Source organism: Hordeum vulgare, chromosome 2H (genome assembly GCF_904849725.1).
Source record: "Hordeum vulgare subsp. vulgare chromosome 2H, MorexV3_pseudomolecules_assembly, whole genome shotgun sequence".
Taxonomy (NCBI): domain Eukaryota; kingdom Viridiplantae; phylum Streptophyta; class Magnoliopsida; order Poales; family Poaceae; genus Hordeum; species Hordeum vulgare.
Genome location: NC_058519.1, coordinates 650,850,845 through 650,922,933, shown reverse-complemented (window position 1 = coordinate 650,922,933; position 72,089 = coordinate 650,850,845). Strand labels below are relative to the sequence as shown.

The 72,089-nt window shown below is 44.0% G+C and overlaps 2 protein-coding genes, 2 non-coding genes and 1 pseudogene across 5 annotated transcripts; all 5 read left to right on the top strand.

The window, feature by feature from the left end:
- The first annotated feature begins 14,848 nt into the window (after positions 1-14,848).
- On the top strand, positions 14,849-19,679 carry LOC123428404 (polyamine oxidase 5). The gene is made up of 10 exons (XM_045112598.1): positions 14,849-15,368; positions 17,207-17,322; positions 17,462-17,550; positions 17,648-17,761; positions 17,848-17,935; positions 18,016-18,101; positions 18,196-18,298; positions 18,453-18,550; positions 18,665-19,094; positions 19,214-19,679. The coding sequence occupies exons 1-10, from the start codon at positions 15,335-15,337 to the stop codon at positions 19,532-19,534; spliced, it is 1,479 nt and encodes a 492-aa protein (XP_044968533.1). The 5' UTR covers positions 14,849-15,334; the 3' UTR covers positions 19,535-19,679.
- Positions 19,680-25,145: 5,466 nt separating this feature from the next.
- LOC123428403 lies at positions 25,146-28,430 on the top strand (annotated as a pseudogene). The gene is made up of 8 exons (XR_006622541.1): positions 25,146-25,685; positions 25,948-26,063; positions 26,161-26,249; positions 26,352-26,465; positions 26,570-26,745; positions 26,858-27,058; positions 27,334-27,763; positions 27,844-28,430. The product of XR_006622541.1 is annotated as a polyamine oxidase 4-like (transcript).
- A 2,094-nt stretch (positions 28,431-30,524) lies between these two features.
- LOC123428402 (probable adenylate kinase 6, chloroplastic) lies at positions 30,525-33,929 on the top strand. The gene is made up of 4 exons (XM_045112597.1): positions 30,525-31,576; positions 32,235-32,375; positions 32,662-32,934; positions 33,448-33,929. Exons 1-4 carry the CDS (start codon positions 31,262-31,264, stop codon positions 33,589-33,591), a joined length of 873 nt encoding a protein of 290 aa, XP_044968532.1. The 5' UTR covers positions 30,525-31,261; the 3' UTR covers positions 33,592-33,929.
- A 14,387-nt stretch (positions 33,930-48,316) lies between these two features.
- TRNAA-CGC lies at positions 48,317-48,389 on the top strand. The gene has a single exon. It is a non-coding gene; the product is annotated as a tRNA-Ala (tRNA).
- A 23,017-nt stretch (positions 48,390-71,406) lies between these two features.
- On the top strand, positions 71,407-71,479 carry TRNAA-CGC. Its single transcript has one exon. It is a non-coding gene; the product is annotated as a tRNA-Ala (tRNA).
- Positions 71,480-72,089: the final 610 nt, after the last annotated feature.

Sequence of the window (72,089 nt, the reverse complement as noted above, 5' to 3'; positions counted from 1 at the left end):
TCTCCTCTTTCATATTTTCCTTGCCTTAATTTCCCCAACAATGACATAATTAGCCCATTTAGCTCCAAAATGCCATAATAACCTCAAAATGGCATAAGAACCTTGGTTAGCTCATTAATATTATATACTTAGCTTGTTTTCCTCTAAAATGGGATAATTAGCCCATTTAGCTACAAAAAGACATAGTTAGCTAATTTAGCTCCAAGAAGAGGAGAATAAATGGGAAAATGAAAAGAAAGAAGAAGAAGAAGAAGAAGAAGAAGAAGAGAAGAAGGAGAAGGAGGAGGAGGAGGAGAAGGAGGAGAAGGCCAAGGACCTTCTAGTCCTTCTCCTCCTCCTCCTCCTTCTTCTTTATTTCTTCTTCTTCTCCTCCTCCTCTTTCTTCTCCTCTTTCATATTATCCTTGCCTTAATTTCCCCCAACAATGAAATAATTAGCCCATTTAGCTCCAAAAAGACATTATAAGCTCAAAATGGCATAAGAACCTTGGTTAACTCATTAATATTATATACTTAGCTTGTTTTCCTCTACAATGACATAATTAGCCCATTTAGCTCCACAAAGACATAGTTAGCTAATTTAGCTTCAAGAAGAGGAGACGAGGATAAATGAAAAGGAAGAACAAAAAGAAGAAGAGAAAGAGAAGAGAAGGAGAAGGAGGAGGAGAAGAAGAAGAAGGACGAGGAGGAGGAGGAGGAGAAGGAGGAGAAGGCCAAGGACCTTCTAGTCCTTCTCCTCCTGCTCCTCCTTCTTGTTTATTTCTTCTTCTCCTCCTCCTCCTCTTTCTTCTCCTCTTTCATATTCTCCTTGCCATAATTTCCCCAACAATGACATAATTAGCCCATTTAGCTCCAAAATGCCATAATAACCTCAAAATGGTATAAGAACCTTGGTTAGCTCATTAATATTATATACTTAGCTTGTTTTCCTCTAAAATAGGATAATTAGCCCATTTAACTCCAAAAAGACATAGTTAGCTAATTTAGCTCCAAGAAGAGGAGAAGAGGAGAAGAAATAGGAAAAATGAAAAGAAAGAAGAAGAAGAAGAAGAAGAGAAGAAGGAGAAGGAGGAGGAGAAGGAGGAGAAAGCCAAGGACCTTCTAGTCCTTCTCCTCCTCCTCCTCCTTCTCATCCTTCTTCTTTATTTCTTCTTATTCTCCTCCTCCTCCTCTTTCTTCTCCTCTTTCATATTCTACTTGCCTTAATTCCCCCAACAATGACATAATTAGCCAATTTAGCTCCAAAAAGACATTATAACCTCATAATGGCATAAGGACCTTGGTTAGCTCATTAATATTATATACTTAGCTTGTTTTCCTCTAAAATGGGATAATTAGCCCATTTAGCTAAAAAAAAGACATAGTTAGATAATTTAGATCCAAGAAGAGGAGAAGAGGAGAAGAAATAGGAAAAATGAAAAGAAAGAATAAGAAGAAGAGAAGAAGGAGAAGGAGGAGGAGGAGAAGGAGGAGGAGGAGAAGGAGGAGAAGGACAAGGACCTTCTAGTCCTTCTCCTCCTCCTCCTCCTTCTTATTTATTTCTTCTTCTTCTCCTCCTCCTCCTCTTTCTTCTCCTCTTTCATATTCTCCTTGCCTTAATTTCCCCAACAATGACATAATTAGCCAATTTAGCTCCAAAAAGACATTATAAGCTCAAAATGGCATAAGAAATGTTAGCAGTAACACGCCCTTACGAGTAGTGTGGCTTAATTCAAAGCGTTACAGCTATTAGCAGTAGCGCGTTGCTGTAAAGCCCGCTACTGCTACGCATGTATAGCAGTAGCATGGGATGCCACACGCTACTGATACAGGTTAGCTGTAACGTCGTATCAGTAGCGCGGGACACCTAATACCCGCACTACTGCTAGGTTTTTCCGTAGTAGTGGAAAGCTATTTGACTTACCTTGCTCCACTTAATAAAATGTAAGCACTCATATGCACATATAATATTATCTACGATTAACCTACTAGGTACAAATGCCGACAGCTCATCTGATATGATCTGTGGGATGATGAGTTTAAGTCTGTTTGCCACTACCCTGGAGGCAATTTTGCAAATTACATTGCACATGCTAATAGGGCAGAACTGGGAGAGCTGTGTTGGATTCGGTACCTTGGGGATTAGCACTAGCACTGTGTCATTAGTGCAATCAGCCATATCCTCTCCTCTAACAATCCTCAAAACCGCACGGGTTACCTCCTCGCCACAAATGTCCCAATGTCGTTGGTAGAAGTGAGACAGAAACCCATCGTGCCGTGGCGCCTTTATCGGAAACATTTGGAAAAGGGCAGTGTTCACTTCGTCATTTGTATACGGCGCCGTGAGAATTCCATTTATTCGACCTTCTGCGGTACGTGTTGCAAAACCTGATCCATTCCCTGAACACCCTCCGAAGTGTACATGGTTTTATACAAATCATGCTCCAAAGTTTTCAGCTCCCCCGCATCCGTTGTTAGTACCCCCAGTGCATGTTTCTTTTCCGCCTTTCGCTAGCCCGCATGTTGAAAAATTATGTATTCCAATCACCTGCCGACAACCACTCCAATCTGGATCGCCGACGCCACATGAGTTCTTCCCTGTGATAAAGCTCAATCAACTTCTCATTGTTTTTTAACTCGGCATGGGATGGTCCTAGCCTTGTGCTACTTCTTGAGCTTGCGTTGGTTTTTCCCTTGAAGAGGAAAGGGTGATGAAGCAAAGTAGAGATAAGTATTTCCCTCAGTTTAAGAACCAAGGTATCAATCCAGTAGGGGTATCAAGATGAGGCACCAAGGCACCTGCGCAAAGACAAACAAACTAGCACCCAACGCGACAAAGGGGTTGTCAATCCCTTTACGATTACTTGCAAGGTGAGATCTAATAGTGATAATAGTTAAATATAAATAAATAAATAAAAGTGCAGCAAGGTATTTTTGGTATTTTTGTATGTAGATCTGAATATATAATGTGTAAAATAGACCCGGGGGTCATAGTGTTCACTAGAGGCTTCTCTCATGATAGCAAGTATTACGGTGGGTGAACGAATTACTGTCGAGCAATTGATAGAATCGTGCAAGGTCATGACGATATATAAGGCAATGATCATACATATAGGCATCACGTCCGAGGCAGATAGACCGATACTTTCTGCATCTACTACTATTACTCCACACATCGACCGCTATCCACCATGCATCTAGTGTATTAAGTTCATAACAAATAGAGTAAGGCCTTAAGCAAGATGACATGATGTAGAGGGATAAATTCATGCAATATGATATAAACCCCATATTTTTACCCTTGATGGCGACAACACGATGCGTGTCTCGCTACCCCTTCTGTCGCTAGGTGAGGACACCACACGGTATGAACCCAAAACCAATCACTTCTCCCATTGCAAGAATTATAGATCAAGTTGGCCAAACGAAACCCATAACTCGAAGAGAATTACAAGGATACGAAATCATGCATATAAGAAATCAGAGGAGACTCAAATAATATTCATAGATAATATGATCATAAATCCACAATTCATCGGATCTCGACAAACACACGCAAAAGAAAGTTACATCGGATATATCTCCATGAAGATCATGGAAAACTTTGAATTGAAGATCCAAGAGAGAGAAGAAGCCATCTAGCTACTAGCTATGGACCCGAAGGTCTATGGTGAACTACTCATGCATCATCGGAAAGGCAATGGTGTTGATGAAGAAGCCCTCCGTGTCCGAATCCCCTTCCGGCAGGGCACCGGAATGGTCCACAGATGGGATCTCGCGGAAACAGAAGCTTGCGGCGGCAGGAAAGTATTTTCGTGGCTCTCTTTGTTGGTTTGGGAATTTTAGGGAATTTATAAGCGAAAGAGGTAGGGCAAAGGAGGCACGGGGGGCCCACGAGCCTGCTAGGCGCCCCCCTGGGGCGCGCCTAGGGGGCTCGTGGCCTCCTCTATGGCCCTCTGCCTTGGCTCTCAAGTCTTCTGGATCTCTTCTGTTATGGAAAATATCATCCCGAAGTTTTTATTCCGTTTGGACTTCGTTTAATATTTTTATCTGCAAAAGGTCAAAAACACGGAAAAACAGAAACTGGCACTCAGCACTGAGTTAATAGGTTAGTCCCAAAAATGATATAAAGTAGCATATAAATGCATATAAAACATCCGAGGTTGATAATATAATAGCATGGAACAATCAAAAATTATAGATACATTGGAGACGTATCAAGCATCCCGAAGCTTAACTCCTGCTCGTCCTCGAGTAGTGAAGTGATAAAGACCGAATTTTTGATGTGGAATGCTACCTAACATATTTGTTCTTTGTAACTTCCTTATTGTGGCATGAATGTTCAGATCCATAAGATTCAAAACAATAGTTTAATATTGACATGAAAACAATAATACTTCAAGCATACTAGCAAAGTAATCATGAACTTTTGAAATAACAAGGCCAAAGAAAGTTACCCCTACAAAATCATATAGTCTGGCTATGCTCCATCATCCCCACACAACGAATTTAAATCATGCACAACCCCGGTATTGGCCAAGTAATTGTTTTCGCACTCTTACTTTCTCAAACTTTTCCAACTCTCACGCCATACATGAGCGTGAGCCATGGATATAGCACTATAGGTGGAATAGAGTGTGGTGGAGGCTGTGAGGCAAAAAGGAGGAGATGGTCACATCGACTCGGCGCATCAACGGGCTATGGAGATGCGATACGTCCATTTTGCATCTTGCTTTCATGTTGATATTTATCGCTTTTTGGGCTGTTATTACACTTCACGGTACAATACTTATGCCTTTTCTCTCTTATTTTCCAAGGTTTACATGAAGAGGGAGAATGCCGGCAGCTGGAATTCTGGCCTGAAAAAGGAGCAAGTTTGAGATACCTATTCTGCGCAACTCCAAAAGTCGTGAAAATCAACGAGGATTTTTTTGGATTTATAAAAAATACTGGGCCGAAGAAGTATCAGAGGGGAGCCAGCAGGAGGCCACAATCCTGCTAGGCGCGGCCTCCCCCCTCGCCGCGCCTAGGGGGCTTGTGAGCTCCCACTTGGCCCTCTGGCTCCCCCCTTTTGCTACAAGAAGGGTTTCGGTCTGGAAAAAAATCAAGAGGAGGCTTTTCGGAGGATTCGCCGCCGCCACGAGGCGGAACTTGAGCGGAACCAGTCTAGAGCTCCGGCACGACGATCTTGCCGGGGAAACTTCCCTCCCGGAGGGGGAAATTGTCGCCATCGTCATCACCAACACTCCTCTCGTCGGAGGGAACTCATCACCATCAACATCTTCATCAGCACCATCTCATCTCCAAACCCTAGTTCATCTCTTGTAACCAATCTCCGTCTCGCGACTCCGATTGGTACTTGTAAGGTTGCTAGTAGTGTTAATTACTCTTTGTAGTTGATGCTAGTTGGATTACTTGGTGGAAGATTATATGTTCAGATCTTTGATGCTACTCATTACCTCTCTGGTCATGAATATGATTATGCTTTGTGAGTAGTTACTTTTGTTCCTGAGGACATGGGATAAGTCTTGCTATAAGTAGTCATGTGAATTTGGTATTCGTTCGATATTTTGATGTGTTGTATGTTGTTTTTCCTCTAGTGGTGTTATGTGAACGTCGACTACATAACACTTCACCATTATTTGGGACTAGAGGAAGGCATTGGGAAGTAGTAAGTAGATGATGGGTTGCTAGAGTGACAGAAGCTTAAACCCTAGTTTATGCGTTGCTTCGTAAGGGGCTGATTTGGATCCACTAGTTTAATATTGTGGTTAGACTTTGTCTTAATTCTTCTTTGGTAGTTGCGGATGCTTGCGAGAGGGTTAATCATAAGTGGGATGCTTGTCCAAGTAAGGGCAGTACCCAAGCACCGGTCCACCCACATATCAAACTATCAAAGTAACGAACGCGAATCATATGAACATGATGAAAACTAGCTTGACAGAAATTCCCATGTGTCCTCGGGAGCGTTTTACCTCCTATAAGACTTTGTCCAGGCTTGTCCCTTGCTACAAAAGGGATTGGGCCACTTTTCTGCACCGTTGTTACTTTTGTTACTTGCTAGTTGCTATGAATCATCTCACCACACAACTACTTGTTACCGATAATTTCAGTGCTTGCAGATATTACCTTGCTGAAAACCACTTGTCAGATCCTTCTGCTCCTCGTTGGGTTTGACACTCTTACTTATCGAAAGGACTACAATAAATCCCCTATACTTGTGGGTCATCAAGATGCCCGTCAATAGATATCACTGTGAATGAGTAGGGATTGCCATGCAATGGATGCACTAGAGCTATAAGTGTATGAAAGCTCAAAAATAAAAACTAGTGGGTGTGCACCCAACTTGCTTGCTCACGAAGACCTAGGGCAATTTTGAGGAAGCCCACCATTGGAATATACAAGCCAAGTTATATAATAAAAATTCCAACTAGTATATGAAAGTGACAAAACAAGAGACTCTCTATCATGAAGAACATGGTGCTATTTTGAAGCACAAGTGTGGAAAAAGATAGTAGCATTGTCCCTTCTCTCTTTTTCTCTCATTTTTTCCTTTTTTTGGTGGGCATCTTTGGCCTCTTTTTTTTATTTGGGCTTCGCTGGAATCTTTTATTATTTCCTCACATGGGATAATGCTCTAATAATGATGATCATCACACTTTTATTTACTTACAACTCGATACTTAGAACAATAATGACTCTAGATGAAATGCCTCCGGCAGTGTACCAGGATGTGCAACGATCTAGCTTAGCGTATGACGTTGGAACATCTCGCTAGCTATCTTACGATCATGCAATGGCAATATGAAAGTGATGACACATGTCATGAGACGGAACGGTGGAAGTTGCATGGCAATATATCTCGGAATGGCTATGAAAATGCCATAATAGGTAGGTATGGTGGCTGTTTTGAGGAAGGTATATGGTGGTATTGTGCACCGACGAAAGTTGCGCGGCACTAGAGAGGCTAGCAATGGTGGAAGGGTGAGAGTGCATCTATACCATGGACTCACATTAGTCATGAAGAACTCATATACTTATTGCAAAAAATTTATTAGTAATCGAAACAAAGTGCCAAACGCTTACTCCTAGGGGAAGGGTTGGTAGGATTTAACCATCGCGCGATCCCGACCGCCACACAAAGGATGACAATCAATAAATCAATTATGCTCCGACTTCATAACATAGCGGTTGAGCATACGTGCATGCTACGGGAATCACTAACCTCAACACAAGTATTTCTAGATTCACAACACCCTACTATCATAACTCTAATATTACCATATCCATATCTCAAAACTAATTGTGAGGAATCAAACTTCTCTTACTAATCAATGCACTTGAATATGAAAGTTTTTATTATATCCTCTTCGGATGCCTATCATATTTAGGACTAATTTCATAACACACGCCAATTACCAAGTTCCTTAGAGAGAGCGCTCTCAAAATGATATATGTGAAGATCGAGAGTTTTTATTTCTACAAAATATGACATCGCCGTGCTCTACAAAGATTTAAGTGAAGCACTAGAGCAAAATTATCTAGCTCAAAATATATAAGTGAAGCTCATGGGAGCAAAATTATCTAGCTCAAAAGATATAAGTGAAGCTCATGGGAGCAAAATTGCCTAACTCAAAAGATATAAGTGAAGCTCATTGAGTATTCTAACAAATTCACGATGAGTGCATGTCCCTCTCAAAAGGTGTACAGCAAGGATGATTTTGATAAAACAAAAAGCAAAGACTCCTATAATACACGACGCTCCAAGCAAAACACATATCATATGGTAAATAAAAATATAGCTCCAAGTAACGTTATCGAAGGATTGAAGACGAAAGAGGGGATGCCTTCCCGGGGCATCCCCAAGCTTAGGCTTTTTGGTGTCCTTGAATTTGGCTTGGGATGACTTGGGCATCCCCAAGCTTAGGCTCTTTCCACTCTTTATTCCATTGTCCATAAGAACATCACCCAAAACTTGAAAACTTCACAACACAAAACTTAAACAGAAACTCGTGATATCATTAGCATAAAAAAATAAACCACCAACTTTTTAGGTACTGTAGTAAACTTAATTTCCATTTAGATTGATGTTATATTAATGTATTCTCATTTCTACATGGCTCGTACCCCCGATACTAACCATAGTTTCATCAAAATAAGCAATCAACACAACAGGAACAGAATCTGTCAAAAATAGAACAGTCTGTAGCAATCTGTATATTTCGTATACCCCTGCTATCCCAAAAATTCTGAAACAATTATGAAAATTAGGGAAATTTGCATATCAATCAGCATAAAAAAGAATCAACTCAAAATATCTTTCTAGATATGCTTCACTTGAATACTCCCCGACAACGGCGCCAGAAATTCTTCCTGCTACTTCTTGAGCTTGCGTTGATTTTTTCCTTGAAGAGGACAGGGTGATGCAACAAAGTAGAGATAAGTATTTCCCTTAGTTTGAGAACCAAGGTATCAATCCAGTAGGAGTATCAAGATGAGGCACCAAGGCACCTGCGCAAAGACAAACAAACTTGCACCCAACGCGATAAAGGGGTTGTCAATCCCTTTACGATTACTTGCAAGGTGAAATCTGATAATGATAATAGGTAAATATAAATAAATAAATAAAAATGCAGCAATGTATTTTTGGTATTTTTGTATGTTGAATATATAATGTGTAAAATAGACCCGGGGGCCATAGTGTTCACTAGAGGCTTCTCTCATGATAGCAAGTATTACGGTGGGTGAACGAATTACTATCGAGCAATTGATAGAATCGCGCAAGGTCATGACGATATCTAAGGCAATGATCATACATATAGGCATCACGTCCGAGACAAGTAGACCGATACTTTCTGCATCTACTACTATTACTCCACACATCGACCGCTATCCAGCATGCATCTAGTGTATTAAGTTCATAACAAACAAAGTAACGCCTTAAGCAAGATGACATGATATAGAGGGATAAATTCATGCAATATGATATAAACCCCATCTTTTTACCTTTGATGGCAACAACACGATGCGTGCCTCGCTACCCCTTCTGTCACTAGGTGAGGACACCGCACGGTATGAACCCAAAACCAAGCACTTCTCTCATTGCAAGAATTATAGATCAAGTTGGCCAAACGAAACCCATAACTCGAAGAGAATTGCAAGGATACGAAATCATGCATATAGGAAATCAGAGGAGACTCAAATAATATTCATAGATAATCTGATCATAAATCCACAATTCATCGGATCTCGACAAACACACCGCAAAAAAAGTTACATCAGATAGATTTCCATGAAGATCATGGAGAACTTTGTATTGAAGATCTAAGAGAGAGAAGAAGCCATCTAGCTACTAGCTATGGACCCGAAGGTCTGTGATGAACTATTCACGTATCATCGGAGAGGCAATGGTGTTGATGAAGAAGCCCTCCGTGTCTGAATCCCCCTCCGACAGGGCACCAGAACGGTCCCCGGATGGGATCTCGCGGAAACAGAAGCTTGCGGCGGCGAAAAAGTATCTTCGTGGCTCTCTGTGTTGGTTTGGAGATTATAGGGAATTTATAGGCGAAAGAGGTAGGGCAAAGGAGGCACGGGGGCCCATGAGCCTGGTAGGCGCCCCCTGGGGCGCGCCTAGGGGGCTCGTGGCCTCCTTTGTGGCTCTCTGCCTTGGTTCTCAAGTCTTCTGGATCTCTTCTGTTATGGAAAAAATCATCCCGAAGGTTTTATTCCATTTGGACTCCGTTTAATATTCTTATCTGAAAAAGGTCAAAAATACGGAAAAAACAGAAACTAGCACTAGGCACTGAGTTAATAGGTTAGTCCTAAAAATGATATAAAATAGCATATAAATACATATAAAACATCCCAAGTTGATAATATAATAGCATGAAACAATTAAAAATTATAGATACGTTGGAGACGTATCATCTTGCTGGGTACCCCGGAAGTCTATCCAACTCGTTTTTCAGTGTTTTAATTTCTTTTCTAACCGACCCGAAGGTATTCCTGTTCCAGTTGCCCTGGTCCGATGTAACAACTTCCAGTTTGGCCCTCAACTGCTCAACATGCATGGCTTGTCCGCCCGACGACCAGCTTTCCAGTAGTGTGTTTCTCCAATTATCATGTGTTTCCCACGGTGTCTCATATTTGAAGGAGAAATGTGTACGGGAACTTCAATGCCCAGTTTGCAGATGCCAGAGCTTGGTCAAGACGGACCCTTGTATAGCTACCCCCGTCACTTTTTTCTCAAATGTCTAGAATGGACCCTTGTATCCAATGTCCATCAACCCGCAAACGTCCACCGCACCTCGAAACCCCTGGATTTGTGTGTTACTTATTTCTCCTGTACCTTCGTGTTCATTTGGTCGTAGAATTTCGTTGAAATCCCCGTACAAGGCCAGGGGCTGACACTCAAGGAGCTTGTCCCCTTCATTACATCCCAAGTTTGAAATCTCCATTAATCAACATCAGGTTCATGCACCAGACAATCGATATGATACACCGAGTAGCCTTAAATATCAATCTTGGGAAAATCTAAGAGCATCTCTAGTAGAACCCTCAAATCCTTAAATGTAAAACCAGTTTTAAGGGTTGAGAATTGTCCAATTTTAACACTTTTAAGGGTTGAAAAACAGGGGCAAAGAGTAGAACCCTCAAACCCAACCCTTATAACGGAATATTCCGTTATAAGGGTTGGGTTTGAGGGTTCTACTCTTTGCTCCAACCCCAACCCTTAAAACTGTCATTTGGCATTGCATAATTTTCACTAGAAAAACATAATAAACCTCCAAACAAACACGGAAATAAAGATCATTGATGCATGGTTTAATAGTTTTTACATCACACAATCATCATCTTCCCCCTCTACTCGGCACCATCACCAAAAAATTACACTTGGCGCCATTTCCTAGACCACTTCCACGTCCATTAAGCACCTCCATTGTCGCCGGTGGTGGAGTCTTCCACACCGCCATCGCCACCACAACTCATCGGAGCGTCACCTCGAAGAGTAGAGGACGCACCACGGAATATCCTCTTCCTCTCCGCGATGTCCTCCTTGTAGTCCTTCCACCATTGCAATTGTTCTTGATCCATGTCCTTCTTGGACATCATCATGTGCTCCTTCTCTTCCACCATGAGTTATTTCCATACCTTTGCCTCTTTCACCTTGATCATCCTCTCCTCCAAGTCGGCCTTGCGCTTTGCTTCTTCACGCTTTGCTTCCACTTGTGCAAGCTTGACCTCTTTCTTCTTCTCGGTGATAAGAAGCTTCGTCTCCAATGTCTTCGTTGTCAATTCCTCTCTTGCCTTCATCATTTGCTCCATTTTCTCCCTTAGGCTTGACGCCTCTCCTTCCATCTTCACCCTTACCTTGCCCTTCTTGGTTCCCTCGGGCTTGCCCAAGTTCCTCTCCCCCTCCTCATCTTCACTATCATCCATCCTAAGCATTGCCGACTTCTTGGGTGCGGTCTCTTGATCCCTCAACTTCCACTTGTCAAAGGTTTGAAGAATTGCCCAAGCATGTTTAAATGGGAATGGCTTGCCCTTGGAAGCGGCCATCTCCTTGTACCTCATGCCGGCAATTGTCTCCTATCAACCACACATAATCACATAAGAACACAACAATGGCCACACATAATCACATAATCAAAATAGTGAAGAGATATGTACTCACATAGTCACTCTCCACGGTTCCACTAGGTGGTGCATCCCTCACTTGGTCCATGGCCGCACTCCAACGAGCACAAGCGGGCTTCATCAACTCCCACCGGCCTTGAAGCGACCGGTAAGTGCGAGAGATGAACCCACTATTCTTCGGCTTGATCCTACAATAGTTGTCCTCGATCCTTTGCCAATACAGTTTACCGGTTTGGTCGGTGCCGGTGGTTGCATCCATCCCCACAGCTGCCCAAGCACGAACCAAGAGGATATCTTCCGCCTCGGTGTAGTTTGTCGACCGCGTGCGTGGATGGGAAGCGGCGGTGAATGCCTCCTCCCCTATCTCGGCCACCTCCTCCTCGTCATCCCCTTCATCCTCCTCATCTTCCTCCAAGTCATCAACCCTAAAGGGTTCTAGAGGCGGAGCCCCGAGGTCAACCTCCGCGTCTTGGAGAAGGTTCATGAACGAGGATGGGGTTGCCATTTCCTCGAACACCTCGTGCGCGACGGGAGGAGGTTCGGCGGGCGTGGCAGCAGGCTTCTTCCGCATCGCGAGCTTCTTCCGCTGCTTGGCCACGGCGGAGGACTCGCCGGCGGCCTTGGAGGCAGCCCCTCGCGGCCCACGGGAGGCCGCCTTCGGCCGGCTCTTCTTGAGGGCCGGAGCGTCGTCGGGGGCGGAAGCCGGGGCGGTGGCAGGGGCGGGAGCGGCGGCCGGGGCTGGCGCGGACGGAGGCGGTGGCAGGCCTGCCCGCCGCCGCTTGGCCCCGACGGTGGCGGGGGCGGCCGGGGCAGGCGCGGCCGGGGCAGGCGCGGCCGGGGCGGGCGCGGCCGGGGCCGGGGCGGGGACGGCCGGGGCCGGGGCGGGCGCATCGGCGGCCGGGGCGGGCGCTGCAGCCGTGGCCGGGGCGGGGACGGGGCCGGCAGGGGCGGGCGCGGCCGGGGCCGGGGCGGGCGTGGCGGCGGCGGCGAGGCGGGCGCGAGGAAGGCGACGGCTGGAGACGGAAGCGGGATGAAAATCCCTCCCGCGCTGGAGCTGAAGTGGAGTGCGGGTTGAGAGGAGAAACTCCTCCCAACCCTCACTTCTACAGGGTCAAAACTAGTTTGAGGGTCGGACCTCTAAAAATATTTACGGGTTTAAGGGTTTAAGGATTCTAGTCTACGCCGTTTTTCGGACAAAAACTGTAAAAAAGCGGTTATTTTTAAGGGTTTGGGGGTTTGAGGGTTCTACTATAGATGCTCTAACTAACCGCGCCGTATCTCGTCCTTATCATACGGCGGCTTGCGCAGCGATTCGTGCCTGTGTGAACCAGCGCAACTGCACTTTGACTCACTACTGCTCAGTGTATCGTCGCTATAATACACCGGTATTGTTTCTACAGTACTGTTTCTACAGACTACAGCAAAACGCCCCTATTACCACAGTATGTGTGGTCATTATGTCCTAGAAAACTTTTATCTCTTAAACCGTTAATTCGATCGATGATCCGTTTTCATCGTTGGCTTTGTTTCGACGAAATCTTCAAAACTTGATCCCATGTCGACATGGTTCGTCAATTTTTTTTCTCGTACTTACCACATTTGTTGCATTTACTTGTCATATTAGTAAGTACTTACTTGAGTGATAAAAAATAACTTAATCGCTAAATTTTTAGAAATTGCGTATAAATATGACATCTCAACATAATCAAAGTGGCAAGCACAAACAACTTTTTTAGGCGATTACGTGCAAAAATATGACAACTCAACATATTTAAAACCGGTGACCAGAAAGTGCCTAGTCCACCACTTCTACCGTGGCTACTTAGAGCAAAATCATTATCAAAGCCTAGAGTACCAGTTAAAATTTCCACCCTCACTCTATCAATTTGAGTTTCAACAATACACATGAAGGTAGGGCAAAGTTCTTCGCGATGTCGCGAATCTCTCGAACTATCGCCGCGTTGCCCGCGCCACGACAGTTCCAGCTGATAATACTCATTGGGTCCGGCGGTGCCCTTTGACAGGGCCCGCCAAACTTTGTTTTACCGCTCCAACAATGGGTTCCTTCCCAGTTGTAGTCCCCGATTTCTCAAGTCCCTATTGGGAGGGGGGCTTTGAGGGTTTAAGCCCTGTGGCACAATAGCAAGTTGATCAGTGCTCGGGTCAAGGAGCGGCTGCTGCATGTTCTCTATGCTCGTATCTACCCTATCACCCCTTTTCCGGTTCGACTCCAACATATCTATGTCATTGTCCTCCTAGAAGTTGTCCTCGCGGACCTCCCTGTGAACCACATCCAGAGTTCGAGTAGCCAGCGCGCGCCCTCTACCTCCTTTGCGTCCACATCCCCCTCCGGGGCCATAGCCTGTCCGCATTGCCCATGAAGCTCGAAGGTCTTTAAAGAACATCACCGATCGTGAGGGAACTCCATCTCCATGTTCCTTGTATACATGGCCAAGATGCCCACACACCGCACAACAATCAGGTAGTTATTCGTACCTCACCCTGTAAATCTGCCGCTCACCATGTCTGATCATCGAGACAACATTCTTGAGTGGTTTCCGAATGTCGATCTTGACCCACACACGGTAAAAATTACCTGCAAAATCGTGAGAGGGTTTTTGAATGAAAAGCACCTCATCAACTCTACTTGCCAGAGCTCAAACCACGTGTGTGTATTTGTCAGAACATCATGAATTTGCACCCATATATCGAGTGTGTAGAGCGGGACCTTGGATGGTTGTGTGGTGCCATCATATGGAGCGAGAATGACCGCGTCTCCACGAAAGTTCCAGGGGCCTTCTTGCATCACCCGCTCCCAATCTCCCAAGGAGAAGAATTGCACTGTATAGTGGTTGTCCTCCTTGCAATCGTGGGCGAGATCCCACGCTGCTCTCATGTTCTTGAAGAACCAGAACTGACTGTAGGGTTTAGTGATATGCACCCTAGTGATAACGATCCATCTGCAGGCCACATCTCGCGGGGCCTCCTTCTCATCATAGACAACATCATCTAGATCCTCCTCCCGGAGCCCGAGCTCCGCCATCATCTTCTCCACCTCGCCAGCGCTGGACGCCTTTGCCGAGGCTGAACTGTAGTACCACACTCCACTCCACTCCACTCGTAGTATAAGCCACAGGCATCGTGCCGTCCCAGCAGCAATAACGCAACTCCACAGGCGCGCACATGCAAAAACACCACCACTCGCCTGGCTATAAAACGAACCTCCCTCGCACCAGACCCGCACCGCACCAACCAACCCGACGCAACCCGACCCGTCTCGGCCAACCGTGCACCTCCCGCACTCTCCCTCCCACCCACGCACGCACCCTCGCGCGCTCTCCTCCTCCACCACCACCTCACCCGTCCGGGCTCGGCGGCGTGGCTCCGCAGGAAGGGATCGCCGGTGCGGGCGTCACCGGTGACGGGCCGTTTTGGGTATGAGAGGGGACCTCCGCGAGGCGCCGAGCACCACCACCACCACCGCAGCATCCAGCGTCGACGTCGGCGGCCCCATGGACGGCCTCCTCGTCTTCGTCTTCTACCTCTCGCTTCCTATACGTGGCGCCCGCGACCACTCCTCCTCCCTCTCCTCTAATTGCTAGCCTCCCGCCCGGATCGATCTCTTTCCCACTCTGTCTCTGTTTCGATTCGACTCGATCCTCCTTCCCGCCGCCGCCGTCGCCGTCGCGCTGCAGCTGGGCTCGTCGGTCTGACCGAGGATGGACCAGCCGCCGAATGGCTTCGCCGCAGGAGGTGCGTGCCCGACCAAAACACTCCCCCTGTCATTTTCCCGTTTCCTTCCTCAAAAGATATTGTTTCGTGTTCAGTAATTTTCTTTCCAGTTTTGATTGATGTGTTCAGTGTTACGTCAGTGTGAAGAAACCTCTCAGCGTTTCGCACTGGGTTGATTAATTCCACTACGTAATTGTACCAGCGGTGTGGGGGTAAATATTACCAGTAGAACTAGTACTTAATTAATTGTGAAATTGATCGGGCGAAATGTAGCTGTCGTGGAAAGTGGACTGACGTCCCAATCGTGCTGCTAATCGACCCTGTCTGTGACAGTTTAGTGTCTTCTCCAGCGCTCAAAAGGGCAAAAATTATTGGACCAGAATTGTTCCTCAGATTCATTTGATGTTGATGTATAATAAGGGACCACCACTCATCTCTGGGGCCAATCATCTTAAAGACGATATTTTTTAACAAATGATGGGCCTTACTTAGTAGTATGATTGATCAGCCGAGCTAAAAAAAATTCTTATGAAACAAAGAGATATTTTTGGTGACTTAATCGCCGTATGGTAGACACATAAAAAGTGGCGTTGGTCGGTCGATGAGAATCTAGAAGAATGAATCTTACAAGCAAACCGGTGAATCGTCATAGAAACAGAGGATGTTACATGTAAAAAAAAAGAAAGGGGCTGTGATGGCGACGGGCAAGTGAAACCATGAAAGGGATGTAGAACAAGGTTCCATAAATCAGAGACCACTAAAAAGTTGAAAAAAATCAAGCACTTTTGCGTTTGCAAGAAGACAGAATGGGGGGGCAGCATTCAATGTCTATTTGCTCCTCATTCTTGTCCGCCTTCTTTTTTATAGCATATGCCTCTGCGTCGGTTAATCCATAGTGCTGCGGATCGAATAAATTCAAGGGATTGGTCAGGCTGATATTGTTCCAACTCTCTTGTTGGTAATCAACTAGACGGAATAAATCACTCACGGCATATTCCTGAACGATTGTTCTGTCAATCCCAAAAGGGCAGTCCCATTCAGGTGGCTTTTCATATGCTAGAATGGACAACTATGACCAGTTGCAGATTTAACAAACAATTGGTCAGTATAAATTAACCCACACAGTGCACTGAGTGGAGATTTTGGCATGTGCATGCTTGTTCAGGTAGATGGTTGAAAAATACCCCCTCTGTAAAGAAATATAAGAGCGTTTGGATCACTACTTTAGTGATATAAATGCTCTTATATTTTTTACGGAGGGAGTACTAAATATGTGATACTAGGTGAGTTTAGAGCAGAGAAATGGGTGTAGAACAAGGTTACATAAATTGAGACCACTAAATTGTGAATTGTTTTTAGCACTTTTGTGCTTAGAAGAAGACAGAACGGGGAACAGCATCCCAGGTCTATCTGTCCTTATTCTTGCTTTTTTATAGCATATGCCGCTGCATCAGTTAATCGATATTGCTGCGGATCAATTTAATTATTGGGATCGTTATGTTGATCTCGTTCCATCATTAGACTCTCTTGCTGCTAATCAACTGGACAGAACAAATTGCTCGACGCATATTCCTGAACAATTCTTCTATCACTTCCTGAGAGGCATTCCTATTTAGGTGTTTTTTCATATGCTAGAATGGACAACTAAGACCAGTTGCAGAGTTAACAAACAATTTTTCAGTACAAAATAAACACACATAGGTGGAAATTTTGATATGTGCTTACACAGGTAGTTTCAGAATACCGAATATGCGATACTAGGTTAATTTTAATGCTTTAATTTTTCTTTTTTGCGGTATAAAATGCTTTCATTGGTTTTACAATGTTAAATCTTATACTCTGTTTCTTCATGATTCCAGGTCTCTTCGTTCAACACATTGATGGGCAAAATGCTTCTCCCCCTTCTGTAATTGTGATTGGTGGAGGGATTTCAGGCATTGCATCTGCTCGTGCATTGTCAAATGCTTCATTTAAGGTAAATTCTCCCTGCAGGAGGGAAAGAAAATAAAATGAAATCATTTTGTTCCACATTCTGTACACTGTAAAACAGTTAGTGAAACTAGTGTTTTAATGGTTTCAGACCCTTTTAATTATATATAGTTACACACCTACAGGTCACACTGTTAGAGTCGCGGGAGCGACTTGGTGGCCGTGTGCATACTGACTATTCTTTTGGCTGCCCAATTGACATGGGAGCATCTTGGTTAGTTGCATCCTAAAACTAGTATTAGGTTGTGTTTCTCCACCTTGCATTGATTTTAGCCGGAGTGATCTCATGGCTTTATCATGTGATTATTCAGGTTGCATGGTGTTTGCAATGAGAATTCTTTGGCGCCATTGATTAGGCTTCTTGGGCTTAGATTATATCGCACCAGTGGTGATAACTCTGTGCTTTATGACCATGATTTGGAGAGGTGATTCATCCTCCATGATGCCAATGTGTATGCTCCGTTAAATAGATTGGTTTTCATTTTCTTACTGTTTTTTGTTTTCTTATTAGCTACGCGCTCTTTGATAAAGATGGTCGTCAAATTCCCCAGGAGATAGTAACCAAAGTTGGGGAAATATTTGAGCAGATTCTGAAGGAGGTATTGCAATTATTTGCATTTACATGTTGTCTGCATCTTTATTCTTTGAATCAGTTATAAGTTTCTTGTTAATACCGCAGACGGTGAAAGTTAGAGATGAATATGCGAACGACATGCCTCTTGTTCAAGCCATCTCAATGGTGCTTGACAGAAATCCACATCTAAAGTAAGTGGAGTGTAGCAGTAACTTTTTTTGGTATGGAATGATGAAATCTTAATGCAGCTGTGAAATGCTTACATTTGTTCACTTACCTTTACAGGCTTGAGGGTTTGCAATATGAAGTACTGCAGTGGTGCATTTGTCGATTGGAAGCATGGTTTGCCACAGACGTGGATAATATATCTTTGAAAAATTGGGATCAGGTACGCAATACAGGACTGTTCGATACACCCATATTTGCATATGCTACTTGGTATCGAACTCACTCGCCAAATCAGCAGAGAAATGGATGCTCACATGAGCTACACGGATGCACATTTATGTGACAACAATGTACTGAGCTTTCCAAGTTTACAGGAACATGTTCTTACTGGTGGACATGGGCTTATGGTGAATGGCTATGACCCTGTTATCAAAGCTCTCTCTCGAGATCTTGATGTCCACCTTAACCACAGGTAACACAGCAACATATCCTCATGGTTCAACAATTCACATGGACACATTGACTGGCCATTTGTGGCGTGTGATCCCATAAAATGTGGCTTCTTACACATTCTTTTGGTGATCAGGGTTACCAAAATCATCCAGCGGTATAATAAAGTCATTGTATGCGTGGAAGACGGGACAAGTTTTGTTGCAGATGCCGCTATCATAACTGTCCCTCTCGGTGTACTCAAGGCAAACATCATCAAGTTTGAACCTGAGCTCCCAGACTGGAAACTATCAGCAATCTCTGATCTTGGTGTTGGTCTCGAGAACAAGATAGCCCTTCGGTTCAACACAATATTCTGGCCCAATGTAGAGGTACTGGGCAGGGTTGCCCAAACATCAAATGCATGCGGCTACTTTCTTAACCTTCACAAAGCCACAGGACATCCAGTCCTTGTATGCATGGTGGCGGGCAGATTTGCATACGAAATGGAGAAGCTATCAGACGAAGAATCCGTAAACTTTGTCATGTCACAGCTCAGGAGAATGCTACCAGGGGCCACCGAGCCGGTATAGCTTTAGATGCTTATTTTCATATTCTCTACAGGGATTGAAGCAATCAGTTCTGTAAATTTCATATTCTTCGCAGTTGCTTGCAGGTTCTAACCGCTAATGTCACACATTTGCAGGTCCAGTATCTGGTTTCACGGTGGGGAACTGACCCCAACTCCCTCGGCTCCTACTCGTGTGACTTGGTCGGAAAACCAGCTGACTTGTACGAAAGATTCTGCGCTCCGGTGGGCAACATGTTCTTCGCCGGGGAGGCCGCCTGCATAGACCACTCTGGGTCTGTGCACGGGGCGTATTCGTCAGGTATCGACGCTGCAGAGGACTGCCGAAGGCGCCTCTCGACGCAGCTCGGTATCTCTGACCTGTTCCAGGTCGGGAAGATTGTGATGAGGGAGGAGATGACTGAAGTCATGGTCCCCCTCCAGATATCCAGGCTGTGAAAGGAAGGAAGAACAAGCCTGTCTACTATTCGACACGTGTTCTGTTAACATCGTAGCTGTAATTTACCTCTGAAACTGTACAATTTCCCAGTGTCTGATCTATGATGTATCTCTGAATAACATGCGGACTTTCCCTCTGATTTCATCACTATTGGTCTTGTAATCATTATATCTGCGAAGTTTTTTTGGGTGTGGTTCTGCTCATGTTGAAAACCTTGCGGTGCCTGCCTAAATTCGCACATGTGGGAACCATTCCGTGATCATGTGGACCAAAGCAGGGGCGTTATATTTTGAAATTTGAATTGAAAAGCAGAGGCACAGATTCCACAGTAAACATCCTATGACATAACTTGTAGTTTCTCTTCAGATATGTAGCCCCAGATATAGAAAAAATATCACTTGCGTCTGCAGGACACATTGCACATCTAAGGAAAATAAAATAAAATAAAATACCTACATGAATCTTCGCGTAAAATCAATGACATCGGACTTAGATGTGCAACACTTGTGTGCTTTATCAAAAAACGTATTTTTATTCTTTTGCAACATTTTTTGCATGGTAAGTCGTCGCAACATTCCAAAAACATGTATGCAGCAACATATCCCCATTTGGTCGCATCAAATCGCTGAGAGTAGTGCTAATGCACATAATCTTAAGCTACTAGAAAGCGGTTGTCACACGAGCGGAAGTTTCGCTAGGGGGCTTGAGAGGCGATTGGGGCCGCTTAGGCTATGGTTTGTCTCTTTCGGGGTGGCTCCTCTTCCCGCGGCGATGGCAATTGTGACTGTGTGGTCCTCATCGGTCACTGATTCGGTTGATTTTATTCTCTGTGGATGCTCCTAGGGTGATGGTGCTCCGGTGAAGGAACAATAGTGGATGGATTATGCAAGAGGAGTTCTTCCCAATCTCCAACTGAGGAAAGGTTGTGGAGGAGGTGGTAGGCCTCTCAACGAGGTTGGCTGGCATGGTGTTAATTGAAAAGTAAGCGACAATCGGAGGATTCAACAAAAGATGTGCCCAAGAACACCTAGTTGGTAGCGGGCAACAAGTCTGCTCGCTGAGCCAACTAAACATCTTCTGCCCTGTAAAGGGCAATGCACATAGCTTGGGGGTTGTACCATGAGGCTTAGTTTAGGGACACCAGGGGAATACCTTTATGGACCAATTTAGCAGAAAAGGAGATTAGAGACATGCTTTGCAGAACAAACGTTGCCAGTTTGATTTTCACGTTATTGTGTTGAAGAATTATGATGGAGATACTAAACCGTCTGAGGTGGTGTTCGGAGCAATTGACGCATGGGTCCGGGTGAAAGGCCTCCCACTAGATAGGAGGATTGGCACATTCGGCAAAGCCCATGGTAATTTGCTAGGGAAGGTGATCAAAGTGGATGTGGAAAAAGATGACACAGCTAAGGGGAAGCAGTAGCTGGTTCGAGTGGGATTTTCTATGTTTGGGCGTTAGGGGTTTCATTTCGTGCTCATCACACGAAGATGTGTTACAAAGTTCTAGTATGGGAAGATTCTCCATTTTGCTTTCATTGTGGGTGATTAGTTCATGCTGATGGACGATGTGAGCCACCGGAAGACATGTTGCTACAATGGGTGAGTTGGGGCGGATACCTATTTATTAAGTTCTTGGTCGGTTGGATTGGCTGTCGTCGTCTTGGTCTCCTATTTCTCATCTTGGAGTTCTGAATGCCTTGTAGCTCTCATTGTATCGAAACTTGGGGTGACGTGTTTAGGGTAGTCAATGGCCTAAACATGGACCTTTCTGGTCATACCGATATGTGCTTTCATGGCCCAAACATAAGAGGTACGATGTTGATAAGTGAGGATTCAACTTCCCCTTGACAAATACTTTTACTATTCTACACCCCTAGTAAATCTTACATGAAATGTATAATTTTCATTACAAGGTTTAGTAATTTCAGAATATTTTTTCACTATCGGAGCCACTATTTACTACAATTTTTTAAAAATTTACAATATTGTATACACTATTTTACTTAATTTTATACATTTCTCACTGGATTTCACTATCTATTTTACATTTGTGGGCCACTTCACTACTATTTTCACAACAAACCATTTTATACATTTTAACAACCATAACCATAAAAAATTTATTATCACATAATACCCACGAGATTGCTAGAATATTGTTCCTAAATGAAACTAATATCTTTTCTTAAAAAAAGAAGATCAATATCTTTTCTATATTTATAGAGAATAAATAAACATGCATCGTCAAGAAAACAGATCAAGACTACTAGAAAATGCCCACCTTCCATTGGATGGATGACCCACTTGGATATGTTGTTGCAAAGCCGCCTTGCCTTACCACACAAACTCCCTCCCATAATCAGATTGGACCACCACCCATTAAATGTTTTATTTGGCAAGAGGGATTTCAAGCCCCTAGGGTGGGGTGTGTGTGAGGATTTCAATATTTGTAACTCAAACAACTCATAAGAAAAAAATGCCATAGAATTCCACTCGTATTTGGTAGCATATTATGCCAAGTAGCAACTTAACCCCATTAAAGCAGTTACAAGTACATGGTTCATGTGAAGAAAAAACATAACATTATATAATCAACATGAACATAGAAGATGTTGATTAGCAAATGGTCAGCAGTTCATTAGAAAACATAATTACAATGTATTAAGAAAGGTTGTAGGCGGTGGCACTCGTCGAGGAGGCTATGAGCGATCCTCGTCTTCTGCGTATCTCTAGTTTCACGAGGTCATTCTCGAACCTTCCGCATGGGGAAAATTTAAGGGAGCCGGTGGAGTTGGGTGGACGCAACCGTGTTTACCGAACAACCACACAGGGATTTGGGGTGGTTCACATGGGCATAAACCCCTCCAAACCTCCCCAATGCTCCAAGAGGGGGGACCCCTTTAATTTTTATATTGAACTTTTTTATTTCAGCATAACGCTTGTTGGCGTGAAATGTGAATCTTTACTTTTGAATATACTATCTTCAAAACTTCTTTATCAAAACAATTAGCTAATTTGACAAATAATTTATTATATATTAATATGCATATTTTTTACATAGTGTTTAAGATGTTTCAATTCATTTATTTGCGCTAAACTCAAATTGTTTAAAGTTGTATACAACTATAGAAGCTTTATTTTTACGAATTCAGTTTTAGTTGCTCAAGAAAAATATTTGCCAATGAATTTTATACTAAATGTAATTGAACAAAAGTATCACATAGTTCCGGAAACAAAAATATGACTCTTGGTGCATTATACCGTGTATGATTTCCTGTCCGTACTATAGTTAAATATTGAAAAAACTTGGTGGGGTGTTCTAGAGTTTATAGCTTCCTACCAGCGTGTGCTCTTTTTTCTTCGTGCAAAAGATCACATTATTCGCAATGTGCATGAACTTATGGTTTAATGAATAGCTACGAAATAGACCTTATGTGACATGATTTATGTAACCATAAGTTAATTTGAAAATACCGCACCACAAGTTATTAAAGTTTAACCTTATTATATTATTGTGACATCTATGGACTATTCACATGTCTAGTGAAGGGGCATTCATCTAGATTGGTATGGTTTTCCCTTGTCTCTCTACCACCCTCAGTGACGTATCTATTATCTCTTCTCGGGATGGAGAATCGGAGGTGATGTGATGGAGGATATGAAAAGGTGATTAAATCATGAAAATACGTTGTCGCGCTCATCAATTTTGTTGATATAATGGTATAAACTTACACAGATGTATATGAGACGCAAAAGTTAAATCTTCATGAAACAATATATTTATATTCTATAGCAATTGGAATTTAAACATTTATTATAATTTTTTGGGGGCGATCTTTCCAGACATGGTGGCACCATTTGGTTGATCTAACTTGCCTGTTGGCTTTTTTCATGGTTAGGTCAAATCTATAAATAGGCACATGGTCTAACGGGAGAAAGATGACGCCCCATCAATGACATGCCACTGAATTATCTCTATGGGAATAGTAGCCCTTAGGACATGGAATTCGGCTCAGTTCACATGATATATTGGATCCAACGTGAACCGCCGACCCTGGGATAGGACAATCTAATGGATTAATGTGTGACATGCCTACTACACCGTCCAATTTTAATGTACACGATATAATATAATATATATGAAAATATAGGCAGACACGGAGAAGAAGAGATCCATATATGATATATTTCCATATTGGATGACCAATAATTGGTACACAAAACAAACTCACTACAACTAGCATGACTTCATGGTAATTCCATATGTATCTACCATTGGCATCCAGCTTCGTTTGATTGCAATAATCTTGTTTATCCAATTTATTATACACTTAACTAATTATTTAAGAAACTTTCCTTGCCCTTTGACTATTTATTCCCAATGTATTATAAAAACTTCAAGGCAACATGTTTTCTTTCATAACACCGATAAAAAAAGTTAAGATGTAGGAACAAATATATGATAGTTATCATACCCTAGAGATCATACCCTATATTTGTCGATATGTGTGGCTCGATTTTGATCTTTATTGTGGGCCACCTTGCGAAAGAAAATATCTCGACCACTGCAGCCAACCGGTTTTCCTATGTGCACTTACTTTGTGATAGTCATAGTGTTTCATGTTATATATCTTACTATTACTTAGTTATTTATCTTACTTAGTATAAATTATCAATGCACATAGACAAGCCTAGTTAATTTAGACCGTGTGCTTGACAAATTAAAAACTAGTTTTATTTGGTATTTATTCAAGCCTAAACCGTAATTACTTTATACGTCTATTCTCCTTCATTTTAGACGGCATCCACATCCTTTCAGTTAGGAGGGTGGTTATACCTTCGACCCACTAGATATCATACACTATATTTGTCAATAAGTGTGGTTTGCCATTGTGCATGTGTACTAGGTTGTGCAAGCATGTGCATATATATACTATATAATCAATGATGTTAAAAAAGAATTTCTACATTGCGATGGACACCCCAATTAAGTGGTGGAACCCACCCACCCGTTATAATTAACGATCCCTCCTATTTTATGCATGATTGTAGTCATAGACTTAGTGATGGGGTTGTACATTAGGGGGTAGGCATATGGACCTACTTCCCTAGGTTCACCTAGGACTCCTCACGGGACATCAGTGTCCTTAAAATCACCAGTGTAGCTTCAATCTCATTCTCTCGGAGATTCTCATAGCGATAGAATACTTATATATGTCATTGTAAAGGTGAATGTATGTACATGGTGTCCCAATTTTTGGTTGATCTGTACAATTGAATTCTTTTTTATTTTTGAGAAGGCGCGTAATTGGATCCGATTCCGCCAAACAAGAATAAAATGCCGTAGTTGGACAGTTCTAAAAATATACGTGTACATTGGTGTGTTTTGAATAAAAATATTCCAAATCTTTTTCTTTTTAAAAAATAAAAATAAAATCCTTTTCTTACATTTTCTCTAAAAAAGAAAAAGAAAGGAAAAGAGAGAAACATGTAGCGTGGAGGAAGGAGCACGGGCGGGGCTACCCAAAAATATGGTGGCCCACCTTGCGAAGGAAAATATCTCGACCCCTGCATCCAACCGGTTTCCTTCTCCGAGCCGCCTCCGTCCGTCCGTCCGTGCCCCGGCCGACCTCCCCTCCCCTCCCCTCCGTCCGCTCTATATAACGCCACGCCCACCTTCCCCGGAAGCCACGCAACACAGATCCTCGGATCAATTCCGCCCGCCAACCGGAAGAAGAAAGATCAACCTTTGCTTCTCGCCGCCGGCGCCGGTGAGGAAGGAAGGAAGCGGGGGATCCCACTCGGTGTTGCCGGTTTGGAGCCAGGGTGATGAGCTGCCTCACGTTCCGCCGCTCCGCCGACGCAAGCCGCCTCCAGGACGGCCTCCTCGTCTTCATGTTCTTCATCTCGATTCCCATACGTAGTCTGAATCTGAATAGTAATCGTGCTAGTAGCAATTCTAGTACGTATTATTACTAGTAGCACCAGCAGTCTCCTGTAAACGTACGCTGCTCGTGCTCGCGCTCGCGCGGACGGAGGGGTCTTCCTCTGCTGCTGCTCCGTCTGCATCTTCGTCTTCTGCTTCTTCTTTCCCTCGGTCGACGGCCGCGACGGCGGCCATGGATCCCAGCAGCTTCAAAACCGGAGGTACGGTGATTCCTGCCCTGCAATTTCGTCGTTTTCTGCTAGATCTTGCGTAAAGGGGCGATTTTGGGTCATGGGAAGCGGGTCAGAGCAGGATTTTTTTTTGATCTAATCACTCAATTGCGATCATAATCGAGTCAAAAAAAAATTGCAATTTTGTTCCCAAGCTCAGAATAGATTTCGTCCCCGATTTGATTCCCTTGCATGTGCGCTGATTAGGAACAATTTCGGTCCGTACTGATTCCTGTGCATTGATGTGTTGCAGGCCTTCTGCTTCCAACCATTGAGAGACGGTGCGCTTCGCCTCCATCTGTCATCGTGATCGGCGGCGGAATCTCGGGGATTGCCGCGGCTCGTGTCCTCTCCAACTCCTCTTTTGAGGTACTGACAAATCCTGATCTGTCTGCTGTTCCTCCAATTTGATTATTTGTGGCCAGTGTTAACTGATGATGTCCAATTGTCCATGCTGTCTGAGCAGGTGACTGTCCTTGAGTCGAGAGATCGAATTGGTGGCCGTGTTCATACGGATTACTCCTTCGGATGCCCCATCGACATGGGAGCCTCATGGTTAGTTTCACCTAATAAATTGATTGATTGGAACAATTTTTGGTAGATTTTATCTGTACAATCTTTACTAATTTCGTGCTGGTGTTGCTGAATTTTTTTCAGGTTGCACGGTGTCAGTAATGAGAATTCTTTAGCACCATTGATCGGCCATCTTGGGCTGAGATTATACCACACAAGTGGTGACAACTCTGTTCTGTATGACCATGATTTGGAAAGGTGACCTTAGCACTTGAACTTACATACATTTTTCTTTGCCACTCCACATATTTATTAGTATATTCATGTTCTTACATCTCATTCTGTTATTTGTTCCTTTACAGCTGTTCGCTCTTTGATAAGAACGGCCTTGCAGTCCCAATGGAGACAGCTGCTAAAGTTGGCGTGATATTTGAGAAAATTCTCAAGGAGAACAGTATAACTCCGTGATGAGCAGGAACACGACATGCCCCTTGAACAGGCCATCTCAATGGTGCTTGAGAGGCACACCTGATCTCAAGTATGTATAAAATCTTGTATCATGCTGACGTGCGATAATTTATCCAAGATACAGTTTATAAATTGGATAGCTGCTGAGTAAGAACTTGACTGATATTGTTGCCAATTTATAGGCTACAAGGGCTAGATGATCGAATCCTGCAATGGTGTGTCTGCCGGCTGGAGGCATGGTTTGCTGCAGATGCAGACGAAATATCTCTGAAAAACTGGGATCAGGAACATGTTCTCACTGGTGGCCATGGTCTGATGGTGGATGGATACTATCCTGTAATTCAGGCTCTCGCTCAAGGTCTCGACATCCGTCTGAATCAGAGGTGTGTATATTATTTGTTCTTCCCCAACATACATATACTCAGCACTGAATAAATTCAGTATGTTCTATCACACATGTCTATTAAAACTATGCTGTCATGATGGTGCCAAGTACATTTGAAATTTAAGTTAAAACATGTTATCTGAGTGAAATTGTAATGTTTTCAAACGTCCTTGTGTTCTGCCTGAGTCAAATCATCATTTTCTTTCAAGTACACCTGCTAATTTTAGTTGGTAGATATACATTTACTTACCTTTGCTGCTGCTACATATTCAGAGTAAAGAAAATTGCACACCAGCAAAAGGGAGTGACGGTCACCATCGAGGACGGCACACAATACTCGGCCGACGCCTGCATAATCACTGTGCCGCTTGGTGTGCTGAAGGCAAACATAATCAAGTTCGAGCCCGAGCTGCCATCCTGGAAGAGCTCTGCCATCGCCGACCTTGGCGTCGGCATAGAGAACAAGGTTGCCATGCACTTCGACAAGGCCTTCTGGCCCAATGTCCAGGTGCTGGGCATGGTTGGCCCGACGCCAAAGACCTGCGGCTACTTCCTGAACCTCCACAAGGCCACCGGGCACCCGGTGCTTGTCTTCATGGCCGCCGGTCGGTTTGCCCAGGATGTGGAGAAGCTCTCAGACAAGGAGGCCGTTGAACTCGTCATGTGTCACCTGAGGAAGATGATACCCAATGCCACTGAACCCGTATGTTCTGCCACCACTCTGTAACTTCTGAATTCTGATCATGGTGATTTCGACCTGATGATCGATCTTGAATTTTGCAGAGTCAATACCTGGTGTCACGGTGGGGCTCAGACCCGAACTCGCTGGGGTCCTACTCGTGCGATCTGGTGGGGAAGCCGTCGGACGTCTGCGAGAGGTTCTCGGCGCCTGTGGAGAGCGTGTTGTACTTCGCCGGAGAGGCGGCCAGTGCGGAGCACTCAGGCGCTGTGCATGGTGCCTACTCGTCTGGGATGGACGCTGCAGAGGAATGCCGGAGGAGGTTGCTGATGAGGAAAGGCGTCCCCGACCTTGTCCAGGTCGGCGCCGCCTCCGAGGAGATGGCCGACATCGTCGCCCCTCTCCAGATTTGCCGCACCTAGAGATGATTCTTGGATACAGCTGCGTCCTGCCATGCCCGATTGATTTGATGATTGACAAAGCCAATCAATGTGCAGTCAATCAGTCCGAATCGGCAGAACGCAGGATTGAATTCAATTTTTTTTACAGCTTCTATTTTCTTGTCTTGATTGGGATCAAGAAACCTTTGATTGCCTGTGCTTGTGCACCCTGGACACTTGATTTATAGTGTTACCTATGTTATGTTATGTTCAGTGAATCAATTTAATACAAGTGACATTTGGGGACTGAATCTTGTGTGATTTTTTCATTGTGGGCATGAATCCTGTATTGATCTGCTGTTCTGCCTCTTGTCTTCTGTACATCTCTCCCTGTCTGCCTTTGTGGCTAGGTTCAGTTGAATGCTCTAGTTCTGGGAGATGGTGATTAGAGACTGCTTTGTTTTCACGCATTCTTGTTTCAACGCAGGTTTGCAATTGATACATATCTTTTTATTCGCCATTCTTGTTGATCTTCGTATCACATTCCCTTTGCCTTGCATGTTTAGAATACATCAACTGTTTTTACACAGCAAGTGCTAGAACAACATGATAGGTATTTTGTGCATGATAGAAATGCTGTTGGCATTCTTGGGTTTTCTCCTTTGCAAGCCCAGAATATTCTTAAAGTTTTCAATGAGAGTTTATGAATTTGGCATGTCTTCTTTTGTTTGTTAGAATCTTATTACATTGATCATTTAAAAAGAAAGGATATTTCATTGATGCTAATAGTGTCCGTCGTTCTCATGTCTTTGCAAAGTTAGCCAAAGGTTAAGTTTTTTTTTTAATATTTCCCATTTCTTTGTATTGAGATGAAAAAGAAGAAAAAGTGGATTTGTACATACTGGAAAATTCAGAATAAATTGGAACCGTTAACTAGAATTCTCTTTCTTTTCTGAACTGCGGTAGTGAACTACTCTTAAATCAGTATCCCCCTCCCCCCCCCCCCCTCCCTCTTCAATTTCAATAGCATAATAAAATATTATGGCTTTATGCTTAATCCGTGTATAGGTGAACTTTAGGTCTGAACATCATTATTATCCGAAGATCCCCTTTATGTACATATCTCTAGGGGGAATCATGCTTTAATTTTTCAAAATATTAAATTAAATATCTTGAATAAAAAAAAGAAATTCGCTTTTGTGGATGCATGTAGTATCTGCGATCTCAAGAAGGAACTAGGAAGAATACCAATTTACGATAGGTCAAGGCCTTTGGATTTTTCCAATTTCGTTTGCCCTTAGCCATGGACCAGTTGAGATGCCTACAATATCATGAATTTGAATTATGTATTATGAGGTATGCATTTTAATATTTCTAGGAGCAACATATATGATGTTTGTTATTTTAATACAGTCGAGCAATTGTTCCATACAACATATGCTTCATACTCGAAATGGTTCATACGAAAAACAGAACTGTAAAAAAATAGTAGTTCGTACATATGTTTTTGAGCGTAAGTTCATACATTATATATGTGCCTTGTCCAATATGCATACCAGCCCATATAGTAACTCTTGGCCTCCTTTGTTTTGGACGAATCTTGTAGAAATTTTGTAGGATAGGATTTCTATAGAAAAAAAAACCTTTAGAGCCCCTTAGTTGGTAGAAGTAGAATCTCATTACTATGAAGGAAATCCTTTTATTCTCTACGTTTCATAGAAAAATAAACATTAGACTGGACTCAATGGAAAAAAATTCGATACGTCTAGAGCACATCTAAATGTAACATAGTTATTGGACATCTAATTGACTAAATCAAGCATAAAAAAGAAAATAAAAAGGAAAAGAAAATACCCACATGAATCTCCACGTAAGATCAATGTTATAGGACTTAGATGCGTAATACTTATCTCACATCTAGATGTGTTTTAGCAAAACCGAGAAAATAATATGGTGTGAATCAAAGAGCATCTTCATTCCTAATCATATTCAAAGAATTTGAGATACATGCATCTCATTTTCTTTGACTTTCCTATTCTTATTATTTCCCTACCCCATGAACCAAAGGAGAGCAGCTGGAGCTCAACTCAGATGTGCTGCAAATTGCAGTTCGCAGTCCAAACCGGCAAAACGCAAGATCGAAATGATTTATAAATCTCTCTCTCGTTGCTAGATACTACTAATAATAATAAAAACCATGGTTCGCAGAATTTCAAAAACACCCAAATTAGTACTTCCCCTGTCCCATAATAAGTATCGTTAATTTTGTATATGATTTCGTATAAAGTTAGTATTGTTTTTGGACGGAAAGAGAATGTCATAGCATTTGGAACCCTACATGTAGGAATCGAGACACAACAATCAAGTACTGGAAGTTGTTTGTTTGCACCATAACGAAAAGCAAGAATTTACAATGGTATCCTTAACTCATCAAGCTTTAAGTTCTAGACTGACACTGGTGCTCACATATTTCTGAATTTATTTCAAATCTTTCAACAATGTACCTATAAAAGTGGTTGGGGTGACTTCGCCTCTAAACGCCAAATGAGGCCTAGAGAGAAAAATAAATCGTTGAACATAATCTTTTTAAAAGTGTTGTATTTTGTCTATTTCTAAATACTTATAGTTAGGGTGAACTAGGAAGTACGTAAAATGCAGTCGAACCAAAAGAGAATTGCCACTTGCGTGATTTCTTTCCTTGTCCTCTTTGAACGTGAGTGCATGGATCTTGGCTGCGTGATTTGGTTGGAGGTTGGTTGGTTGTTGGTATAGTGCCGTATGCGCCGACTGTGACCGACGGACGGGCGGGTGGAGGAGAAGTGCACGGCAGCCGCGTCACGACCCAACAACAGCATGCGTCGCCGCCCCGGCGTGTCGACGCCGACGGCGACGCGTCCGGCGCCCGACGTGTCACACGGAGGAACCTACCGAGAGCTTTCCGGCCCGGCCGCTCAAATTTCTTTCCTTTCCTATTCGCGCACGTGAGCCCACCGCCGCTCGGCCCGGGCCCACCACGTGTTAGGCGGCCACCACCCGGCGACCTCGTCGTCGTCGTCTCGGACCCGAGCGCGAGACAGCAGCAGCGGGGCGAGGAAAAAGGGCGACCGGCGGACGGAAAATATCTCCAGGCCGGCGTTGCGAGATGTCGTCGGCGATGTCCCGCGCGATCCGGGCCTGCGCCGCGTCTGGGGCGTCGAGGAGGGGCCTGGCGTCCGTGGAGGCGATGGGGGCGGCGGCGAAGGGGCCGCCCGCGGCGGGGCGCTGGGCCGGGCGCGGCCCCGGCGGAAGGGGAAAGGTGGAGGACGGGGCGCGGGTGCAGTGGGTGTTCCTCGGCTGCCCCGGGGTCGGCAAGGGCACCTACGCCGGCCGCCTCTCGCGGCTCCTCGGCGTGCCCCACATCGCCACCGGCGACCTCGTCCGCCACGAGCTCGCCTCCTCAGGCCCCCTCTCCAAGCAGGTATATACTTACATGTCAATCTTCTCGTTCCTCTGCGGTTAACCGTGCGGGCGTCGTGGTTCGGGGAAGAATCGATGTAACAAGATTATGATTGTGATTATGAATCCCCTGCAAGGTTAGGGATAAGATCACCTGCAAGATTGTGATTCCCCTGCATCAGCTACCGAATCGGCAACAGTCATGATGGTTAACTCGGTCTGAAAACACTCACAGGATTGCGAAGCCTTCAAGATAATCCATTAGAGCTGTTTATATGAAACCTGAGTGCAAGGATGTGCAACTCGCTCGGTCGATGCCTGCAGCTTAGGATAGATTGCTCGAACCCTTGTACTATGACCGTTTAGTTTTGTGCCGCTACACTTCCAGTAGCAGAGGCACGAATGGTTGATGACAAGGCCCAAATAAGACTAACCTGGAGGTTGTGTACAGTTTCTGAATAACAATGTTGAATTGGTTTCTACTACTCCCTCTGTACCTAAATAATTGTAGTTGGGCAGAACTAGTCTAGTTCTGCCCAACTACAATTATTTAGGTACAGAGGGAGTAGTTAGCATGGAACATGATCTATTATGGAAAGCCAAATCAGCGTAACACCAACTAGTTTGACTCTGTTTTACTTTTTTTACCACGTCTTGTCTTATATCTGCTTCGTTTCCAGCTTTCTGAGATTGTGAATCATGGAAAACTGGTGTCGGATGAGATCATCATAAATCTGCTGTCAAAGCGCCTTGAGGAGGGAGAAGGAAAGGGTGAATTGGGGTTCATACTTGATGGTTTTCCAAGAACTATAAGACAAGCGGTGAGCTAGTTATTTTACCTGATTCTAAGTATGCTGGACATATATACTTGCATCTTCTCAGTTCGACTTTTATCATCGGGGGATGGGATCATGGAAATTGTATACAGTTTCAGAACAAATGTGGAACTTGATTATAGTAATAATTTTGATGTACCCTGGTTCATGTCTATGGTTGAGATGAACTGAGTCTTCAAAATTTTGTGCAGTTTTTTTGTTGTTAGAAAAAACTTATCCGCTCATATCGCGTGACAGTTCGCAAACTAAACTGTATTGTGTGGTTTGTTAGGAAATACTAGAGGGAGTCACAGATATTGATTTGGTGATCAATCTCAAGCTTCGAGAAGAAGCTCTGCTTGCAAAATGCGTTGGCAGAAGGAAGTGCAGCCAGTGTGGAGGAAACTTCAATGTAGCCTCCATTGACATTGAGGGTGAGAATGGTGGGCCTCGAATGTATATGCCTCCACTACTACCTCCTCCACAGTGTGAATCAAAGTTGATTACCAGAGCAGATGATACTGAAGAGGTGGTAAAGGAGCGATTGCGTGTTTACCATGATTTGGTATGTAGCAGTGAACCTTAGATTGCATTTTTAAGTTTTATTTGGTTTGTTATTTATTTATAATTTATGGAATCTGAACGATCAACTTGCACTAGTAGGGCATACGAAGCTATGTTTGTTTAGGTATGAGATCAGTAGTGTATTTAGCAGTATAGAAAAGAGATGCTAGGTCGTTTATATTTCAAAAAAGGTTACCTTAAACTTGCATGTGTGAAATACCGAGACATGTGAGACATATTGAACTTTCTTATTTGCTGAGGTTTTTATGATAAATATTTACTACTGTTTAGCCAATTGGCTCTTGAATTTATGTGTATTTGTTGTTCCAAATTCAGCAATGAGCACATTTCATCTTCCAAACTTGAAATTATATGATGCAACTCGTATGGTAATATTCCCCCTCACTGGTATAGGCTATGAATATTTCCTCTATATATTCGATCATAGCTCTGTTCTGAGTGTATGACCCTGGTATGGGTGTTATCCTTTTTAAGCAAGCTGTCATCTTTGCAGTGTGAACCAGTGGAGGATTTCTACAGAGCTCGGGGGAAACTCTTGGAGTTCAATTTACCTGGAGGAATCCCCGAATCATGGCCGAAGCTGCTCCAAGCTTTGAATATAGAAGATCCTGATAACAATAGATCTGCAACAGCATAATGTTGCGAGTGTCAGAAATGCGTATTATGTATTAGTAGCCTATATGCCAAACGTAGTTTACTTGATAAGCATTCCTGGCATCTCTAGGAAGTAGTTCATTCAGGGCCATTATTTGATCTGGCACTCAAGATTTGTATAGCTGATTGATCATCGATTGCGCAAGTTCGATGGGGTGTGCTAGTTGTATTCTTAAAGGTATAGCCTCTTATGTATCAAAGGGCAGATGATAAATAACCGACAGTTGGCGGTTGGAGTCTGCTGATAAAGGTTCTTGAAACAAGCATGCTGCAAATATCCTTTTGAAAACATTATGCAGGCAGATAAATATTCTTGTGGTATGCCTGCCTGAGATTGAGACCTACTCCCTCTGTAAAGAAATATTAGAGCATTTAGATCACTACTTTAGTCATCTAAACTCTCCTATATTTCTTTACGGAAGGGGTACTTGTTGAGCTTTTTGGTTACCTATTTTAGAATGGCTTTTGGTTATGCTGGCTCCAGACTTCATTGCACTGGCCCTTTTTATTAGGGCTAATGTGTATTCTCTGTTCCACGTTCAGCAAGGGTTGCACTTCATCTGCCAAACTTAATACGTAGTATTATTATTATATGGTGCTCATGGAGCAATCTCAATGTTATAGATTCAAAATATTTTGTTTGACAGTTGATCTGTTGCATCCTGTCAGGGAACTAAATTTTGCGGTGACGAATGCCCGAATCGTGGCAATAAGCTTTGAATGTATAGCCCGTACTGATAAAATAAACCAAACGTTTCGGAGAAAAGGAAATACTACTAACCGCTATCAGAAAACTCTGCTCTCGCATCTTTTTTTTTAAGATAAAAGGTGTTTTTGTTAACTCAAAATATAGCATCAAATGGGTACAATTCATGATGGACAACATCCGGTCTCTGCATAATCAGGACCCACACAACAAGAAGTTCAAAAAAAAGGATGCACACAACCAAACATAAATAATCCGAAAAAAGACAAAAAAATAAATAAATAAATGGACATATCGGCACCAATAGAGTCAAATAGAAAACAGACAAACTACTCTGCAAACCCAACTCCTGTTTGGTCCCAGATGTTGTGGTGTGCCCCCCTGATCTGATGGTGAAGGTTTTTGAGGAAGTTCCGGCTGCTTTTCAGATGGCTCTTGCAGTGTTTCAGGCCAACCAGAGGCCAGCTCTTCCTTGGTTTGATAGAAAGCTGCAGTTTGTGGGTGCCTCTCTCAGGCTGATCGAGTTCCTGGGATCAAAGGAGGTGATGGTCAACGAGTTCAACAATCCTTTTCCCTCCAGGAATGTGGCTCGCGAGTTATGTTTTGAGGACACTCCCTGCTCTTGAGTGGTTGACAATCTTCAGTTGCAGTACAGTTCTGTCTTGCAATCGGCCCAGATGTCTGAATTTTCTGATGATGGTGCACTCGTTGAACTGTCTGACCCAGCTGACCCGATGGTGGCTCCGGTTGTTGGAATTCAGACTTGTTCTGCTATTTCTTCTCCTGTGGGAGTGGGTTCTGCTGCCTCAAAGAAGCGTGGACGCAAAGCTAAAGTCCCAACTCCAGTTGTCACTTCTGAGGTTAGGAGGAGCAGCCAGAACAATATGCTTTGAAGAGAACCAGCCTTCTGACAGTCGCCAACGCAAGTTCGCTACACTTCCCAGTTCCAGTGATGATCCCTGATCCTGCTCCCAGCTCTGATCAACCTGGCATTCCTGATCCCACTCCTATAGCTTCTCTGCAGCAGGTGGGCACGATGAACTGCGGCATACCAGCTCATGAGCTTTCAGAAGAAAATCTTCTTCAGCCAAGGAAGGAGGGGGAGCAATGAATAATGGAAGGATCCAGTCTTCCTTCTGTTGGTGCCTGCTTTATTATTTTGGAGCCTGTTAATCACAATACCACCTGGTCCTTCGGCCTACAAACCCCGCTCCATTTTGTCAGCCCGTAATTTTTTTTGTTTCCGTTGTTTCCTTGCCAAAAGAAAAATCGGATCTGAAATAATCAAGGCTTGGCAAGACCCTCTTGGGCGTTAAAAAAAAGCATATATAATCGTATTTGTGAGGACAGGTCGTGTGACGAATATAATAGCACGAGCTACGTGACAAAAAACATCATCGAGATTAACTTTGCTGGTCTGAATCATCCCATTCTATTTCTCAAGACCAACCGAGTCATGTTGCTCAAGTCGTGCTAAATATGTGTGTGTTCTAGACGAAGCCCAGGAGGCGATTATCTATACGGATGAATGGCTTTAAGGACCTGGCAACAAGTTGACCTAGATCCTCATGCTAGTTTATTGATGTCGACCTCGACATCAGATGAATTTCCTTTTTTATGGACATCAGATGGATTTGAAATTAAGCAAGTTGCGAGATTAGATGTGTTTATATGTGTGGGTCGTGGGTCTGAGTCACTAGTAATATTTTGAGAGACCGATCGAGTCGTGCTAAATACTCCAATTACTAGCATTTGTTCAGTCCCAAGTGTGCTTATCTACACATGCGATGCGAGTGTAATTGAAATGGATCAAGCTGCGAGATTAGAGCTGGATCAGGCGTTAAACATGTGAGGCTTGTCTGGCGCCCATGTTCTCAAAGTCAAACAAATGAAGTATATGCGGTTGGCACATGAAACTTAGTCGACGGCGCTGTGCCTAATCACGAGCAATATAGCTAAGAGAGAAGCCAGTAACTGCGTTGCTTGCAAACACACACACGCACACGGATAGGCAGAGCGCAAGATGGCGCAGTGGTGGGAAGAGTGGCAGCTGCGCATCCTCGTCCTAGCCAGCCTCAGCGCCCAATACTTGCTCGTATTATCTGCCCGCGCTCGTAAGTTCCATCTCCCGCCATGGCTCAAAGCTTCGTTCCGGCTGGCGCACCTCGGCAGCGACGCTCTGGCCATCTTCGTCCTCGCCACGCTCTTCAACCGCCAAAAAGGTGGGCCGCGCTGCAGCTACGCGCGTGGCAGCCGCGATTTGGAGCTGCTATGGGCGCCGATCCTGGTAATGCACCTCGGCGGACAAGTCGCCATAACCAGCTACAAGATTGAAGACAACGAGCAGTGGAGGCGGCACATCCTAACTCTCTCTCTCTAAGGTCAGTGCAAACTAATTCTAGCGCCACTTTTCGTTTAGTCATAGCCTCACAGGAACATTAAATTTCCATTTCGTCATATATGTATCCCTTGCATTTGCCCCCTTGCATCTTCAAGGCGGAACGTCAAATCTTCCGCAAGCGTCTACAAGTGTTGTTTAAACGCAGTTTGTCATCGAATATGATCATGTATCGATCCGTCGAACGGCTTAGATCATGTTTTACAGATATACTGAAGACAAACAGGGAGGAGGAGGGAGGGGGGGAGGGTGTTACGGGTGTCTGGACATCTACATGACGAACTAAAAGTCACCACGTGTCCTATCTCCATCCAGATGACGACTACTTGGGGCTAATTTTTTCACCAAATGATAACGCCCACACGTAACGATATATGTTGAATTTGTTTTGTTCGTATCTTGACAACGGTTTATGAATTTTGTGTGCCGTGTCGACATCATCGTGTGTGTGGACATTGGAGAGTTCGCTCTCATGAACCATAGCATGCGGTTGCCAACTGCACTGTGTGGATGAACCACTTTCTACCCATACAGTCAACATTTAGTCCTCACGCGTGTGGGTGAACTGCTCTTCGTCCACACGACGGACGTATGTCGACTGGAGTTGTGCGTATGTGATAACTAGGTAAACACACATGACAACTATGATTCGTTGCTAGATGGCAACTACAATTGCGCGTGCGTAACAACTAGATAAAGACATGTGACAACTATGATTAACCATACATGACAACTATGATTGGACCACACGTGGCAACTAGCTAATCACACATAGCAACTATTCTTTGATCACATAGGACAAGTAATTAATCACACATGACAACTATGATCTGATTAAATGCGGCAACTGTCGTTAATTAGACATGGGAACTATAGTTTACCAAAACATAAAAGTTGTCATGGTTTTACAACTACATTTGCCATCCCGAGTAACTAAAGTTGACATTCCTCGGGGTAACTAAAGTGTCATCTCACGGATAACTAATGTAGCCGTGCTAAAACGTATGGGTAGATTTGCTTCGTGCCACATATGCAGAATGAGGACGAGTAGTAGTTGTTAGACGTGTAGCATGAAGTAGTTGCGCTCGTACGTATGGACAGTTCTAACATTCGCTCACACATTACTATGTGAGTTGTCTCCTGATTATGACACACAAGACGTATGAACGCATATCTAATATATCACACATGTGATGAATATCGAGGCACTTTTTTTGCTTTGGCCGAAACTACTTTTAGTCGTGAAAGTTTCTGACGGAAGATGTGCATGTGAACGAAAGGTGTTTAGCGGAAGATGTATATAAGTGAGCTTAATTAATTATTTTACTCACACACAATTGAACGGAAGGCGCGCATGTGAACGGAAGGTGCGCATTAGTGAGCTCAATTGATTCTTATTTTACTAACACGCAATTGAAGGAAGGTGTTTGGCGGAAGTATGCTGGGAGTTTTACGTTGCCATCCCACCATTCCTTGGCGCTACACAAAATTTGCCTAAGATTTGCCATTTTGAGAATCTGAGCTATGCAATGTGGCCGTGATTAGGATGTGACATGCACTTTGGTTTCAGCTTCTCACTTCTCAGTGCAATGCAACATAAGGTCATTTCCAACGGCAACTCATAGAATTTTCTTTCGCATCTGTGTGCGTGAACTCGTTAATCCATGTTTGAACTAACTAGATAAAATTCATGCAAACATGCTAATTTTTAAACACAGTAGGCGCATCATCGTCGACGGAAACGTCACCTTTCACTGAAAGCGTATCGGCGGAAATCCTGAAATAAATCCAGGAATAATGCAAGCACCAGGACTTGAACCCTGATGGGGTGGGGATACCACGGTCCCTCTAACCATCCAACCACACGTTAAAAACATGCTGATATTCATTAAAGTATAAAATTTTCTTCAACATCTGTGTATATGGACCCGTCAATCCGTATTTGAACTAACTAGATTAAATTCATGCAAACATGTTGATATTCATCAAATTTCAGATAGAAAATAGCATAAACCATTCATACATAGCATATAAATTAAGTCTATTACAACATTGGCTCAAATTCGACTAGACTAACAGTAAGTCTAACAAGCTTTCCATCAACGGATAATGCCTCTCACACATACTTCCAGTTTAGCTTCATCTAACAATGTGTGTACATGAATGGATGTCCTTCTATCCTGTGATACATCGCGACGACGCGTGCAGGCTACATAATATGTAGACCAATATTGAGTGAATGAATCAATCAACAAGTTAAGCAAGGGAAAACAAAAGTTACGATCTCACCTTTTGCCACGTGCAATGGCCACCTTGACTCTAGCTGACGAACCACATTAGAAAACTTAGCGACATTGGTCTCGATTGCGCACCATAACGACCTCACATTGCATTATTGAATGATGTACATGTCGTAGGATGTAATGTGCTTTCGTACGTCAAACGATTCATGTACTTGATGCGAGAACGCCACCCCCTCCTACTTACGAAATTCACGCATTCGGCCAACCATGCATCACACAACAACTCATCCTCCATGGTCAAGTGACTCGCCATCCTTTGTACTCTAAAAACTGACATAGCGTTTGAAAGTAAGTTCAGTGACATTTGACCAAACACCTACCAAGCATGGTGTCCGCCATGAAGGTCGTCGATAGGAGGGTGAAGTGTATTTGGGTAAAAATGGCTCCAGGGTGGACAACATCGTCGTAGAGGCGAGCGGGCGCGTTAGTGCTGGTTGCGGACGGCCGACGATGCATCTGTTGCGACCGGAGACGTACCACAATGATGACCAAGGTGCTGATGCAAAGCAAGGGAAGAAGGGGCGGAGTGGAGTGGAAGGAAATGGGACCGGGAGGGGGATTGGGTGTCATCATCATTGATGTTGCTTCCAATTGTTCGTTCTAGCTCGATGTGCTAAGTCCGGATGCGCCACCAGCTGGGTGGCTTGGCCAGGTGTTATTGGTACACTGTGAAGGCATCTTGTAGCCTTGCAGTTCATGACATGGATCGGGTGTTTATTGGTGATTGAACACAGTTTCGCCACCCATTTTATTCATCGAATAGTTTACGGCCTGATATGATTGAGTGGAGAAAATAAATCAAGATATGTCGCTATGAAGATTACATGTGCAGTTATATTATTTACAAGATTAACTGCTTTAATACAATTAATGCCACTTGCAAAATTAATTCTAATTAATCATGTTTCCATTTTTTCCATGATGCAATCAACACATCAATGGACAATGTTGGATAAATGTGATTAAATGACTAATACCATTTGGATTCATAAGTAGTAGCAGATGTACTTCCATATTATACTTCTTCATCATTCTAAATACTCCCCCCTCATTCGCTCTCGGGCGACATAGGCATGTAACCATAGCTAGGCATTGCCACCTCCCTCCCATGTGCCTTCCCTCCCCTCATCACCACCGTCGGGCAAGCTAGTGAGTTGGTACGCTACAACGGGGCTTACCCGTGCGCGCTCCTTTCCCAAAGGGATCCTCATCCAACACCGGGTGCCATCATTGTGCCCTCGCAACTTCACTGGATGCGACTTCAAAGTCGGACTTCCTGTTCCTCCCCGTCGTGCGGTGGAGCCCCGTCGACCGTCGCAGTCACCTTCGACATGTGCTGGCATTGGGTACATGCCTCGTTTGTGTGTATCGGTAAAGGGGTCGACTTTGTCTGCTCTGGTCGTCAGGTCTCGCCGGCATGGCCTAGGATGGCGACAGCTCCAGACAGAGCGGACGATGTCTTCTCTTCGACGAGGGATGGTCGTGGGTGATGTTTCATGACTTCCATCATGTGGACGGCGAGGTTGCGGTGGACTTGTACCATAGTGGGATGGGGTGCCTCGTCGGTCGGTGTTCCTGCTTTAGATAAATACCTCAACCCTTCCCTCCTGGTGTGCGCTCTCTTGGTTAGTTTTGTGGACGGATGGTTGGGATTGGTAGTGGACTGGGGAAACCATTGGTCGTTGGTGGAGGCGACAAAGATGACGACGCCATTGACAAGGTGTCGGCTCCCTTCTCTGAGGCCTTGTGGAGGTCCCTTCCCTCCCTCCTCCTTGCCTTGAAATATCTATATCACCTTGTGGACGACGGTATCGGGTAGTCATTGCATCCCTTCCTGAAGGCATCGTCTGGGGTACACGGAAGCATGTTTGGTTTTATCATGCTTGGCTGGGGCATATGGTGGTGGCTTCTTGTGCTACGATCTATTTCTTCTGTCTCAAAATAAGTGTCTCAACTTTGTACTAAAGTTGTTACAAAGCTGAGACACTTATTTTGGGATGGAGGGGTACTTCTTTTCCCGCTGGTCTTTGTTATGTGGTGGCATTCTTCATCTTGGATCTGGATGTGTGGTTGGCCTCCTATTGGTTTAGCTCGGCCACCAACTCCATCCTTGTTTGTCATTTCACCCTATGCACCATTCATTTTCCCCTCCTCTCGCCTCAAGCTAGGAGTGTAAATTATCCCATCTCATTATCATCACTCTCACCTTCCTCCTCAAAATTAATAAATGTTCAATCTTGTCTGCTTTAGTGTTGTTTTCTCAACTCCTCTTCACCCACTTCTCATTTCACTTGTGAATACCCAAAAATGCAACATAGTAAAGGGCTTGTTGACATTCCTCTTGCTCCTTTCCTTGTACACTTCTCAATTCCCCACTGAATAATCTAACAATGCAACATAAAAAGGACATGTTTACAATTATTTTGTTCCTTCCCTCGTATAGTGCTTGGATATAGGTCTCAAGCTCATTAACTGACACACCCCTTGGATGCATGTCGTCCGCTAGACAAACACAACTTGACCGTCGGTTGCAATAATCATGAATTTAGCTCAAACAGTGTGAGAGTGCATCTTGAGTTAGGTTGCACTCAACCTTCACAATGCAATACGCCTCCAAAATGTGCCTTTGGTTTGATAGGTGCCACCACATCAAGAGACATTCATTCATGCATAACACATTGCCGCATATTGTTCCTCCACTTTGGGACTCGCATTTCCCATTGAGAAGACAAAGCCAACTATTCTAATATTATCATCATTCAACATTGAGTCGGGTTCTTTCCCGCAAAAAAACGTCGAGTCCTTCTCGCTGCTTTGGCACACTAGAATGTCAAAATGCATAAATTAAACCTCAAACACAAAGGAAAAAAAACTAAAAAAGCAAGAGAAGGAATAACTTCACACTGTGGGAATTTTAGCAAACACCTCACGGGCACCCGAGTTGTCATTCACCTTGTCAACATTGGATGATGGTCCTTGTTGCACTGGGAGAGGAGTGGTTGTGGTGATCTCCGAAGGCAGAGGAGGAGCGGGAGGGGGCTACATCCCGTCGTTGTTCTTCTGTGGAGCGCACCATCCTTTACTTTTCCATTGAGATCCTCCCTTTTTTGAGTTGTGTTGGCAACATCGTAGGGAGTCCAAAGGTCATGTAGATGCACCTTGCCACCGACGGTGTCTCGAGGTTGTTCAACGGTGTCACTCATGATGGGTAGCACCACTTGCCTGTAGGCACTACGGCAACACAGGCGATGCAGGGGAGGCAATCGGTGGTTTTTGGAGAGTGGTCGACAATGATTTTGATTTTGGGCGCAATAGGAAACAAGAATGTCGTTTCATCCAATTTTCTGCGTTGGGTGGGAGCTCGGCCTCCCAACTTTTAGGGAGGGGGCTGTTTTGGGGAGCTCCCAAAAAAATAGGAGTTCAAAGGATTTCAGGATGGTTTAGATGATCATTTTATTGGGAGTTAAGGATTTTTTGGGGATTTGTTAGAGTTGCTCTTACAGAAGACTCTTTTATCCATAAAAGGAATATATTAATATCGCGAAGATACCATTTACACTTAGCATGTGCAATAACGTAATACCCTAATGGCATTACAGATGCACACAACCAAAAGAAGAAGAAGCTAAAAAAGCCATGCTACAGAGTTCCAATCCTTGCAGCAACAGTACAACCACCACTAAAACAACACCTGAAGTCCAAGTTCTCTAAAAGTGATGCCTCAAAGAAGGAAGCACTGCACAAGCACCGTCGTCATCCGATCGTAGATCTTGGTTTTCACCCTGAAGATAGTCCCGCTCTGAAAACAATGCCTTCAACGAGGCCATTGCCAGACACAAACAATTAAGGCCACGCCTTGGATTTTCACCCTGAAAAGTAAGACCTTGAACTTTACCTCTGCTATCACCCCCACTTACATACCACTGCTACAAATTCTGAAACTCTAAGCAAGTTCCTCAACTCATAGGTTCCAATCACCATTACTAGTCCTCCAACCTAGGCTTCCATGAAATTTTCCGACTCTGACTTCACCATGGAGCAAAACATAGCTCCTGATGGAAACACATAGCAGAGATTCGCTCCGCTCCCTCCTTAGGACCAATGGCCACGACCAAATCCCACCCAATCCAGCAATCGCCAGGCATAACACGCCCATGGGAGTTTGCGAGCAGAGACTTCTAAAACCTGACACTCCGGCCAGATCAGGAGGACATGCGTCACGTAGATCTTCATCTTGACGTAAGAGGAACCCTAGGACCGATGCTATTATTTTGAAGCCTCACATGCACCGACACCGCAAGACCACTCTCAGCAGGAACACCATCAATGGCGGCATATACTAGTGCCCAACTCTACGTCGCCGGGGTGGCCGAAGGACACAGCCAAACCACCATAGCTTGCCCTGACGGGACCCGACACACCCAGATCTAATCCCAAAGGCGAGATCGGGTATCCAAGCCCAGATCGCCCCGATGGCTCTGCGTCTTGGGAGACAGGCGCTAGATCAGCAAGCTACCGGCGGTGACCCACCATCACCACATCGCCGCTCTGCCGGGCTCCAGCCTCATGACATGTCGTCCGCAACATCTCTGTCACACCAAACACAAAGCATCGGTGGACGAACACGCCGTGACACCCGGCATCATCAAGCCATCACCCGAAGAACCGGCCCGCGCCAACCTTTGCATAAGGGGACAATCGACCGCCGCTGCCACCGATGCTGACTGGGGCTTTGCCTGATCGCGCACTGTGACGGTGGTGGCGAGGGAGGAGGAGAGTGGGGAGGGGGGCTTGGCGGCGGCGGGATTAGGTCGCCTCCCCGTCGCGACGCGGGGGCGAAGGAGAGACACTATGAACCCTAATAATGATATCTTAAAATGGGGCAACTAGATGCATTAAAGTTTACTGTATCCATTCTTTCTAATTAGATGCATTTGTTTTGTGGGTAACTTGCAAAGTGTTAGATGTACTTTCCTTCTTCTACCACAACAGATGTCAATTATACCCCTCCCAAATTGGGTGGACCATTAATTATTTTCTCATGATAACTCCTCTAACCATTGTTATTACACGGGGCACTAGAGTCCTAAGTTACTTGGAACTATGGTCTTGATTCTCATGCGGAAAAAAATCACCTAACAAAAGGAATGGAGGGAGTATCGTTAGCCTATTTTCTTGATGAACCACATGAAGAAGGGAGGATCATCCCCTGCCATGGCCTTAGAGCATCTACAACCACGGTTTGCTAATCCAGGTCCTCAAACGTCAGCGGATACGTCCGGACACAGACAGATGCGTCCGCGATACTGACCGATCAATCCTCAAATCTGATCATTCACATTTGAGTTTCTCATATTTGAATCCCTATATTCATACAAAGCATGCAAAAGAAAATCTTGTGTACTATCCTAGTTTTCTTCGTCGAGAATGTCCACGACGTCAGTGTCAGGCGCGTGGGAGAGCTCCGGCTCATTGAGCTCATCCTGGTTAGCGAGCATATGCGCCTCCGCCGCATCCTGCTCCGCCTTCATCTCCTGTCAACGACGACGTCTGGCCTCCGCAACCGACTCCGAGCGGATGGAGTTGAGGATGGCCTCCTGCACCGCACGCAGATCCGAATTACCAGCATCCCCCATGTCTTCCTCCGGCCCCCCTCCTCCTCCTCCTCCGGATCAACTACATTTGGAGGTAGCCCTGTGACGATCCGGGCTTCGCGCCTTGCGCGGACCTGCTCAAGGAGCTGTAGCCGACGCTCTAACATTAATAAGTGGCGGCAGGAGGGGGGCATGACGTTGTCGGAGAGCGTAAGAGAGGAAACAGACGAGCTCTGATGGCGGTGCACAGAGGGAGGAGTTCCTTGGGCTAGGGCTTGGGGACACCGGTCGACTTAAATAGCTGGATTTGGCATCGTGCTATGAGGCGGAGCGGCGTTCACACTACGACGATGAAGGAAGTGTCCGTCGTACCGCCTGGTTTCGGGCAAGTCTGCGCGAGACTCCATCATCAGGCGGATGTGGCGGACGTGCTCGGGTGCCCCATGTCCGTCCCATATTTAGGTTGGATATGAGGGGTATCGGTCAGCCCGGACGTTTGACACTCGTTTAAGACGCCAATCTAGATCGATTTTTTGTGACCGGGGGTTTGATGCCAGTTTTGAGAGGTCCGGCAGTAGATGCTCTTACATTACTGAAATTCATGATTTTCAATAGTGGCTTTTTTTAAGAAACACAAATAGATGTGTTAATGATAGCAGAAGTATTGCCGAATTTCAGTAGAAGTGTTATTAGGTGCTTCAAGATTTAATTTTATTGTAATTTTTTGTTGATAGCTTACCAAGCTAACCACTTGGTTCAAGATTTAATTGTTTAGAAGGTAATCATGTTGAAGTATAGTTTCAATTATGCGGTTAAACAAATTTCGAGACATCCTAAACCTGTGCGTAAAATCTATAATTAGATAGGAAGGTGGAAAATAGGCAAACATAGAGTAATGTGCTAATTACGGACCTTCGTCGAAATAAGTTTTCGGGATAGCGAGGATTTTCATTGAAGTAGTCATTCCAGAGTAGAACAAATCCCGCATCTCTTCCTCGATTGATCATCTGACGTCCATGCTTGGAACCACCATGGCGTCGACGGTTCCCCTGCTCTTCCTCCTTGCGCTCTGCGAATGCTACAAGAATGAGTTCGTCGTCGTCGGATGAAGACGACGACGAATTCATGAGCATATTCACAGAAGCAATGTTTTCACTCATCATTCTGTTGTGTGAGAGAGGACAGAGGAATTCGGGAAAGGAATGACCAGGATTGGTGGATGAGAGATGGGAGGGGTGGTATATATAGACCTGGAAATAGAGTCGTTGCAAATAGAGCCGTTGGAAATATAGACTATCAAATTTAGAAAACAGAGGTTTTCTAAATTCAAATTTTTTTAGACCATTGTCCATATAAAGATTTCGACTATTAAATTTGCACAAGCCACTGGAGATGTTCTAAGTATGCATGTAGAATTTATTTATAATTTTTTGTCCATCTTATCTTATTAATTGGAGCATCCACGGTCCCTCCAGGTCACGGTCGCACTCTACGTGTTTTACAAATCATGGTCGTCAGATGACAAAAGGTTGTTGGCTGCAACAATTTTGCTTTTCATCCTGGTGATTATCAGATCCTTCCAGAAGGCCCTGAATCTTAAGGGCAGTAGCTTTAATGCCCTACGAAAGGCCAGCTCGTTGCCCAAGTGGGTCACCGTCTGCATCCGCCGGCGTACATACGGACACGGACAACCAAAATGGAAGAGGGATGAATTTGACACTAAAAATATCGCATCGATTGAGGAATATGTACAAGATGGAAGAGGTTTCGTGCCCGGATCCGGATTTGTTGAACCGCAGGTTGTTGTTCAGGGCCTAGACCTTGAACAAGAAGAAGAAGCAGGCATCCGGCAATGCACACCGCACAGAAGAGTAGTCCTCCCAAGGCTACCGTACCAGCTATTTCTAGACTTTTCATGTCAATATATTGATCGTCTTAAAATCATGAGACACTTGTGGTCGCTTGACAACGAATCTGCCTATCTTACAATAGAAGGCATGTTATCTGCTATGACCAGTTTTCTGTACACCAAAGATGATAGAACAGCCCGCCTTGATTTCAAGAATGCTACACCACTGCTCATCCTCCGTCGGTGGACAGAAATCCTTATAACTTATGCAACGTTAATTGCAGTCATCTCGCTGGTACACACAGACAGCCACAAGGAAACCTACAGCGGTACTGAAGATACCTGGGTTACATTTGTGTTACTGTACGGCACCCTTGTGCTGGAGCTAGTTTACACTGGTTTACGCTCAGCTTTCCAGGACAAGTTCTCTGGCAAAATTCTCCAGCATAACCTGATTGGATTAGTGGCCCATAACAAAGGGCACTCCAGGTTGACGCGTATTGCGGCGTGTTTAGGATGCAAGGAGTTGGTGGACGAATACTTTTGGCACATGAAGCCTAACTATTCTTCGTGCAGGGACATTACAGAATTGGTTCGTGGGCATGTTCGATCAGGGTGGCTGCAGTACATACGTGACGCGAGCTGTTACAGGAAGTTTAATGATAGCAGGGGCGACTGGACGCTAGCTATGAATGCATGTCCCGAACGACTGGATTGGAGCATACAGATGCCATTTGACGAGAGCATTATTCTCTGGCACCTGGCCACAGATTTATGTTTTCACCGTGTGGCCATATCTCCTGATGATCTAGAATGTGCCCGCCAGTGCAAAGTAATGTCCAACTACATGATGCATCTGTTGTTTGAAAATCCTGAGATGCTAATGCCAGGTAGCAGAAGGAATTTGTTATCGGGCGCCTGCGATGAACTCCATCAACTCCTACAGGATGACAAGACGCCAAGGGACGAGAGGGGATTTACACTGCGAGTAATGGAGATATTCGACGCCGAGTCTGAGTCTGTTATCCACCCCGGCCAGGATGAACCTGTCAATCCCAACCTTTGTATGACCAACAACAACTCAATTGTTCACAATGCTTGGCGGCTAGCTAAAATATTATTGTGCTTGTGCGATGATCTTGGAGATGGTGGAGGTCAGACCAGGATGTGGAAGGTGATCCAAGGCGTGTGGGTGGAGATGCTATGCTTTTCTGCCGGGCGCTCCCGAGGATACTTGCATGCAGAGGCACTCGGAACGGGTGTGGAGTACCTCTCATATATCTGGATCCTTTGGGCATACTCCGGGATGGAGACATTTGCAGACAAGCTTCAGAGAAGGGAGGGCCTCATTAGGCAGTGATGACTCTACGGTTTTAGCACTCACTATCTGACTCTGGTTCACAAAGTGAAGTGAAGGCAGCGCGTGTGTCGTCCTTTAGAGGCTACTAGCTTGGGGATACAGTACTGTGTTTATTCAGTCGGTGCCATTTATACATTTGCATCCCCCTGTCTTTCTCACGACTCTATGCTAGATACTCACTTCGTTTCTAAATGTAAGTTTTTTTAAAAGTTTCATTAGAGGACTACCTTGTACTCCATGATCTGTTTTTTACTCTGTTTTCATTTTTTTAATTTTTTTTGGTTGTCTTCTTGTAGGAACTTATAATTAAAACAAACCGGGGGCCAACCGTTGCATTAGAAAAAGCCAACTGAAAGGGATAAACGCTCTGTCCATGGATGGTACCAAAAACTGAGAGTCGACGTTCTCATTTCTGCATGGACCAAAGGCATCGTACTGATTTCCAGTATGTATTCCTCTTTGCAATAAAAAGAGTCAGCTCTAAGAAGGAACCAGTTCGGGGGTGTAGCTCATATGGTAGAGCGCTCGCTTCGCATGCGAGAGGCACGGGGTTCGATTCCCCGCACCTCCATTTTTATTATAAATTTTAAGACTCAGGTAAACTGTGTTTCTTTAGAGCGGTTTTTTGGAGGGACTGTGCGAAGGAAATGGTTCGTTTGGGCACAATAACTTCTAATTTTGGGTCTTTCCTTTCTTTGCTGTTATTTCTACGAGCCAATCAAATTTCGTTTGGGGCACAACAACTTTTCGTTTTTGACCTTTCCTTGCTTTGCTGTCATTTCTAAGGCCCAGTCAAATTTTGTCTGGGGCACAATAACTTCTAATTTTGGGTCTTTCCTTTCTTTGCTGTTATTTCTACGAGCCAATCAAATTTCGTTTGGGGCACAACAACTTTTCGTTTTGGACCTTTCCTTGCTTTGCTGTCATTTCTAAGGCCCAGTCAAATTTTGTCTGGGGCACAATAACTTCTAGTTTTGGGTCTTTCCTTTCTTTGATGTTATTTCTACGAGCCAGTCAAATTTCGTTTGGGGCACAACAACTTTTCGTTTTGGACCTTTCCTTGCTTTGCTGTCATTTCTAAGGCCCAGTCAAATTTCGTCTGGGGCACAACAACTTTTTGTTTTGGGCCTTTCCTTTCTTTGATGTTATTTCTAAGAGCCAGTCAAATTTCGTTTAGGGCACAACAACTTTTCGTTTTGGACCTTTCCTTGCTTTGCTGTCATTTCTAAGGCCCAGTCAAATTTCGTCTGGGGCACAACAACTTTTCATTTTGGGCCTTTCCTTACTTTGCTGTTATTTCTAAGGCCCAGTCAAATCCCGGACCCCGTGTTTTTTGCGGGCATATGTTGATGATGGTTGTGTGTATTTTGACTATAGAAACTAAGGGAAAAGATTACCTTCTACAAACCGATCGCGCGCGTCCGTCCGCCGGCTCCGTGGTCTTTCAAATTCATAAAAAAAGTTGCTAGTTTTTGGAGGGACTTTTTTTAGATAAGCAAATGGTTCGCTCGGTGCACACAATGACATCTCGAATCTCGAATGCCCAGCCAAGCCAAGCGACCCGCGCAAACAACAAACACACAAAGGTCAACTTTGCAAATAATAATAATAAAAAAGATTGCATTCAACCAGCCAATCTGTCCTTTATCAGACGGACAAGACCAGACCAACTTCCGTGTGAGCTGTGGCCGTTTTTTTTAAACGATGTCATTGTTTCAGGAACTGTTTCCTGCACCTGAGTGTCTGCCAGCGTTTGATTGTCTTGTTGCTGGATCTGGAGGGCGGCGGCGAGAGGTGTTGCTCCTGTTAGACGACAACGGGGAGCTGACCCACGCCATGGGCGTGGAGCTGGACCTGTCGGACAAGCCGGTGGGGCTCGACGTCCAGCCCGCCGCCCCTGCTCGCCCGCAGCCCCACGGGCCCTCCGCCGCCGCGCCCGCCCACGACCCCGCCGGCCTTCCCGCCGCCCTGGTTGTGCGTCCTCCACAGCTCCATACCTCCTCTATTTTTCGTCTGAAGGAAGAAGATGGAGGAGACGTGCCCTCCGGCTGGCTGCCCGTGGAGAAAGGGCGGGTTCGTCTCAGGAAGATCGGCAGGTGAGTTTCTGCAACATGAACTTTGTTGCAAAAAAAAATTGCAACAGTACTTATGTTGCAGAAAGACGAAGAAAAAACTGCAACAAAGCGATTGTTTCATAAACTCGAACGTTGTCTCGGGAATTATCGGGTGCCGAGCCAAAGCGGGCGCGAGGATTTTTTTTCAACAAAGCGATTGTTTCAGAAACTCGAGCGTTGTCTCAGGAATTACCGGGTGCCCAGCCGAAGCACGCGCGAAGAAAAAAAACTGCAACAAAGCGATTGTTTCAGAAACTCGAGCGTTGTCTCAGGAATTACCGGATGCCCAGCCTGAAGTGCCGCGCGCGGATCGAACGGCTACGCATGTAGATCAAACGGCTATCAAGGTGGATGATGTTTTCTAAACATCACCCTACGGATGTGTAGCAGCCTTCAAAAGGAGACATTCCTCTCAACGTGACGAAATGCAAGGTATTCCTTTCAAAAAAAAAACTAACACATAAAGGGTGAAACGGGCGCGCCTATTTGACTCGTTGAAGCGACTCCGGTGCGCGGGAGAGGACACTGCCTCGTTTTTTCACATTTTTCTTTAGTTTTTGGGGTCTACTAAGCGGCTGCAGGCGGATCTTTTAAAAAGACTCGTCGTCTAACGAGCCGTCATATCTAACAATTCAATTTGCAACACATGTCTTGTTGCGGAAACATTTGGAACAAAGATCATGTTGCAATTTTTTTTACAAGACGGGTCGTGTTGCAGGATCTATTTTTGCAACATGTGTCGTATTGTAGATTTTTTTTTGCAACATCGATCATGTTGCGAAATATTTTCCAACATGGGTCATGTGTTATTGGATTTGTTTTTGCAACATGGATCATGTTACAGTTTTTTTTGTAACATAGATCGTGTTGCGGGACTGTTTTGCAACATGGGTCATGTTGCAGGATCTTTTTTGCAAGATAGGTCATGCTGCGGGATCTAGCCGTTGTGAGATCTAGCTCTTGGTCGGTTTGCAAAAGGGACTACTTGCAGAAACTCTTTTTCAAATAATGGACCAGTTACACAACGTGGAACTCACTATCTCACGGAGCTCATCCAACGAACATGAAGATGGTGGACGTTCACGTAAGATCGGTCGGTTGAAGAAAATCATTTTCCTTAGTTTTTTTAACTTTCTTTAACACTTTCAAATATTCTAAACATATTTAAAAAAATGTTAAACATGCATTTAAAAAATGTTGAACAAGTATTTCAAAAATGTTAACCAAGGATTGTGAAAATGTTGAATGTTTATACAAAAAATGTTGATCGTGCATTATAAAAATGATAAAATGAAATCTTTTGATCATTGTATATAACAATATTAATCAAGCATTTGAAAATATATTGAACAAGTATTTCAAAAATGTTATCCAAGCATTGGGAAACTGTTAAATGTGTATAGAGAAAGTATTGACCATGCATTAAATAACTAAAAAAATATCATTGTATATGAAAAATATAAATCAAGAATTTTAAAAATTAAATCAAGTATTTCAAAAATGTTATCAAAGCATTGGGAAACTGTTAAATGTGTATAGAAAATGTATTGACCATGCATTAAAATAACTTTTAAAAATATACCATTGTATAAAAAAATTAGTCTGGCATTTGAAAAAATGTTGAATAAGATTTCAAAAATAATAATAAGACATTTGGAAAATGTTAAATGTGTATAGGAAAAATGTTGACCATGCATTAAAAATAATTGCAAGTCTTGCATTTGAAAAAATGTTGATAAAACAACAGAAATTTTTTGACCATGTATTATACAAATGTTAATATTGTACTTCAAAAATGTTAATCAAGCACTTGAAAAGTTTAAAGTGTGTATAATGAAAATGTTGACCATGTATTAAAAATATTAATCTTGTATCTGAAAAATGTTAATCAAGTCTTTGAAAAATGGTTACAGTTTGTAGAGGAAAATTGTTGATGATGTATTAAACGAATGTTAAATTTCTATTGTAAAAATATTAAACGTGTATTAGAAAAAATCTAGAACGAAAAACCAATAGAAACAAGGAAAACCAAAAGCCGAATAAGAAACAAAGGAAACCAAAGAAAAAAAAAGAAAATACGAAGAAACGAATGCAGAAAGAAATAAAAAAATCGGAGAGGAATAAAATGAAACAAAAGGGAAGTACAAAAAGAAGAGAAAACCGGTTAGATTTGCCTCAAGTAGGGCGAGCCCATACTACTAACCCTTTCATCCTCTTTTTCCTTTAATGTGCGCGAATGGGCCGACCGAACCACTCTAGATGCATCAATGATTGTTTCTACTATCTACGAAATATAGTCATTGCAGGATGAAACAGGGTGACCCTCTTTCTCCTTTAATTTTCTACTTCCTATTGTTGTACTTGCGGGTGTTGTTATATTACAATATGCCGATGACACCATTCTTTTCCTTGATGAGTCCTTGGAACATGCTAGAAATTTGAAGTGGATCTTGGCTTGTTTTAAAAGAATCTCTGGACTAAAAAATAATTTTCATAAGAGTGACCTTCATACCGTTCATGTGAATGAGGAGATGTCTATAAACTTGTTGTGAGGTTGGGGATTTCCCCTATAAGTATTTGGGACCCCCCCCCCACCCTTCATTTTAAAAACTCGAAAGGGAGGATCTCCAACCAATTATTGATAAGATTCTCAAGAATATTTATGGTTGGCTGGGTAGGAACCTCTCTTATAGGAGCAAATTAAGTTTACTTACTACTTGCATTGCTAGTATTCCTACATACCTTATGTTTATTATGAAATTCCCTAAATGGGCTATTGAAGCAACCACTTCCCAAACGCCTCATTTCTTTTAGGGCAAATTCGGAGATCGGCACAAATGCCATTTGGCCAATTGACGGCTTATTTCTAGGATGAAAGAAATTGGGGGTATGAGTGTCCCTAATCTTAGGGAGTTTAATATGCCCTTGATTGCTTCTTGGAGCAAGAGATTCTATGATGAGAGAGATATTGATTGGAAGAAATTGCTCTCCTTTAAATATGATGCTGACAAGCCTAATGTTCTAAGCCACGCCTCATTTAGGCTCTACTTTTTTGAAAACTACTTCATGGGATTTTATTGCTGCCAAAACATTTATAGATCGGTCTGTGGTAATGGGAAATTCCACCTATGTTGTCTCAACATAGTCGGTCCCAAGCCTAGGTAAAGGAGGAGGGTTGTGATAGGCTTGGCGAGCCAACATCAAAACCCAGCCACTCTTATGTAGATGAAACCCAAAAATATTTTATTGGAGAAAGGGGCATCTATAAGATGTCCAAGATCCAAAAGAGTAAGACGAAGGATGTTGACCAAATCAAATACATCAAGGATGGAGCAGATCAACTCGTTGTGAAGAACAAGGAGATTAAGCATAGATGGCGGGAGTACTTTGACAAACTGTTCAATGGGGAGAGTGAGAGCTCTACGATTGAATTGGACGACTCCTTCGATGATACTAGCAGGCGTTTTGTGCGACGAATCCAGGAGTCAGAGGTCAAGGAGGATTTAAAAAGGATGAAAGAGGCAAGGCGGTGGGCCCTGATTGTATCCCCATTAAGCTAGGGATAGGCCTTGGGGACATAGCGATAGTATGGCTAACCAAGCTTTTCAACCTCATATTCCGACAAACAATATGCGAGAAGAATGAAGGTGGAGTATATTAGTATCAATCTTCAGGAACAAGGGGGTGTTCAGAGTTGTACTAATTACCATGGAATTAAGCTGATTAGACATACAACGAAGCTACGGGGAGAGTTATTGAGCATCGCTTCAGAAGAACGACAAGCGTGACCAAAATCGGTTTGGTTTCATGCCTGGGCGGTTGACCATGGAAGCCAAATTCTTGGTACCATAACTTATGAAGAGATACAAGAAGCAAAAGAAGGACCCGCATATGGTGTTCATTGACTTGGAGAAGGCCTATGATAAGATACCACAGAATGTCATGTGGTGAGCCTTGGAGAAACACAAAGTCCAAGCAAAGTACATGTATGGTAATGTTGTGACAAGTGTTTGAACAAGTGATGGCAATATTGGTGACTTCCCAATTCAAATAGGACTGCACCACGGGTCGGCTTTGAGCCCTTATCTTTTTTGCATTGGTAATGGATGAGGTCACAAGGGATATACAAGGAGATATCCCAAGGTGTATGCTCTTTGCGGACGATGTGGTGCTAGTCGATGACAGTCAGACGAGGGTCGACAAGACGTTAGAGCTATGGAGACAAACCTTGAAATCGAAAGGTTTTAGACTTAGTAGAACTAAATCCGAGTACATGATGTGCGGTATCAGTACTACTAGGCATGAGGAGGAGGAGGAGCAGGTTAGCCTGAATGGACACGTAGAGCTTCATAAGGACACCTTTCGATATTTGGGGTCAATGATGCAGAAGGATGGGGATATCGATGAGGATGTGAACCATCAAATTGAAGTCGGATGGATGAAGTGGCGCCAAGCTTCTCGCATTCTGTGCGACAAGAGAGTGCCACAAAAGCTAAAAGGCAAGTTATATAGGACAGCAGTTCGATCTGCAATCTTGTATGACGCTGAGTGTTGGCCGACTAAAAGGGGACATGTGCAACAGTTAGGTGTGGTGGAGATGCGCATGTTGAGATGGACGTGTAGCTACAAAAGGAAGGACCGGTTCGGAATGATGACATACAAGATAGAGTTGTGGCAGTACCGATTGATTAGAAGCTTGTCCAACATAGATGGTTTGGGCATATTGAGTGTAGGCCTTCAAAAGCTCTAGTGCCTAGCGGACGACTAAAGGATGATGGTAATGTCAGAACAGGTCGCGGTAGACCGAATCTTACATTGGAGGAGACCGTAAAGAGGGATTTCAAGGACTGGAGTATCACGAGAGAACTAGAAATTGACACGGGTGCGCGGAAGCTTTCTATCCATGTGCGAGAACCATGAGTTGATCGCGAGATCTTATGGGTTTTACCTTTAGCCTACCCCAATTTATTTGGGACTAAAGGCTTCGTTGTTGTTGTTTTTTGTTTTGACCATGTTCGTTGTTGTTGTTGTCCCTGGTAATGGGAAGTAAATATGGCTTTCTAGTATGACATGTGGATTGACGAGTTCTCTCTCAAAACCTTGTTTTGGGATCTTTTTGAGATATATCTTTTTGAGATATATCAACAATAAGATGCTACAATTTCCCAAGTTTAGGATGTGGAAACTTGCAGCTTGCCCTTAGAAGGTGGGTAGATGAGCAACCTATGTCTAGATAGTTCAAGTAGGTTGATCTAGTCAAAGAATGTACTCTATCTTTTAGGAAAGATCAACCAATTTGGATGTTGGAACCTTCTCGCAAGTACTCTATTAAGTCTTTTTATAAGATGATTAATTTGGATGGGTGGTGTCACGCCCAAGATGCGACCCTATCCTTAATTTGGCACGAAGGCCTCGTCAGGGATGGAAGCGCATCTCGTCGTGTCGCAAGAATGGATATCGCTACAAGTACATGTACTGAAAAGAAGAGATATATAAAAGAGTTGGCTTACACTCGCCACAGGTTACATCAGAGTCACATCAGTACATTACATAATCATCAAGAGTAAGAGCAGGGTCCGACTACGGACGAAAACAAACGAGAAAAATAAGAACGACGTCCATCCTTGCTATCCCAGGCTGCCGGCCTGGAACCCATCCTAGATCAATGAAGAAGAAGAAGAAGAAGCAACTCCAAATGAACAATCAACGCGCTCGCGTCAAGTAACCTTTACATGTACCTGCAACTGGTGTTGTAGTAATCTGTGAGCCACAGGGGACTCAGCAATCTCATTTCCAAAGGTATCAAGACTAGCAAAGCTTAATGGGTGAGGCAAGGTAAAGTGGTGAGGTTGTAGCGGCGGCTAAGCATATATTTGGTGGCTAACTTACGAGTACAAGAAGTAAGAGGGGGAAGATCTACGCATAGCGGACGAGAACTACAGATGATCAAATGAATGATCTTGAACACCTACCTACGTCAGGCATAACCCCACCGTGTCCTCGATCGGAGAAGGAACTCACGAAAGAGACAGTCACGGTTACGCACACAGTTGGCAAGTTTTAATTAAGTTAACTTCAAGTTATCTAGAACCAGTGTTAAACAAAGTTTCCACGTTGCCACATAACCGCGGGCACGGCTTTCCGAAAGATTTAACCCTCCACGGGTGCTCCAACTAGTCCATCACAAATTACCACAAGCCGCATAGAAATCCTCAATCATGAAGCTCGCGATCTCGTCGGATTCCCTAGTGGAAAACCTCAACTCTGAGATTACCCAAAGCATCACCGGAATCCCGATGCACAAGATATCTCGTCAAAGGTAAACCTAATCCAGCAAGGCCGCCCGGCGTGTCGACGATCCCGATAGGAGCCGCGTATCTCGTTCTCAGGACACGGCGGATGGAACTAGCTACGGGTGCCAAACCTCGAGTTTCCCCGTGGTGGCCCCGCAGGCAGACCGTTTGGGACCAACACCATCAGCACTGGCCCCCCCTATTTATGTAAAATTACTCCTCGGGTTCATGACGCCCTATGCATTTCAGTGTTAACAAAATTATTATGTTGGGCAAATGTAGAACCAAAGTTGGGCCTTGCCAAACCAGCTTTAATCTAAAACGAATTATCAAGGGGGTCCCCATAACAACCCCGACCGTGTTAGGAGCGCTCAATTATGGAACATAACACCGGTAGCCGAAACTAAGGGGGCAAAGGTGGAACAAAACACCAGGCTAGAAAGGCCGAGCCTTCCACCTTTTACCATGTATATAGGTGCATTAAATTAAATAGCATTTAATAGGGTGATATAACAAGGAACCCATGTAATCACATGGAAGCAACTGCACCTGCAACTAGCAACGCTAACACAGGGTTAAGCAAGCGGTAACATAGCCAATCAGTGGTTTGCAAGGTCGAATAGGTTGAAGGTTATGATGACATTGTTGAGAGGCTGATATTTAACAAGTGGTAGGCAACGAGACATAATCGATAGAAACGGTAAAACTAGCATGGCAATGATAGTAATGGTATCTGGGGAAATGACCTCCTTGCCTGAGATCTCGCTTGGAAGAAGAATGACTCCGTGAAGCAGACGAAGCGATGTAGTCGAACGGGTCCTCACAATCCGACACGCTTGCGGAACTCTGTCGAGACGGAGGAAACCGAAAACAAGAATCAACACACGATATTCATCACACGATGCACAACACATATGATGCATGAACGGACTAATGCAAGGCATGATAATCACAACAATCAAACACTACACATTAAGTGAAGCTCGATATGCAATGAGTTGCATATCGACGAAACTCCACGTTTAATTATTTAGTTCTATCCCGATTAGTTACACGGCAATATTAAATATGGTTAAACATGGCAAGAGGTGAAGCGTAATTAATCTACCTATCTAGGCATTTTAAATGAGATCGGAAATGACATATAGCACCTCCGAAACGACCTCACATGTTAATTTACAATTCTGTCCAGATCTGAATTAACACCTTTAATTATTTGTTAAACAGCAAAACAAATAGGTTCACGTGATTCTACGCGTCAAGGCAAGCAATCTACACATAAAGAACATCTTCAACGGAGCTACGGTTCAAAAGATACAAGCATCGCAAGATATGATGGCATGAATGCAATATGTGTGCAACGATGGCTACGAGCACTTCAAAACATACTAACAGCAAGAGAAAATGAAACTACACGATATTCTAAGCAAGTTTCATATAGGACACGATCAAATCGGAGCTACGGTTCAAAATCTACGAGCAAAACAAGATATCACTTCAAACTACCAAAAACAGCCACATAGCATTTTCTACGCCCCACAACTACGGCTACACAACTCCGATAAACTCAAGCAAGGCATGGCATGAAAGAGGGCAAGACACACTACTACAAACAACTAACAACAACTAGCATGGCAGCAAGGAGCACTAGGAAAAAAAGACACAAAATGGCATCTCACACACTATTTCAGACTTAGTGAAAATTACACCTCATGAAAGTGCAGTTTTCTGCCTGAAGGGACCATAAGCTACAGGGCTCCAAATGGCATGAAACTTACCAGCATGCTAGAGAAACACAAGGGGTACAAATAACTCCATTGGACCAACCTCAAAAGAGATACAGATCACAAGGTGCAAGCAAGCCAAGACAGCAACAAAATATAACAGATTCCAGACTTAGAAATATTTCAGCTCCTCCAAATCAGCACTGTTTCTAGCAACTTGAGAGCAATCAAATCACACCTAAACATGCATTTCTATTGCAACCAAAATAGCAGGGGCTAAACAAAACATCCAAGATCAACTCTCTAGTTGACAACTAATTCAAACGAGGCACGGAATAAATCCTACGAATTAAACAAAAGGGCGACTTAGCAAAATATCTCGCGAACTAACTTGCTCTAATGCTAAAACTAATTGCACAGAAAAATCCATGGGATTTTTCTACCCCGGAAACATATAAAATATGTGGGGTTGCAACACAAAATAATGCCACACGAAAATGCGAGAAAATAACCTATACGCGGAAAAATAATCTACCGGCAAATCCCTACGCGTAAAAATACGAGTGACCGCTCTAAAAAACGTAGAAATATGGTCCCTAAAACATGGACATTTATTCTACGGCATACGAACAACCCGGACACGTGCGTAAAATAACAACGGGCAATAAACCTATCGAGACAGCACGCTTATCTAGGCAAACAGCATGCTAAATGATGTCAAACAATTGTGCAAGTTTTATAAACGGATTCTACGTGAAATCCTACACCAAAACCATATATTGCTCGCTTCGTTCCGACTAACGGAATAAAAGATACGGTCGTTATAAAATACGTATATAACTCTGGAATTAATTAATTCCAAAATCTCTGAAAGAAATTGCACTATCGGGCCTACTGGGGCGCTATAAGACGCGCATGGGGGAGGAACAGGGCGGATGGGGCGCTCACCTAGCTGGGCACGGCCCAGGTTGCAGGGGAGGAAGAGGCAGGCCGGGGCGCTCACCTAGCTGGGCTCGACCCAGGTTGCAGGGGAGGAAGAGGCACGCCGGGGCGCTGGGGAGTTGGAGGAGGAGGCGGCCCACGTGGGAGGCCGGCTTGGAGCGGGCCTTCGGTGTTGCTGGGCCGAGGTGGGGCGCCTGGAACTGGTCGCTGGGCCACGCGAGCCACGTGGGAGGAGGCCAGCGCTCGCGTCTCGCAACCTTTCGCACACGAGCAAAGCTCCATGGTGGCGCCGACGCGGTCAACGGTGAGGGACCCCATCGTGGATCCACGCGGGAGGTGGCGGGATGGACGAGGACCCGCTGGATCCGGTCATGACGGGCCGGATCTGGCCGAGGGATGGCCGGCGACGAGGGTCCTGCCCGCGGGAGCGGTTGGCGGCGGCCAGCTTGGGCTTCGGCCAGAGGAGGCACTCGGGCCGGCGGGCAGCAGGGCGGCACGGCGAGGCGCAGGCGGATCTGGCGACGCGGGGCCGAAGGGCAAGGCGACGGGCTGGTCGGCGGCTGGCGCGGCGGCGCGGAGGCGGCGGCCAGGGGCGGTGGCACATGGCGAGCACCGGCGGGAGACGCGGCGCACGAGCAAGGAGAGCTCGACAAGGAGCTCTCGGGCGAGGCGGCGACGGCGGTTGGGCCTGCCCGGGCCCGATCTAGGCTCGGCGGGCCCGTGGCGGCTGGGGGAGGAGAGAGAGGTGGGGAAGGCTAGGGTTAGGGTTAGGAGGGGCACGGAAAACGAGGTGGAGAGGAAGTGGATGTCTAATGCCATGGGGTCTTTATATAGACAAACGGGGGGGGGGGGCTAGGTTACCCGGAATTTCGTTCCGGATCCAACCGTGCGGTCGGATTCGGACGATTCCGAACGCGGGTATGGGTACGCGGCCGTGTAGAGGGGATAACCTGAGACGAGAGGGAGAATGGGCGGCGCGGCAACAATTTTTAAAACACCGATGACCGTCCAACGGTAGACCGAATACGACACCGCTATGGTCAACCGTTCGGGTACCAGACGGACTCCGATCGCGACGAAATTCGACAGGCGGCCTAGCTATAACTACTTACGACCGCATGCCAAGTTTCACCCCGATCAGAGAAAGTTTTGCGCACAATTTTAAAACAGGGTTCGAACGATGCCGCGGGCGCGTGCGTGTGCGGTCGGGCTCAGAACGGACAACGACGGGAACCGGCAACTAACAACGGATGCAAGTTTTGAAAACTGGCGGCAACGGAGATGCCGATGCAATGCAGATGATGCGCATGATGCGATGATGATGCGACAAATAAAAATAGACACACGACGAAAACGGAAAGAGAGGGGAATCTTCTGGAACGCCGGCATCGGGCTGTCACAACTCTCCTACACTACAAGAGGATCTCGCCCCGAGATCCAAGAATGAAAGGGGGAGAGGATGAGAAAGAACAAGAGGTAAGAACTTAGTCGCTTCTTTGACAAACGAGTGACACCAACAAAGGTTGCAAAGAGATGAGGAATGATATGAGAAAGAAGCAAGAATTCACGGAAAATTTCGGCAGCACCTCGGTAGGAAAAAGGGACAAAAAAATTCGATAAGATGGTAGAGATATACAATATTCACAACAAACAAGTAAATAGAGCAAGGGAACACCATGATCTTGACAAAACAACATAATAGACCCGAAAGAGCAACATCACAATGCCTTCGGAACAAGAGAATATGAACTAGCTCAAGCGGAAGTAGAGAATGAAGAAAGAATGCCAACTATCATCACAATAGGATTGAAGAGCCTCCGGACAAAGAATTGACGTAGTGGTTGGAAACCCAACAACAGAAACAAGATACTAGTGGGCTTAAGAAAATCATCCCAACAAATATGAGGTGACAACCAAGTATTAAAAGAAACAAGGATTGATTGGGAGAAGCAAGATATGAACAATCTTACACCAAGAGGATGTCTTGAGAACTTAGATTAAAGACAAGCACCATGATAGTACAATCCATAGGAAAAGCTTAGGTGAAGTCCAAACCAAGATAGCTCAATGAAGAAATCATGGGTTGAAAATATCTCATGATCATAGAATTGGTGGGTTTAATTATCTCATTCTTGAAAGGAAATCTCTTCGAGACTCCTACACTAACAAGAATGCTATAATACCACCTCAAGGATAAGGAAAGAACAATTGCACATAGAAATGCAAGAGAAAGGATACTTGAGGTTCTCCAACAAGAATCTTGAAGAACACTTGATAATGGATTAAAACCTTGATGCACCACCAAGAAGGACCTCACTATGCAAATGAACGATGCAAAGATATGAAGATAGAAAAGAATAAAATTATGACCTTGCCAGGATTTAGATGAGCCTCACAAGGAGATACTTGAGAAAACTTGGAACTCCGGAAAAGAAAAGATAAGGACACTTGAGAAAAAGGAATTGACATAATGAGCCGCTCCGGAAGAAGAATTGAAACCATTACGAACAAGAATAAGAACTATGTTAAGCTTATCCTTCATCAAGTATAATTGATGACAAGTCATGGATTTAGCGTAGCACTTATTCTTGAAAGGATCTTGAAGAGGCAGAGAGATAAGCACCATTGGAAGCATAATTGCAGGAAGCACCGGTAAGAAATCACAATTGAATGGGAACACCACGAATTAATGGAGATACATGAGAATGAAGAGCTCATGAGCCACCTGAAAGAAAACTTGAAAAAGGCGCCTGAATAACCGAGACGAACGAAGAGACAACAATTGAGAAGAATTGAGGATGAAAGCTGAAAGCTGAGAACGAAGATTCTTCTGAAATGATGGCCTTCGGAGGATCGAGAATGAAAACAACTCAGAAAACCATCGGATAGCGAGAAATGGATTCTCATGATTGGAACAAATAAGATGACGACACCAAGCTGAAATGATGAATCTCGAAAAGAATGGACCAAGATTCGAGAGAAACACTCCTTTGGTCTTGAAAGAAGAGAATGATGAGAACAACACCACCAAGAATTAATGAGACACTCTGGAATAAAGAAGAATGAAATGTTGAGCCAATATGAGAATTAATTCAAATAGAACTTGGAGAAGGGATATGACTGATGAAATTCATACTTACGTCATAGTTGAAAAGAATTAAAGATCTCCGGAAAAGATTACAAGAGTTAAAAGAACCTGGGAAAAACCTGTGGGTTATGGGACCACTCAAAGAAACCACCGTTGAAAAGATTGCTCAGAGAGTGAGAAATTGCACCGGTATAAGAGAACTAGATGAGGTTAGCACCTCGAAATAACTGAAGGATCGAGAATCAGGACTTCTGAAATATCTTCAACACTCCGGATAGAAAGAGAGAGGAATGAATAACAAGATAGGCTCAATGAATTCCCAACATAGGAAAGAATTACACGGATGAATGGATAAGATGACACGGACAACTAAGTTGAATTCACCGGTAAGGATGCCAAGAATGAATAAAGATGAACATGAAGCTCCTGAGAATGTTCACCATGAATCACCGGTTACAAAAGGAAGAAGAGATAGCGGAAGCAACAATGAAATGAAATGCACTTGGATGACATCCAATCACTGAAGAAAAGGGTGGGAGGGCGGGGAAAAACAAAGACGACTTGAGACAGATGAGATGAACTCCGTATGAAATGAGAGAACGATCTGCAACAACTGGAGAAGATTGAATTCAGTTGCAGAGAAGCACACCGGTTGGAAAAGAATTAACATGACGACTCCGGTTGACAAAATTGATGAGACAATTGATTGAGCAAAAGGATTAGCACTCTCACATAAAAATATGAGAACACAGATTAGGAAAGATCTGAAATCACCACTTGACATCGAAGCAACACGAATTACCATATTCAACAAAAAACAAAAGGTGTGGCTTATGAAACAAGCCAGAACAAACTCATGAGAAAGATTTCGTCCGATATTTTCGTGGACAGGATCGCACGGGCTTGATTTTACAGTAGCCATCAAGTGCAAGGCAGTGCACCCGACATACGAAGTATCCCCGAGTCGTAGCAAGCTACAAGGACTCTTTAAGACACAACGTGTACCGCTGTAAGTCGACCGTGAACAAACGAATCCACTAGATGTCGAACCCCAACCTAACATCATGCATTTGTTGGAAGATTGTCCTATAAGCAACTACTTGAATTCCCACCTAAGAATTCCCGAAATATCTGGTCATGCAATCTGGTACACGGATACAAGGAGTAATAACACACAACTCCTATCTAACCCGTCACCTGTATCACATCCGTCAACACACAACCAGAATCTCGGACCTTCATCTACAACAGACCCTCGTGATCACAATGATACAAAGTATGGCAGTACTCCCGAACAATCTGCACCAGTACTGGGGACATCGGGGTTATCTCGCCACTACTAGTATTGAAGCAATTACGAACATCCTTCGTTCTGAGATACTAAGAAACCTGAATGATAACGATGTGCTCAAGAATCCCCTGGAGCTCAACTCCCTGGAAGAAAATCAAGTCAGACAGGAGGCACCAAGACAGAACTCCGTCACATCGGCATCATATAGATTCCAAAAATATCCGCGTGATCCTAAAAAAAATTTAAGTGGGAAGAGGACTAGAGTAAATTATTACGTCAAGATTCCTCACCAGAGCATAGAAGAGGAGAAAAAAGAATCCTACTCTCCGATATATAACTAGACTCAAAATAGTTTTTCACTAGACTCGACTCGGCCAAGTTCGATCAATCAAGGGGGCTCCTAGGTCGGTACGGCTCTGATACCAACTTGTCACGCCCAAGATGCGACCCTATCCTTAATTTGGCACGAAGGCCTCGTCAGGGATAGAAGCGCATCTCGTCGTGTCGCAAGAATGGATATCGTTACAAGTACATGTACTGAAAAGAAGAGATATATAAAAGAGTTGGCTTACACTCGCCATAGGTTACATCAGAGTCACATCAGTACATTACATAATCATCAAGAGTAAGAGCAGGGTCCGACTACGGACGAAAACAAACGAGAAAAATAAGAACGACGTCCATCCTTGCTATCCCAGGCTGCCGGCCTGGAACCCATCCTAGATCGATGATGAAGAAGAAGAAGAAGAAGCAACTCCAAATGAACAATCAACGCGCTCGCGTCAAGTAACCTTTACCTGTACCTGCAACTGGTGTTGTAGTAATCCGTGAGCCACAGGGGACTCAGCAATCTCATTTCCAAAGGTATCAAGACTAGCAAAGCTTAATGGGTGAGGCATGGTAAAGTGGTGAGGTTGCAGCGGCGGCTAAGCATATATTTGGTGGCTAACTTACGAGTACAAGAAGTAAGAGGGGGAAGATCTACGCATAGCGGACGAGAACTACAGATGATCAAATGAATGATCCTAAACACCTACCTACGTCAGGCATAACCCCACCATGTCCTCGATCGGAGAAGGAACTCACGAAAGAGACAGTCACGATTACGCACACAGTTGGCAAGTTTTAATTAAGTTAACTTCAAGTTATCTAGAACCAGTGTTAAACAAAGTTTCCACGTTGCCACATAACCGCTGGCACGGCTTTCTGAAAGATTTAACCCTGCACGGGTGCTCCAACTAGTCCATCACAAATTATCACAAGCCGCATAAAAATCCTCAATCACGAAGCTCGCGATCTCGTCGGATTCCCTAGTGGAAAACCTCAACTCTGAGATTACCCAAAGCATCACCGGAATCCCGATGCACAAGATATCTCGTCAAAGGTAAACCTAATCCAGCAAGGCCTTCCGGCGTGTCGACGATCCCGATAGGAGCCGCGTATCTCGTTCTCAGGACACGACGGATGGAACTAGCTACGGGTGCCAAACCTCGAGTTTCCCCGTGGTGGCCCCGCAGGCAGACCGTTTGGGACCAACACCATCAGCACTGGCCCCCCTGTTTATGTAAAATTACTCCTCAGGTTCATGACGCCCTATGCATTTCAGTGTTAACAAAATTATTATGTTGGGCAAATGTAGAACCAAAGTTGGGCCTTGCCAGACCAGCTTTAATCTAAAACGAATTATCAAGGGGGTCCCCATAACAACCCCGATCGTGTTAGGAGCGCTCAATTATGGAACATAACACCGGTAGCCGAAACTAAGGGGGCAAAGGTGGAACAAAACACCAGACTAGAAAGGCCGAGCCTTCCACCTTTTACCATGTATATAGGTGCATTAAATTAAATAGCATTTAATAGGGTGATATAACAAGGAACCCATGTAATCACATGGAAGCAACTGCACCTGCAACTAGCAACGCTAACACAGGGTTAAGCAAGCGATAACATAGCCAATCAGTGGTTTGCAAGGTCGAATAGGTTGAAGGTTATGATGACATTGTTGAGAGGCTGATATTTAACAAGTGGTAGGCAACGAGACATAATCGATAGAAATGGTAAAACTAGCATGGCAATGATAGTAATGGTATCTGGGGAAATGATCATCTTGCCTGAGATCTCGCTTGGAAGAAGAATGACTCCGTGAAGCAGACGGAGCGATGTAGTCGAACGGGTCCTCACAATCCGACACGCTTGCGGAACTCTATCGAGACGGAGGAAACCGAAAACAAGAATCAACACACGATATTCACCATACGATGCACAACACATATGATGCATGAACGGACTAATGCAAGGCATGACAATCACAACAATCAAACACTACACATTAAGTGAAGCTCGATATGCAATGAGTTGCATATCGACGAAACTCCACGTTTAATTATTTAGTTCTATCCCGATTAGTTACACGGCAATATTAAATATGGTTAAACATGGCAAGAGGTGAAGCGTAATTAATCTACCTATCTAGGCATTTTAAATGAGGTCGGAAATGACATATAGCACCTCCGAAACGACCTCACATGTTAATTTACAATTCTGTCCAGATCTGAATTAACACCTTTAATTAGTTGTTAATAAGCAAAACAAATAGGTTCACGTGATTCTACGCGTCAAGGCAAGGAATCTACACATAAAAACATCTCCAACGGAGCTACGGTTCAAAAGATATAAGCATCGCAAGATATGATGGCATGAATGCAATATGTGTGCAACGATGGCTACGAGCACTTCAAAACATACTAACAGAAAGAGAAAATGAAACTAAACGAGATTCTAAGCAAGTTTCATATAGGACACGATCAAATCGGAGCTACGGTTCAAAATCTACGAGCAAAACAAGATATCACTTCAAACTGCCAAAAACAGCCACATAGCATTTTCTACGCCCCACAACTACGGCTACACAACTCCCATAAACTCAAGCAAGGCATGGCATTAAAGAGGGCAAGACGTACTACTACAAACAACTAACAACAACTAGCATGGCAGCAAGGAGCACTAGGAAAAAAAGACACAAAATGGCATCTCACACACTATTTCATACTTAGTGAAAATTACACCTCATGAATGTGCAGTTTTCCGCCTGAAAGGACCATAAGCTACAGGGCTCCAAATGGCATGAAACTTGCCAGCATGCTAGAGAAACACAAGGGGTACAAATAACTCCATTGGACCAACCTCAAAAGAGATACACATCACAAGGTGCAAGCAAGCCAAGACAGCAACAAAAATACCAGGGGCTAAACAAAACATCCAAGATCAACTCTCTAGTTGACAACTAATTCAAACGAGGCACGGAATAAATTCTACGAATTAAACAAAAGGGCGACTTAGCAAAATAGCTCGCGAACTAACTTGCTATAATGCTAAAACTAATTGCACAGAAAAATCCATGGGATTTTTCTACCCCGGAAACATATAAAATATGTGGGGTTGCAACACAAAATAATGCCACACGAAAATGCAAGAAAATAACCTATACGCGGAAAAATAATCTACCGGCAAATCCCTACGCGTAAAAATACGAGTGACCGTTCTAAAAAACGTAGAAATATGGTCTATAAAACATGGACATTTATTCTAGGACATACGAACAACCCGGACACGCGCGTAAAATAACTACGGGCAATAAACCTATCGAGACAGCACGCTTATCTAGGAAAACAGCATGCTAAATGACGTCAAACAATTGTGCAAGTTTTATAAACGGATTCTACGCGAAATCCTACACCAAAACCATATATTACTCGCTTCGTTCCGACTAACGGAATAAAAGATACGGTCGTTATAAAATACGTATATAACTCTGGAATTAATTAATTCCAAAATCCCTAAAAGAAATTGCACTATCGGGCCTACTCGGGCGCTATAAGACGCGCATGGGCGAGGAACAGGGCGGATGGGGCGCTCACCTAGCTGGGCTCGCCCCAGGTTGCAGGGGAGGAAGAGGCAGGCCGGGGCGCTGGGGAGTTGGAGGAGGAGGCAGCCCACGTGGGAGGCCGGCCTGGCGCGGGCCTTCGGTGTTGTTGGGCCGAGGTGGGGCGCCTGGAACTGGTCGCTGGGCCACGCGAGCCACGCGGGAGGAGGCGAGCGCTCGCGTCTCGCGACCTCGCGCACCCGAGCAAACCTCCATGGTGGCGCCGACGCGGTCATCGGCGAGGGACCCCGTCGTGGATCCACGCGGGAGGAGGCGGGATGGACGAGGACCCGCTGGATCCGGTCATGACGGGCCGGATCTGGCCGAGGGATGGCCGGCGACGAGGGTCCTGCCCGCGGGAGCGGTTGGCGGCGGCCAGCTTGGGCTTCGGCCAGAGGAGGCACTCGGGCCGGCGGGCAGCAGGGTGGCATGGCGAGGCGCAGGCGGATCTGGCGACGCGGGGCCGAAGGGCAAGGCGGCGGGCTGGTCGGCGGCTGGCGCGGCGGCGCGGAGGCGGCGGCCAGGGGCGGTGGCACATGGCGAGCACCGGCGGGAGACGCGGCGCACGAGCAGGGAGAGCTCGACAGGGAGCTCTCGGGCGAGGCGGCGGCGGCGGTTGGGTCTGCCCGGGCCCGATCTGGGCTCGGCGGGCCCGTGGCGGCTGGGGGAGGAGAGAGAGGTGGGGAAGGCTAGGGTTAGGGTTAGGAGGGCACGGAAAACGAGGTGGAGAGGAAGTGGGTGTCTAATTAATGCAATGGGGTCTTTATATAGACAAACGGGGGAGGGGGGGCTAGGTTACCCGGAATTTCGTTCCGGATCCAACCGTGCGGTCGGATTCGGACGATTCCGAACGCGGGTATGGGTACGCGGCCGTGTAGAGGGGATAACCGGAGACGAGAGGGAGAACGGGCGGCGCGGCAACAATTTTTAAAACACCGATGACCGTCCGGTGGTAGACTGAATACGGCACCGCTACGGTCGACCGTTCGGGTACCAGACGGACTCCGATCGCGACGAAATTCGACAGGTGGCCTAGCTATAACTACTTACGACCGCATGCCAAGTTTCACCCGATCAGAGAAAGTTTTGCGCACAATTTTAAAACAGGGTTCGAACGATGCCGCGGGCGCGTGCGTGTGCGGTCGGGCTCAGAACGGACAACGACGGAAACCGACAACTAACAACGGATGCAAGTTTTGAAAACTGGCGGCAACGGAGATGCCGATGCAATGCAGATGATGCGCGTGATGCGATGATGATGCGACAAATAAAAATAGACACACGACGAAAACGAAAAGAGAGGGGAATCTTCTGGAACGCCGGCATCGGGGTGTCACAGGTGGGGGGGGGGGTTCTCTGAAATTAAAGATTCTATATGAAACTCAAAGTCCCTCCAAATATACATGTTCTCCTTTGGCTTATCTTTAATAAAAAAAGTTTGAATAGGGAGCTGTAAAATGTTGGATGTTTCGTTTCTTGCCTTGGCTTATTAAAGTTGGGGCAGGGGGAAACCCCTTTCGCTTCCAAAAAAATAACTACAAGGGTGGATCCTACACAGCGGCAGCTCTTCCACATGCTAAAGTTCTCCCATACAAGGGCACAATACTCTATTTTTTTTTCTTTTTTGTTTTCCTGTTTGTATTTCTATTTCAAAATACTTGAAACAAAAATATGCTTAAAAATTAATATACTTCAGTTTTTAATTTCAAAACACCCGCCACGCAATTTAAAAAGATAGCAGAATCTAAGAAAATGTTCATATCGTTAGAAAAAATGTTCGTCAAATTAAAAAACTATTCAAGCATTTCAAACAATGTTTGTGAAATTTTGAAAATAATTTCACAATTTTCGAAAATGTTTTTTTACGTCTAAAAAATGTTTGTACTAATCAAAAAATGTACGTGACATTTAACAAAATATTAACACGTTGGAAATATGTTTGTCATGTTTTTGAAAACGTTAATATGATGTAAAAGATCGTGTAACATAAAAATATGTTACAATTAAGAACAATTCAAAGTATATATGAATATGTTTAAATGGGTTTGAAAAAATGTACATCAAGTATTTAAAGAATGTTAACATTTATAAAATAAATGTTATGCATGTATGTGAAACATGTACAGGTTGTATTGAAAAAATTCGAGATGTATTTTTAAAATAAAAAAGAAAATAAAATAGAAAACCATACAAAGGAAAAGAAAAAAAAAGACATGAAATGGTCTAAAACCGGCTCGAACCAGTTCATAGAACCATTATTTAAAGCCGGCATTTTATTGATTAAGCAATAAAATCATACAATCTGCGCTGACTCATTTAGCAAGCATCATATATAGCCTGGCGGATGCCAGCTCATTTCTGAGTTCTTATTTTTCTTGTACTCATTTTCTCAAATTTTTAAAGTGTTTTGGTGTTTTGTTTCTAGAACATTTTCTAACCCGTTAAAATATTCAAACTCATAATTATTTTTAACATACTTGATAATACAATGAGTACACACAATTCAAAAAAAAGTTCACAACTTTAAAATTTTGTTCTTGAAAATGTAAAAGATTGTTCACATTGTTTGTAAAATAAGTATGTAGCATTCAAAAAAAAATTCACATTATTTATAAAATGAGTACGTATAATTCAAAAAAATCACAATTTTAAAATTTTGTTCTTGAAAATAAAAAAAATCTTAACATTGTTTGTAAAATAAGGACATACCATTCAAAAAATTGTTCAAAATGTACATGCGTTAAAACAATGTTTGTTATATAAAAAAAAGATCCTACAATACAAAATTTATACGTGCGATGTGTTAATTTATGAGATTAGTATTTTTTTTAGGTTTTTGCTGTGATTTTTATGGTGCAACTAATGTTATGTAATGCAATTTTCAGGTTCACTTTCCAACTCTATAAAATAATAACCGGTTTGATTTTAGTTGTTGTTTCAAAATGAAATGCATTTCTGGATTCTGGATTCTGGATTCCCCTTTTTGATGAACACAGTTATTACCTCAAAGAACTAAGGAAAAACACCAGTAAGTGTAGTAGTGTTCATTTTTTTTTAATTTTCTCTTTTTCGTTTATACTTAATAATTATTTTATCATGTGTAGATACCCAATTTCCAGAGATGTTGGCATGACTGTATGAGTTTGGTTCTAATTTCTAAAAGAGTAGAATTCAGCATCGAGAGGATCTATTTTGCTAAACTAACCCATCAAGATAATGAGTAGGTTTTAACATTTTTTTTAATGTTTTTTATTTTTTTTATATTTTGGTTCTAACTTATTTTATTCAAGTTTTTCACTGTTTAATGTACGAGTTCCGTATGTGCGTGTGTATGTGTGCGGGTTGTATTCTTGAATGTATATAACCCATCCTTTTTTTTTGCGGAGGTATATAACCCATCCTTGTGTCTGAAGATCTGGTGATAAATAACCGACATTTCCGAGACGACTTCTGCTTGTAGTATGTGTTAAATTAAATCTTGAGGTGCGTAGTTGATCTATCGATGATCAAGTAATCACACGGACACGACATCAAGATTTGTTAACGAGGTTCATCGATATGGCTATATTCCTGGGGATCAGTACAGACGTTCTTTTCCGTGACACCGTCACAATACCTCATCGGCCGGGCGCCAGCACACGTCGTTGCCCCCTCCCCCCTGCATGCATGTATTATTATGTTATTATAGGTTACATCATGTATCTAGTCTCACTATATAGGAAAGATGTAGGATACATGTGTCTTATTAGGACACAACTTCATATGAATCATATCCTATCTAGACACAATACTATTCAGAGTGCAACAATATATTCGACACAATTTCAACAATTTGTACACAAAGAGTAAATTAGAGATTATAGCCCGTAAGGTCCAAAAATTGACACAAAGAACTTGGTTGGTAAGAAGATGGTCGTGCATTGATCCGCCACTCGCGAGGCTGGACACCATTCGCGACATATTCGCACAATCAGGTTGCAACGATGGACACCATTTGCTTGAAGTTGCGTTGTGTAGAAACTGATGTTTTCTGCTACTAATTGAAAGGGAGAATTGGGCAGAGCAAGACGAGCCACGGATGGCACAAAACGGAGAGTGGTGGCGTCGTTCTCATCTCCGGTCGCGTGCCGGCCAGTGTGGCCTAGGACGGCGTTCTCGTTTCCAATAAGTACAGATCCGAATGTATAGGACCAACTGTGGGATGCAATCAATTCGGGGGTGTAGCTCATATGGTAGAGCGCTCGCTTCGCATGCGAGAGGCACGGGGTTCGATTCCCCGCACCTCCATTTTTATTATCAATGTTTCTTAAGAGCGGTTTTTTTTGGAGGGACTCTGAGAAGGAAACAGTTCGTTTGGGGCACAACAATTTCTCGTTTTTGGCCTTTCCTTGCTTTGCTGTCATTTCTAAGGCCCAGTCAAATTTTATTTGGGACACAACAACTTCTCGTTTTTGGCCTTTCCTTGTTTGGGGCACAACAACTTCTCGTTTTTGGCTTTTCCTTGCTTTGCTGTCATTTTTAAGGCACAGTCAAATTTTATTTGGGACACAACAACTTCTCGTTTTTGGCCTTTCCTTGCTTTATTGTCATTTCTAAGACCAAGTCAAATTTTATTTGGGGCACAACAACTTTTTGTTTTGGGCATTTCCTTGCTTTGCTGTCATTTCTAAGGCCAAGTCAAATTTTATTTGGGGCACAACAACTTCTCGTTTTTTGCCTTTCCTTGCTTTGCTGTCATTTTTAAAACCGAGTCAAATTTTATTTGGGGCACAACAACTTTTCGTTTTGGGCATTTCCTTGCTTTGCTGTCATTTCTAAGGCCCGGTCAAATTTTATTTGGGGCACAACAACATCTCGTTTTTGGCCTTTCCTTGCTTTGCTGTCATTTCTAAGACCT

Bases quoted from the DNA above. Each gene is read 5' to 3' on its own strand.
- LOC123428404 (XM_045112598.1), top strand. From the start codon at position 15,335: ATGGACCAGCCGCCGAATGGCTTCGCCGCAGGAG. The intron at 17,323-17,461 runs GTAAATTCTCCC...ACACACCTACAG, and splicing joins TGTCAAATGCTTCATTTAAG to GTCACACTGTTAGAGTCGCG. The intron at 17,936-18,015 runs GTATTGCAATTA...TTAATACCGCAG, and splicing joins TTGAGCAGATTCTGAAGGAG to ACGGTGAAAGTTAGAGATGA.
- LOC123428402 (XM_045112597.1), top strand. From the start codon at position 31,262: ATGTCGTCGGCGATGTCCCGCGCGATCCGGGCCTGCGCCGCGTCTGGG. The intron at 31,577-32,234 runs GTATATACTTAC...CTTCGTTTCCAG, and splicing joins CAGGCCCCCTCTCCAAGCAG to CTTTCTGAGATTGTGAATCA. The intron at 32,376-32,661 runs GTGAGCTAGTTA...GTGGTTTGTTAG, and splicing joins CAAGAACTATAAGACAAGCG to GAAATACTAGAGGGAGTCAC.